This window comes from Sarcophilus harrisii, chromosome 2, assembly GCF_902635505.1.
Source record: "Sarcophilus harrisii chromosome 2, mSarHar1.11, whole genome shotgun sequence".
Classification (NCBI taxonomy): Eukaryota; Metazoa; Chordata; class Mammalia; order Dasyuromorphia; family Dasyuridae; genus Sarcophilus; species Sarcophilus harrisii.
The window spans coordinates 219,212,909-219,284,997 of NC_045427.1; the positions used below are offsets into that span (position 1 = coordinate 219,212,909).

Consider the following 72,089-nt stretch of genomic DNA (forward strand, 5'->3'; position numbering starts at 1 on the left):
AAAATAGGATTTGACTTTTATTTTGTTTTGTTCATCATCTGGTTGATTAATTAGCTCGTTGCTTGTTGTCCTTTGTTCTCAAAGAAGATCAAAATGACATCAAGACATTAGAGTCTAGTTAATGTATCCCAACTGTGGCTGATCAGACCAATTCAAGTTTGGAATCCTCTGCCACAAGGAGGACACAAATTGTTTTTGTGCACATTTGGGGTGAATTCTCTAACTTTGTGGATTTGTTCATCATCTAGAGCAAAGTCTAAAAACTATGATCTCTCCCCAGGCCAAATCTGGGCTGGCCTAAACTTAAGAAAGTCAGGGAAGAAATGTTATTAATATGGCTTGAATTTAAAAACTTAACAATGTGTTGAACATTTTTTTAGAGTCAGTTTTTAAACATATGCCAGAAAACCCTGAAGAGAAGTCTGTCACCCCAGTTTGGTTTCTTTAGTAATGGGGTAAAAGTCAAAACCAGATGTAGTCATTGAATTCAAAGGAGAAACTGTGCTCTAGTTAAAAAGCCAGTCCCTTAGATAAGATAAGATAAATCAGAAAGTCAGTGACTACATTAAACAAATATTTATAGGTAGCATAACTTAGTGAGGAAGTCACTGGAATTTGAAGCAAGGACTGTCTCACTTTTCACAATTTCTCACAGTTGAATTCCCAGTACTAAGAACATTTTTTTTTTTTTTTTTGCCACGTAGTAAAGAGTGGATGAAGGGTTTTTAAATTCCATTTCAGAACACATATGAGACAAAAAAATTAGTAAAACATTCCTGGATCAGAAATATTTCCAGCCAAACTTGATTGTGCTTGATTGAACTTTAAAATTTGAAGGACTAATTCATTTCTTTGCCCTCATCAAATAATTAGCAGTAGTTTAATGTTTATGAGGAGAAGCCAAAGGGGGGAAGTATTCAAATATTTAAACTTTCAATCTAAGAATTTTGTACTGTTGTCAGAGACTCTATTAAAAGCTGAAAAACGGTTGATAGGACCCAATACTTGAAAAGTAAATTATACAAATATGCTGACTTCTTGGAAAATAGTGGAGAAAATGAATTAGGAATACCTTACTTCTTAGGACCTTCCTCAATAACTGAGTTTTGGAAAAGATTCTGTATTGTTAAGCTTATGCTAGATATATACCAGATCTGCTGTGAACTATGAATCAATATGGAACTGCATGTCCCCAAAGTCACTGAACTGTATATGCCTATGATGCAGAGATATCATTAAGAGTTCTATACCCCCAAAGATAACAAAGAAGGAAGAAAAGGATGCATATTACAAAAACATTTATATCGGCTTTTTTTTTTTTTTTTTTTTTTTAAATAATGGTAAAGAAACTGAAATCTAAGGGCAGGTGCATTCATTTGGAGAAAAACTAAACTTCTGGTATATGAATATAATGGAATATTATTTTGCAGTAAGAAATAACGAAAAGGATGGATTAAAAAGACATGTGAAGACTTATCTGAATTGATATAGAGTGAAATGAGCAGAACTAGAAGACAAATTTATACAGCAATGACAACCTTATAAAGACAAATAATTTTGAAAGATCCTCACAATCAGTGTAATGACTAAACATGACGCTGGACTTAGGCTGAAGCATTCTACTTAACTCCTAACAGAAAAGGCAGGAGATGCAGAATGAAACAGACATTTTTGTACATGGCTGATTGGTAGATTTGTTTTACTTTATAGACCTTATTCAACACTAATATATATATATATATATATATATATATATATAATTTATTTATTGTAAACTATGCAAGATTTTTTTGGCAGAAAATATCTGTAATGTGAAAATGCTCTTTTGATATCAAAATGTTGACTATATATATATAAAAGGTAAGTTGTTGGTTTTCAGTTTCATATGCAATCCCTTCCCCCTCCCCCATTCTTTGTATGTGGAAATTCTCATATTAATAAGTATTTTTTAAGTACAGACTAACAAAAAAAAATTTTAATTTTAAAAAGTCAACTAAGTGGGAGAATGGCAGTTTTCTAAGAGCAAGAAAAGCCTAAAATATCTAAAAACACCCCAGGAAAATTTTCTTCTTTTTTCTTGAGGCAATCAGAATTAAGTGACTTGTCTATGTCACATTGTTTCTGGATTTGAATTCAGGTTCTCCTGGTCCTACTCTGCCACCCAGCTGCATCACCCCAGAAATCTTTAAAATATATCATTAACATAATGATGTTAATGAGAAAAAAGGAAAAGCAATTGTATAGACTCCTCCACCAAGCCCTGCTGTACGCAGCATGACCTTAGGAATCCTGTGGGAACCCTGAAGTGGAAGCCGGGTTAGGTGGAAAGGAGAGGTGCACAGCAGCCTCAGCCCTACTTGAAAGCCAGGCACCTCCAGCCTGGTGGAACCAGCCTAAGAACAGATGCACGGCCCCTGGGTTCCAGGTAAGACCTAGCCCTGGGGTGGTCAAAGAGCACTGTGAGAAGATTGAGGCCCAGGACCAGAGCTCGTTCCTTAAAGGAGGGATCCAGTGTCAATTAATTTACTGAGGCCTTTTCAGGAGAACAGGTGTTATGACCCTAGCACAGGTCCCTCAAGCTAAACACCGAGGCTGCTGAGATGAACAAATCAAGTAAAATACCAAAAAACATGAGGATTGAGAGAACCCCAGGAGGTAAACCCCAGGGAAGAGAACAACCTCACAACTAGCCTAGTTAATGCCTCCCAGGGGAAAAATGTCCCGGCCATATAAGGGCTATAAAAGTACAGAAAAGAAAAGAAACAAGAAAGGCAAAATATGGTAGCTAGAGATAAAAGGCTGGCAAGGAAATATGACACCTTAGAGCAGATGGTAGAAAATCTTCAAAACTGAATATCCTGAGAATTATGTCAGGCACACTCACTCTGTAAGGTTGAATCAACATAAGGAAGACTATAAATATAATAATTATGTTAATAATAAAAAACACATGATAATCTCAACATGCTGCAAAAGTTTTTTGACAAAATCCAACACCTGCTACTGTTAGAATCACTAGAAAGCATAAGAATTAATGGACCTTTTATTAATATAGCAAATAATATCTCTCTAAAGCCACAAGCAAACATATATAACAGAGAAAAAAAGCTAGAGGCCTTTCCAATAAGAACATGATAGAACAAACCATTATCACCAATAGTATTTAACATAATTTTAGAAATATTAGAAACAGTAGTAAGACAAGAGAAATGAAGCATTTCATAAGCAAAGAAGAAACAAAATGATTTACTTAGAAAAACTCTGAAGAACTGATCAAAATTAACTTTTATAATAACTTTTTATTTTCAAAATACATGCAAAAATAGTTTTCAACATTCACCCTTGTGAATGTTGTGTTTCAAAATTTTTTCTCTCCTTTCTCCCCATCCCTTTCCCCTAGATAGCAAGTAATTCAACATGGGTTAAACATGTGCAATTCTTTTATATATATATTTCCACATTTATCATGACCAAAATTAATTGAAAAATAAATTCATTAAAGTTGTAGGACATGAAATAGATTCATATAAATTATCAGCATTTCTGTATGTTCCAAAAAACAAGGAAGAACTAGAAATAAAAATTCCATTCAAAATAACTAGAAGTGTAAAATATTTGGAAATGTATATATCAAGATGCATCTAAGAACTCCATAAATCAAACTATAAAATGACATTTACAGATATTTTTTGCTGTTCAGTCATTTCAATTGTGTCTGACTTTGTGATTCCATTTGGGGTTTTCTTGGCAGAACTGGAATGAATTGCCTTTTCCTTCTCCAACTCATTTTACAGATGAGGAACTAAGGCAAATAGGATTAAGTGATTTGTGCTCGAAGCCAGATTTGAATTCAGGAAGATGAGTCTCCGTGCTTCCCAGCCTAGTATTCTATACGCAATGCCACCTGGCTGCCTTTTTGAAGAAATAAAGGCTTTAATAACTTGAGAAATGTTAATTGCTCATGGGTGGTATACAGCTTTATCCTGAACCTGTCTTCTCTTTTGGTAATCTCATTAGCTCTCATGGATTTATAATCTCCTAGATCTGTTTATCTAGCCCTAGTCTCTGTCCAGAGCTTTTGTCCAAAACGGCTCATTAGCTTCCCCTTCCCACCCTCACTCTTCTTCCTAACTTAGACATAAAAGGTGACACACTAAGCACTTTAGAAGAGCAAGGAAGATTATCTTTAGATCTAATGATAGAGGAAGAATTTGTGACCAAGAGATATAGAGGATTACAGAAGATAAAATGAGCAACTATATAAAAGTGAAAAGTTTTGCACAAAAGTCTCATGCAGCTAAAATTATAAAGAAACAGGAAACTGAGGAAACGAATCTTTGCAATAGGTTTCTTGATAAAGGTATCATATCCAGGTTATCAACTTTATAAGTTCAAATGACATTCCTCCCAATAAGAAAGATATTAAAGGATATGAACAGGTAATTTTCAGAGGAAGAAATCCAAACTATCAATAACCACATGAAAAAAAAAATGGTTTTTACTAATTCTTAGAGAAATACAAATTAAAACAGCTCTGAGGTTACTCATCACACCTATCAAACTGATAAAAAACAGGGCTTCTTAAGCTTTTTTCACTTGTGACTCCTTTTCACCTGAGAAATTTTTAAACAACCCCAGGTATATAAATACATAAAACAGGCATACAAATCAAACATTTAGTGATAATGAAATCATAATTTCACATTCAGTTACATGACGCCATTTGGAGTCACAACTCACAGTTTAAGAAATGATATATATGATAAAAGAAGGAAAATGACAAATTTTCAAGAAAATGCAGGAAAACAGGGCATACTGAATATTGTTGGAATTGGTCTACCCTTTCTGAAAGCAATTTAGAACTATGTCCTAAAAGCTATTAAACTGGGTATATTCTGACCTAATACCACTGTTATATATTATACATATTATATTATACCATATAAATTACACAGTATATTGGTCTGTAGTCTAAAAAGATCAAAGAAGGAGGGAAAAGACCTAGATGTAGGACAGGATTAAGCATTTATTGGGTAACTACTCTATGCCAGGCTGGGCAGCGAGGTGATGCAGTGGCTCAAACACTGGACTTGAATCAGGAAAACTCATCTTCCTAAATTCAAATCCATTTTCAGATACTTACAAGCTGTGTGACCTTAGGTCACTCACTTAACCCTGTTTAACTCCGTTTCTTGATCTGTAAAATGAATTGGAGAAGGAAATGGCAAACCACTTTGCCAAAAAAATCCCAAATAGGATCACAGAGTCAGATATAGCTGAAACCCTTAAACAATATGCCAGGCACTGAGCATTTTTACAAGTATCACTTCATTTATTCTTCACAAAAACGTTGTGAAATAGTTTCTATTAGTATACTCATTTTATATTCGAGGAAACTGAAGTACAGGATAAGTGACATACCCAGCATCACGCAATTAGTAATTGTCTAAGACCCATTGCTCTATCCACTTCCCCACTTAGCTGCTTAGGCACAAAATTTACACAAAAATCTTTTTGTTGTAGCAAGGCTTTTTTTGTAATAACAAAAAAATGGAAACTAAGAAGGTAACTACTTTGTAGGGGATGGGTAAACAAACTATTATATGAACATAATGGAATATTATTGTACTCAAAGAAACAACAAAATGAAAAATTTCAAAGGAAATTGGGAGGACCTCTGAACAGATTCAGAGCAAAGAGAACTTAAATAAAAGTACAGTTTATATAATGACAATGACATTATAGAGAAAAGCAACTTTAAAGGAGTTAAGAACTCAGAATTAATGCAGTAATAAACCACAAGTTTGGAGAACCAAAGGTTAATTACACCTACTTCCTGCCAGAGATGTGATAGATTCAAAAATCTTGAATGAGATAGTTTTGGGTTGGTTTTTTTTGTTTTTTTTTTTTGATATGGCCAATGTGGGAATTTACTTTGTTGGACTATTTGAGTTTCTTTTGAGGGTTGGGTTTTTTTTTTGGAGGGGGGGTTATTCAATTAAAGGGAAGGGCAATAGAAGGAAAAATGCTTTCATGAATAAATGAATAGCTAGATAAATAGAGATATTTTAAAAAATACTCTTTGAGTCCAGCCAGTCATCCAGGACTGATTCCATATGATTGTATTATTGTCTAAATCATATTTCTGTCTTCTCCACAAGGACAATATAGGATATTTCAAAAATTTTTTTCCTAAATTCCAACTAAACCATATTATCCATAGTATTCCCCTTAACAGTTTGGTAGCCTTGTTAAAAATGACAATGAGATACATCTGGCATGATCTGTTCTTGATGAAGGTAGCTCTTTGTAATCCCTACTTCCCTTTCTAGACGTGTACCCACCTTCTCTTTAATTAATAATCTATTCTTGAATTTTCCCAGGAATTGAAGTCAAATTTAATGGCTTCTGATTTGCAGATTCCATGACTTCCCATTTTTGAAAATTCAAACATTTGCCCTTCTCCAATTCTGTGGTAGCTCTCTTTTTGTCCATTAATTTTAAATTATCACTCACAGTAGATAAAGTTTCATATCTGCCAGTTCTCTCCAATTTAGATGCTTTCTTATTATCTCCTTAATTATCTTGGTTCTCAATTTCATTAATCATTTTTGTTCTGTCATTTCTAGTGAAAAGATAATTTTCCTGTGAAGATAAAACAAATATAAAATCAAGCAACTCTTTTGTCTTTTGTCACTGTCCCATCCACCCCCAAGCAAAAGCCCCATACCTTTCTTGAGCCTTCTTTTTCTCTCAATATCAATTTGCTATTTTTAGCTTCACTAGTTAGTCTCTGCTCATTTTCAATTTTAATATTTAGGTAGCAGAATCCTCACATGGGCATCATTCAGACATTCTAAATAGTGACTATTCTAGATTAAGATGGTAGCAATATGGTTTCCTCTTTTCCCCATTAGATTTGAAAATGGAGAGAATAGAAAAGAGAGTCCTTACTAGATGTGACTGTGAATTATTTTATTTTCATTTTAGTGTTTTTTAACCTATAGCATATAATATTTATATGTGAACAGACATTTCAGGGTCAAATAAAGTTGGTAGAGATAAAAAAAACTGATGAAAATGGATCAAAAACCAAAATTAATTGTGAATAATATTAATAAGCATATTTTTGCCTCTAGTCTTTTGAGATTATATATATATATATAATTTTAAACAATCATGGTTAAGGGACTTGCCCAGGGTCACACAGCTACTAACTGTCAAGTGTGTGAGATCCCTCCTGAGTTTAAGGCTAGTGCTCAGCCACTACACTACCTACTTGCCCCTAGTCTTTAGAAATTAATCTGATGCAAGACAACTAGGTATTAGGATGGTCTGAGCATATTCAGTTGCTGATGAACAAGTAGCTCAAGATTGGAACCCAGAAGCTGCTAATACCAAGTAAATGAAATTGTTATCCTTGACCTAGCCTGCCACCTGGTGGCATTTAGTAACTATTTCTTAGTATTTATATAAAGAAAAAACTTTAAAAATAAAAAATATATATCATGCATATATATATATATATATATATATATATATATAATATATACACATTTGGGTGTGGATGTGAGTGTATATTATATATATATATGTGTATATATATATATATATATATATATATATATATATATATATATAGTGTAAATAAATGGGAAACTAGATGGCATAGTGGATAAATTGTCTGAGTGCCAAACTTCGAATCTGGAAGACCTGAGTTCAGATCTAACCTCAGATACTTACTAGCTGTGTGAACTTGGGGATGTCATCTAATTCTGACTGCTTCAGTTTCCTCACCTGTAAAATGAGCTGGAAAAGGAAATGGCAAACCACTCTAATATCTTTGCCAAGAAAACTACAAATGGGGTCACGAAGAGTAGGACAAGACTGAAAAACAACTCAACAACAAATATGTACATTCCAATTCTCAATTGATGGGCCATTTATTTCAAGTAATATTTGTTGCTCAGAATTTCACATGCATGTTCATTTCTCTTGTAATAAATTCAGTTGAAATGCATGTCTCATGGACCTATGATTTTTTTGTTAATATACTTAATAAAATAAAATTTTAGTATAATAGAAATATGGGGACATATCCTTGAGGATGGCAGGTGGCGCGATATAGTGGACAGCAGTCAGGGCTCTGAGCCAGAAAAAATTAGGTTCTGCTTCTGATACCTCTCTGTCTCCAAGGCAACTCTTTTAAGGCAGTTCCAGATCTGCAATGTCAAAGGTTTCCTCACTCTGAGTTCCTTATATTTATAAAAGAATAAATATGGATCATCCTTGAAGTTAATTATAATAGAATTTGGAGATATATATATATATATATATATATATTATACCTTCACTTTTTTGAATATGTGTTTAATTGGAATAAACAAGGGAGTCTCCTGATTTGTTAGGTTGAGATATATAACATTATATATACACACATATATATATATATATATATATATATATATATATACACACAATACACATATGTGTTTTATCATTTAGCACTTATTTATAGAGGGCCAATTTATGTGTAGGATACTGTGTTAAGTAAAATCTAGCTTTATATTAAAAAAAAATTAGTAAATAATTGCTTCACCTAATCTGATCTGTATGAACTGATACAAAGTTTAGTGTACAGAAATGGGGAAAATGCCCATAATGACTGTATATCATTTAGGAAAGTAACTAAAAGCTGCAGAATTAAGATGAAAGACAATGACAAATATTAGTCCCAATGGAGAGATCACACACACAATGGCTACCAAATGTTTCACGAACTGTCCAGCTCAGCTGTTGTGTGGATTTTGATAAACTATATTTCTCTTTGACAAGGAAGGGTTTGTTTGTGGATGAAGAAAGAGAGATTGGGACAAGTTTTGTAAAATACTTCAGGTCCTCAAAATGCATTAAGAAATAAAAATAAATAAATAATAAACGAATTCATTTTAAGGTGCTTCATCATTGGGGTAAATCCCCCAATACAATTTAAATTACTTAATTTATTAATAATTTCTTCAGAATATCACTGTTGAATAAAATAAGGAACCTTATTATACACACCATCAGATCAGTGCTATATGATAACAACTCTTAGTGGGTAATACAAACCACTGCATGACTTATTCACAAAATAGGGAGACATTAGGTGGACTCTTCAGAGGAAGGGGTGTTCAGAGTAACATAAACCATAAGATAACAAAACTATTGGCTTCTATTCCCATATATTTCACTGATTTATCCTGAAAACCCCTCCCATTCTTTATGCCAATTTTCCTGTAGGAAAAGCAAAAACTTTACTGAATCAGTGGAGCATAAGCCCTACCTAGAGGTGGAATCAGCTATTTGAGAGAAAGGTTGGTTGTATATTGTCCAAGGAGCAGCTAAACTAATTTGGTGGAATTCCCTATGAAGATTGCCTACAGGATGACAATTTTTCAGCCCAAAATCGTCCACTGAATTATAGGAGGATTGCAACTGTATCAATGACCACACTTTGAAAATCACAGATTCTTTAAGTATTTCCTTAAATTTAAATCAGGTGAAAGGAAGTGTTGTGTAGAATGACTGGAGGGCTGGCCTTGGGGTCAGAAAGATGTTAGCTATGTGAGCATGGGAAAGTCATTTAATCTCTCAGTGCCCCCCAGCAGGATTGCTCTTGGGAGTTAAAAGACTCAAGATTCAAATCATTAACCTGGGTTACATAACTCTCCAAAAACCCCAAAGAACCATGGTTTAACTGCAGGGATCCTGTGAACTTTGAACTTTTATTATTTTTATAACTGTATTTCAATATAATTGCTTTCTTTTATAACCCTCTGTGTTTTATTTTATGCATATTTAAAATTATTCTGAGAAGGCTAAAGTTCATTTTATATGGCTTTTTAAAAATATTCTAACCCATTGAAGTTATCATGAACAATGATTCTGTCGTTCATTCCTAGCTTTATGCCATTCATCAGTATTATAAGTATTACTAAATGAATGAATGTCTGAAACCTGAACTAAAACAACAGAGCAGCACCTCAGAAAGACAAGCAGGGAACCTAAGACATTTCATTTCAGATCCTCATAGGCTGGCAAGCAGGCAAGCATTCCCATCAATCAGTTAAGAACACATGCCGAATACTTACAATGAGTATTGAGTTTTGTCCTATAGACTGGCGAGGAGTGAGGGCAAGCTCTGGGGGTAAGAAAAGAAACAGGAATTGAAATTTCACACACCCTGAAGATAGGAAAATAGAGAACAGAACAGAATTTGAGAGCTGGAAGGAAGCTTAGAGATGATCTAGAGAGAGACTATTCCCTCCCTCTACCCCCTTTAACCGAACTGAAACCTAGGAACCCGAATGAGGACAATGAAATAGATTTGTGCAGGGGTCACTTTCTTTTCCTAACTCCCGATCCAGAACTATATTTAGTGAACTAAATTAGTGGGTGGTGCCATGGAGACACTGCTCAACTGGGACTCACAGAGCCTGGGTTCAAATCTCAGCTCTGCCACTGAGCATCAGCTTGATCAGTCTCTTTATCTTCCTCAGTTTCCTCCTAAAGAAAGAGGTTGGATTAGAGAATCTCTAAGTTTATCTTTCATATCTAACTCTAGGATGTGGATGACTCCAAGATGACAGTGAGACTCTGGGGACAGATGGTATGGCAGTGACTCCAGCCAAGATGGGGCAGGGAGAAGAGTTTTGGAGGGAATCCAAGGAATTTGGTTTTAGTCATGCTGCGTTTGAGGTAGAAGCAGCATGTCCAGCTGGAAATGTCCTATAGTCAGCAGGAGTTATACACTTGAACTCTGGAGGGAACAAGCAAAAACAAACCAGCCTTTGAGCAAGTGCCTTTTGCACAGGCCCCACTGAAAACTAAAGAAAAAATATGGAAAAAAGTAAAACTCTGTGTCTGTGTCTATAACGTCCCCTCTAGATCATGGATTTTCAGTCGGGGGAGTTTCTGTTCCAAAGGGAAAATCTAAATTAATTTTGTAGCCCCAAAGAAGTGAATAGTGTTGCTCAATTAAAAATTCCATTTAAGGCTGATGGAGACAGGAATGTATCTACCTATTCATCAGGGTCCTTCTATTGAAGGAAGATGTATGGGAGAATCTGAACATGCAATTATAATGCTACAAAAATCAGTAATTCCAATAAGAAAGGAAAAAGGTAAAAAAAAAAAAATCTGGCTACATAAAGAGCTCTCTGAAGAGTTCAGACTTTATTTTTTTTAATGTATAAAATACAGGGGTAGCCCACAACCAAGGAAAAATTTTTAAAAAGAGTGACTTAATAAACTTAAATTAGCATGTAATAGCTGAAAAAACCTGAAAGAGCAATAAAAGATTATATAGTAAGTTTATACTCACATATACACTCATATACTAGGTCACTTTATAAGTAATTTATATGATCTCATTTGATGCATACAACAGGCTTATGAAGTAAGGACTATTTGCATTTTAGCTAGCAAATGAAGGACAGAAGAAATTTATATATATATATATATATATATATATATATATATATATATATATATATATATGACTTGCCCAAGATCACAAAGCTAGAAAGTATTAGAATAGGAGTTCACTCATTCAGAAAATGTTTATAAAGCATCTTCTATGTGCCAGGTACCACACTAGACACTGTGCTTATAAAGACAAAAACTAAGGCAGCTAGCAAAGGGGCACAATGGATAATGCACTGGGCTTGAATTCAGGAAAATGAATCTTTTTGTGAGTTCAAATGCAGACTCAGACATTTATTAGCTACTTAGACAAGTAGCTTAACAAGTCACTTAACCTTGTTTGCTTAAAAAAAAAAAAAAAACCCCAAAGAGAGACTGCCAGAAAAGAGCTTACCTCTATGGGGGGAAACATCATTTACACAGATTTTATATATAGAGAGAGAGAGAATAGAGAGACAGTAAATAAAAGCAAGTTCTGAGAGTAAGAAAGGGCACAGGCATTGCCTTAAGTGGGAGGTGGTCAAACAGAGGATTTTACATTTGGTTTGAAAGATTAGAAACAACCACTAAGGTGTGGAGATAGGAGGGGGAAGGTATGGCAAATTTAGGAATATCAATCTGGCAGCTGTGTTGACAATTGATTAGAAAAAATAGAGGCTAGAGGCAGTTAATGGAAGTTGGGTGATAGAGCAATAGTCCATCTGAGAGATGATAAGGACCTAAAAGAGAAGTAAAGAGAAAAGGACAGATACAGGAGATTGTGGAAACATGTTAAGAACCCTCCTTTTTAGTTCAATTGAAAATATTAAGAAATAATTTTTTTCCAAGTTAAAGTTCTTTTCAAAACTTTCCCAGTTTCTTTTAGATTTAATCTCTTCCTTATAGGAAAACAGATACAAATTAAGGACTTATATTGAATTAAAAATGGTCATCAAATTTAGAATGAGAAATACCTCATCTTTTTAAAATCTTTGACTTCCCACATCAACATGCATGCATTTATGAAGCCTATTCAATGTGCCAGGCACTATGCTAAATGATGGAAATACAAGAACAAACAGAAAGGACAGTCCCTGACTTCAAAGAACTCTCACATTATACACATAAAAGGAAACTGAAAATGGGGGTAGGGAAATATGAAGGTATCAAGTGAGGGGGCATAATAGAGGGAAAGTCTTGGAAGTCAGGGATGCAGCCTAGGGAAGACTAGGAATCTTCCTTAAAACAAAGATCCTGGAAGGAACCAGCCAATCAGAGGGAGATATTCACAGAGTTGGAAGAAATTCGGGGTTGGGGGAGTAAATTTTCGGGGTGAAGAATTTTCTATGGAGAATCAGGAGTCTAATTCCCTGGCAAGATTAAGAAAAATGACCTACCTAAATAATATCTCCTATCCTTATTCTAAAGAGATTAGGGTCTTGGTCTGAGGGAAAAAGAGCTACTGACTTACTTTGAGGGAGATCTTATTTTTTAAAAAGGGATGAAAAGCACTATGTGATTAATTCTGGAAAGATTAAGTGACTCTTGCATTACTAAGACAGTAGAATATTAACCCCAATCTGTGTTTTGTATTGTGACATTTCTCTTGTTCAACATTCCCATAAATGTTACTTCAAAATGTCTTATGTTTAGACAAGACAGGACAGGAGGGAAGTCTGTCAGTTTGGATATTTCTCTCCAAACAGAACAATGCTTGAATTTAGAATAATGTTACATTAATAAAAATTACTTCTAGTAAACGTTTGCCTAAAATGCAAGGCTTAGAATTTACATTTTTTTCTTCAATAAAGTGTCATGGAGGGAAATTGGCAGGATTTGGTCATTGGCTAGATATGGGAAATGAGAAAGAAGAAAAAATTGAAGATAAATTTGTGGTTTGGATCTTCTATGAATGGTGGTGCCCCCAGTAGATAGGGAAACTAGGAAGAAGAGTGAAGGTGGGAAAGGGAAGCTAATCTGGACAGAATTAGGGGTAGATAAACAGATGTGGGAGACTATGAGTCCATGGGAGCTAATGAGATCATCAAAAGAGAAGACAGATTCAGGATAAAGCTGTCTAATATGCTCAAAATGGGGATGACTTGGACAATGATCCAGCAAAGGAATTGAGAAGGAGACTGAGTATGTGTGGGAGAAGTAGGTGAGACAAATATCAAGAAAACCCATAGAGGGGTAAATATCTAAAAAGGAAAGATAGCTCATAGCATCAGATGTTGCAGAAAAGCCAAGATGAGGCTTGGCTTGAAACCTTGACCACTGGGTTTTGGCAATTAGGAGTTCATCACCAAATTTGGGGAAAAAACAATTTTAGCTGAGTAGTGATCAGTATAGAAAGTTTTTCTACATAATGTAAGGAATAAAAGTCTTATTCTTGGAGTCAGAAGACCTAAGTTCAAATTCTGCTCCAGACAATAACCCTGTGTGACATGGAGTGTGTACTTCTCTCTCAGTTTCCTCATCTCTAAAATGAAGATAACACCCCACCCACAAAATTTTTGTGACGCTCAAATGAAATAACATGAGTTTTGATATTTTAAAGTACTCTATAAATTTATAAATATAAACATCACCATTATTTTCTACTAGTTTTGCTAGGAAAGAGAGGAGAAATACATAAGATAGTTTGAAGGTATGGAGGTGCCAATTTTTTTTTCTGTTTTGATTTTTGTTGTTTTTAATAAGGGAGATTTGGGCATGTTTGTAGACAGCCAAAATGAAGCTACTAGAAAGAGATTGAAAATTAGAAATGAGGTATGATTATGGGAGCAAGCCATCAGGGGAGACAGCAGGAGATGAGATCAAGGGCATATACAGAAGGATTAGCCTAAGTGAAGAGAATGGCCACTTATTCATTAGAAATCATAGCAAAGGAGGAGAGGATGGGGAATAATATTAAAAGCTTTTGAGAAGTAGAAGAATAGATATGAGGAGATTCCCAAGAAATTACTAGAAAGATTTTCTTGGCAATATAGAAGCTCTGTTGTATCTACACTGCTGCAGTCCTAAAAATGTTTTCAGTATCTTCAAAATATTATGCCCTGTGGCAAAGCCTTTATCTTCCTATCCTGATTATGATGTTTATATATCAATAAATGTTATGTTGATCATCCCCAAACCAGTCCAGCACTGTGTATTAAACAGATGGTATTTTAATATCTAGAAAAATGATCTATGATAAAAAAGCAACATGACTTCTATGAAAAAAAAATCCTGCCAATTAGTTTTATTTCCTTTTCCTACCAGGATTAATAGACTGGTAAATAAAAATATAATTATTTTTGTTGTTATTACTAGTGAGTACAGACTTGTGATTTAGACCATGTACAGAACTCCCAAGGTGGAAATTCTCTCCATCAATGCAAATAGACAGTTTGTCTCTAACATACTTCCATAGACTATTGTTTGGGATTTTGGGGCAGTGATTTTCTCTTGGCTAGGCAGCTAGCATATATTAAAACAGGACTTGCACCTAGATCTTCCTCACTCCAAGCCTAGCCTTCTATCTCTTATACTATGTTGCCTTGAATAATAATAATAATAATAATAATAATAATAATAGCTAACATGTAGCAGTTGAAGGTTTGTAAAGTAATTTGCATGTATTTCATTTGAAATCATGGGTCATAGTGTTGGCCTTTGGACAATTAGCAAAGCCCCTCATGAAATGAGAAAAGTACTCATTTATGGGTGAATCCTACCATCTTTATCACCAACTTGGTAAAAGGTTTTATATATATATATATATATATATATATATATATATATATATCCATAAGCAAATGTGTATATATGCAGGCAAATATGTATATACAAATACAAACATAAGTGCTATAAGTGCTTATCAAGTTTGTAAATAACACAAATTTTAATTAGGTTCAGAAAAAACTTGAAATGTGCAAAGTTAGAGAATCTACTCCAAATGTTCTTTTGTGTCCAGTCTGTAGTATAATATCCAAGCTCATATTAGTTTGATCAGCCATAACTGAACACACTAACTGGACTCTAACATTGTGATGTCATATTGGTTCTTTCTAAGGACACCAACCAACCAAATAATGTAAAGCTGTGAATAAGAGCTGTTATACTGAATGACAAAATTAGTGTAAAAATATCACGACCTGCTAGAATGATGAGTTGAAAAGAACAAGAACAAATTTAATGAGATAGATAATTATAATAAATTTGCTTAGGTTCAATATAATCAATAGTAGAAATGTGCTATTGTTTGTTTATCTTAACAGTGTATGTGAAAACTATTATGTCACTTGACTGCAAACTGAACATGCAGAGAACAGCTATCTCCCCCTTCCATATTCACTAGTACATGCAATCTGCCATTCATTTTTGCTTAACTGTTTTTTGTTATTGTTGTTGTTACTGTTATAAGAGGTTCAGTAATGGAGTTGAGAATAGAAAGCAGTATCTCTGGAAATGTCATTAAAAATGTAATTAAAACAAAGCTGTCAATAAAACTTTTTTTTTAAAGAATGGATTGAATTTTGGAGGGTTCTCAGAGAGGGATTTAACACATACAAGAGAAAATTGTCCAGGGATTGGTATTTAGTTTGGAGAGCGAACATAACCCTGGGATGGGCTAACATAACCTATCTCAGTACTAAGGGAAAGATTGGTTTGATAATGTTTCTGGAGCTAAATCTGGCTTTTGGGCTTGGCATCTGCAGAGAGATATAAAGAAAAGTTTGGCTGTGCCCACAGAGATGCATGTTGGGCCCTCAACAATCAGCACAACATGGCTCCAGAGCAGGAGTTCAACAACTAAAAGAGTTCAGTCCCAGGAGGCATGGTCTTTAGTAAAAGGTGGGGATGATAAAAGGAGCACCAAGGTGAAAAATCAATCAAAACTCCTTACCTTCCCAATCCTCAGCCTGGTCAGCTCTGCCTTCATGCTTACTCCTTTATTGAATGGATTTTATCTTGTCTGGTCCCTGCTTTCCAACACAAAACATCATTTAAATACCAATATTTTCTTATTCTATTATGTCAAATTCTTCATGATCCCATTTGAAGTTTTCTTAGCAAAAATACTGGAGTGGTTTGCCATTTCCCTCTCCAGATCATTTTTACAAATGAGGAAGTGATCAAACAGGGAAAAGTTGACTCGCCCAGGATCATATAGCTAGTGAGCATCTTAAAACCAAATTTGGACTCAGGAAGATGTGTTTATGTTTCCAAGTCCAGTGTCTCTACAATGTACCACCAAGCTGCCTTAAAATACCTTTATGCACTATATTATTCAAACACCAATGTACAGTTATCCCTTCCACAAAGTGGAGGTTAGCATTCTGGAGAGCAATTTGAACTATGCTCAAAAAGTTATCAAACTGTGCATACCCTTTGACTCAGCAGTGTTTCTATTGGATTTGTATCCCAAAGAAATCTTAAAGGAAGGAAAGGGACCTGTATGTGCCAAAATGTTTGTGGCAGCCCTGTTTGTAGTAGCCAGAAACTGAAAACTGAATGGATCCCCATCAGTTGAAGAATGACTGAATAAGTTATGGTATATGGATGTTATGAAATATTATTGTTCTGTAAGAAATGACCAAAGGATGAATACAGACAGGCTTGGAGAGACTTGCATGAACTGATGCTGAGTGAAATGAGTAGAACCAGGAGATCATTATACACAGCAACAGCAAGATTATATTATGACAATTCTGATGGATGTGACTCTTTTCAACAATGAGATGATTCAGTCCAGTTCCAATGATCTTGTGATAAAGAGAGCTGACCCAGAGAGAGGACTGTGGGAAATGAGTGTGGATCACAACACAGCATTTTCACTCTTTTTGTTGTGGTTTGCTTGGATTTTATTTTCTTTCTCATTCTTTTTCCTTTTGATCTGATTTTTCTTGTACAGCAAAATAATGGTATAAATATATATGCCTATATTCAATTTAACATATTTTTATCATGTTTAACATATATTAGATTAATAATCATCTAGTAGAGGGGTAGAGGAAGAGGGGGAAGAAAAATTGGAACACAAGTTTGTCCAGGGTCAATGTTGAAAAATCATCTTTGCATATGTTTTGAAAATAAAAAACTTTAATTAAAAAACAAACAAACAAACAAAGTGGAGGTTAAGAACATAGCATTCCCGTGATCTGAAAAATCCACATAAAATGTTTTGGCCCTCCCTTTGTACCAGGGAAGAAATTTGAATTTTTTCTTCCTTTTTAAAAAATTGAGCATTTACAATACCTTGTTGTGAAATTTTAGTTAAGTATTTAGTCACAGGATCTGTGTGTTCTGTGGCTTCCACCAAATTCCCCCAAATTTCCCATCTAATTTCTTATACAGATCCTCAATATGTCAAAATTGCAATGGGGAAAGTTGAGATGTGGAAGGGATCTACTGATCCTAGGTGGCTGCATACCATAGAACACCAACTACAGAACAACTGATTTCAGGTGATCCAAAGGGCAAAGGAAAAATGCATAGTGGAGATATATATATATATATATATTTTACAGATTGTGTGTGTATATATATATATATTTACAGATTGTGTATATATATATATTTATATATATATATATACACACACAATCTGTAAAATTTTTCCAATAATATGTAGACAGGAAGCAACTTGAAAGATATCATCAGGCTCACAAATGTTTGGAAAAGGAGGTGGAAAAGGAAAACCTGACTCCATCCAGTATCTAGCTTCAGATACTAGGTATATGACGCTGGATCACTTAACTTCTCTTTGTCTCAATTGTCTCATCTGTAAAATGGGGATAGTGACAGCATCTGGATTGAAAGGATCAAATGAATCATAACTGTAAAGTGCTTAGGATAATACCTGGCACATAGTAAACATTCTATAAATCATAGTTGTTATCATGAGTATGATGAAAATGATTTGAAAGAGAAGGGAAGGGAAGGTAGTTGACAAGTCTCTGGTTCTCTTTGATACTCCAGAAGTGGAAGAATAGGGATTAGCTTCTTATAATTAATCCCTTAGCTTGTACCAGGCTCCACATTTATACAGCATTTTAAGATTTACAGAGCATATGTTCTTTATCTCATCTGATCAGCAATGAGAGATGAGGTAGATATTCAAACATTCAAATGACTATGATCTCATAGATGCAGGAATCCCCTCCAATGACACACATTATCATAACTCATTCACCCGCACTTACCCACCCTGTGTGTCTCCTCCTAAGTTCAAAACCCATGCAGTATAGTACAAATATTTTTCCTTTTTTTACATATTGGAAAAGTGAGGCTCCTAAGTTAACTGACTTGCCTGGAATCACACTGCTACTAAATTTGAGAGCTAGAATTTGAAGGTCTTTGTGACTCCATGTAGAATAACTATCATCTCAATCTTGGCTCTTCTTGATCCCTGATTAGATTTATTTGCAAGTTCCTCATATCTAACCATGAAGCAATTATCCCAAAATGAAAGACAGACTTCTTAAAGACCCATATAATTCTTATCCTTGGAGGCCAGTTCTAGATTGACCCTACTCTTTAGAGATTTGTTGAACATGCAAGGAAGTTTTTTTGTTTCCCAAACTATAGAGCGAGTCTTGGGAGTGAAGGCAGAATAGGGTTTAGTGATTGATCTAGGCATACCTGACAGTGATGTGTTGGTAAATGTTTAATAATTATTCTCCAGGAAAAAAAATGTGGACACAACACACTTTAAATTTAATTTACATTACTAACATTTTCCCATTATTTTCTTAAGTCTAGAGAATCAACAAAGTAATAAATCAAGATGTGAAGTGTTTTCTGATTTCCAAGGTGAAAATGTTCATGTTGAGAATTTAATAATCGGCTTTTATAGTTTCAAAGCTGGCTCCAGCACACACACATCCCCAACCCAACTCGGTATGTTTTCAATCACTTAAGATGGACTTATAATCAATCTAAATTCTATGGGATCTTCAAACTAGACACATACCTCCATGGCTAATCCAGATTACCCATCCACATCTTTCCTCTAGATAGTAATAGGTTCTTATTCATTTTTCTATTGTTCAGACAATAATAAGGCACAGAACAGGGAAAAATCAAAAAGCCAGGGTTGGCTATTTAAAGTGGAGTTTGGGAAAGGGAAAAGGAATTGTGTTAAGTGGCAAGGTATTTTTCAGCATTTTTACTGATAGAATTGTTTTATCTGGTTTAAAAGCTGATAAAAATGTTACTACTTTAATCTCTGCTTGTGCTCATAATGACAGGAAGGGACCCAAACCTATGTTTATAATAAAACATCCATTTCAACTTATTTCTAAATAAAAATCCAGTGACCTCATCAGTGCATCTGGCTGACTTACATAAAAATGATATCACATCAAGTACTCTGTTTTTATGTTTCAGTCACTTAACTCAGAAGGATACAACAAATTGAAAATCACATACTGCATTATAAAAATATTTTTCTTGTCCAGAAGAATTAGTAAAAATGTTGCTGTCACTCTTAACAGAATCTAAACCTTTTAAAAACTTAAAAAGTGTTCTACTTTAAAGGTCCTCTGCCCTGAGAATGAAGGGATCAAGAACCTTCAGTTTCCTAGTCTCCTTCCAATGCTGTCCCCTGCACTTGCTTTTGCCCACAGAGAAAAAAATTGGATGACCAGTGAGCAATGTGAGAATCCTTCACTTAAGGACAAAGAGAAAGAAAGCTTTATGAAGAGGGAGTGTGATTGTGGAAACAGAAGGTAATCTAAAAGGAGACACAGTGGACATAAGCTCCAGGAGGTGCTGGGGAAAAGTGAGAAAATAGCAACAGTTGGATTTCAGACTGGGGGTGGGGGGAGGCTGAGGCCAAAAATGGCTCAGGGCGTTGAGAAAGGGCAAACCTGCTCCCCACAGCAACTGGAAGAGTCAGTCCAGTTTGATGAGAGGCTTTTGTCAATACAACAGCTGGGCAGGGCTTTAGCTGGCAACTGTGAGCCTGAATATGAGGCCACTGGCATTCAGCTGTCAGCTAAGGAAAAAGGGCCCCTCATGGGTGTTAACAGAAACTACCAAGATAGCAACCCAACCTTCACTTTCCTTTCCAATGGCTAACTCTTTGAAGCACCCATAACAGCTTTTTCTGACAGGGTTAACAAAAGTATGAGCTTCTGGAACCAGTCAATCCATTCACCTGCTAACTAAGCCAGACTCGGGACCATTTGAGACAATCTCTAGGAGTATCAATCTGCAAGGGTCATTCTGTCAACTCTGGTATACCTAAGCCAACGGTTACAGATTTAAATCCAAGTTTCCCTTACAGCCATCATCATGGGGAGCGATCCTTATGAAGAGGGAGTCTGCTGACTACTAACTGTCACTAATTACTAGCTACTAACAGTAATGTTACTGGTTACCACTAACAGTTACTAACTACCAACAGTCAGGTGAGTCCAAGGACCCTGAGAACAACAGTCCTCACTCCCTCCCAACCTCTCAGTCCTATTACCAGTCACATCCTAATAGTCAAAGTCCAGTTAAATGACCTTTTTAGAAATGTGACATGGCAACTTCCTCTGAATTGCTACAATCCTGGCATTCTTCACAGTCACAGCTATTGAAAACCCAAAAAAGAAAGTACTAATCAACAAAGTTCATCTCCCCATCAAGCGGTTCGACATCAGAAACTCATACCATGAGATTAACACTTAGCATTACCATTTCTTTTGTCACTAAAAAGGATCACAGGGCCTTTCAATCTGACTTGCAGTTGAGACTTCCTGTAAGTCTTGTCTCCACTAATTAGCTTCAGGGACTGTCTTGCTTTTCTATTTGTACCCCCAACATTTAGCACAGTATTTTGTACATAGTAAACATTTCATAAATGCTCGTTCATTCATTTTCCATCTAGCACCATAACTATTAGTGTTTTTTTTAACTCAAGACAAAAATATAAAGTTGCAAATCCACCCTTATTCTAACAACATGGCATATGTGGAACAGTAAGTGTACACTGTATTTTTTTCTGCTTGTTTTATCTCTGTGGTGACACACTGCTTTCCAGAATATGACATAAAATTATAAACATAGTTTTTTCTTTTGTTAAATTAATTTTTCTTCGTTCAATCAGAAAAAATATATTTTCTCTAACTCCCACTTCTTCCCTCTCACCCCTACCCCAAAATGAGAAAGAAAAGCAAGATTCCTATTATAAATATATATAGTTAAGCAAATTAAATTTCCACATTGGCCATGTATTTAAAATAATACATATCTCAATTTGCATTCTGAGTCTCTCATTTGAATGAGGAAATGGGCAACATGTTTTGTAATAACTCCTCTGGCATTGTGGTTGAACACTGGTCAGAGTTCCTAAATCTTTCAAAGTTTATCTTTATAATATTGTTGTCATTGTATAAATTGTTCTCCTAGTCCTGTTCATTTCACTCTGCATCAGTTCATACAATCTGCCCAGGTTTCTCTGAAGCCATCCTCTTCTTACATGCTTTTCTTACCAATAATATTTTATCACAGTTGCATACCATTACTGGTTTAATCATTCCCTAACTGAAGAACACTCAGTTTCCATTTCTTTGCAACTGCAAAAAGCTTCTATAAGTATTTTTATATATCCTTAGAGTTTATTTTGCTTAGGACCAATCCCTTTTTAACTTGTTCAGTTAGTTATTCAGTCACATCCAACTCTATATAGACCATAGCATGTCAATAATGTCCATGGGATTTTCTTGACAAAGATACTAGAATGTTTTACCATTTCCTTTTCCAGTGATTTAAGACAAATAGAGGTTAAATAACTTGCATAAGATCACATGGCTAGTAAGTATCTGAGGCTGGATTTTAACTGAAGTCTTCCTGAATCTAGGCTCAACTCTGTATCCACTGAGCTATCTAGTTGCCTCATTTCCTTTTTTTTTTTTTTTTAAATAGCTTTTTATTTCCAAAATATATACAAAGATAGTTTTCAACATTCATTTTTTCAAAACTTAGTATTCCAAATTTGTCTCCCTCTCTTCCCTTACCCTTCCCCCTAGATAGCAAGTTATCTAATATAGGTCAAACATGCACAATTCTTCTACAAATATTTCCACATCTACCATGCTGTACAAGAAAAATCAGATCAAAAAGGAAAAAAAATGAGAAAGAAAACAAAAAGCAAGCAAATAACAAAAAGGTGAAATACTATGTTGTGATTCACATTCCATTCCCTACAATCCTTTTTCTGGATGCAGATGCCTCTCTCCATCCCAAGTCTATTGGAAATGACCTGAATCACTTCACTGTTCAAAAGGGCCAAGTCCATCAGAATTGATTAACTCCATAAGCTCACTGCCGCTATGTACAATGTTCTCTTGGTTCTGTTCACTTCACTTAGCATCAGTTCATATCTCTTTAGCTATCTCATTTCCTTAATCTACCCTCTTTCTTCTCTATTTACCCTTACTCAACTCTCTTCTCCCGTTTTCCTCCTGTTTCCTTTCTGAGTGAAAATGCATTTTTGTACCGAAGTGTGTGAGTATTCCATCCTTTGACCAGATGAGAATGAGATTCAAGTGTCACTTGCTCCTTCTACCCTTTTCTCCTTTATACAGAAAGCTACTTTCACATTCTGATTATGTGAGCTATTTTCCCCATCCTTCCTCTTCCTTTCTCCTGCCCTTTCTTTCCAGTCTTCTTTTAAGATCATCAAGACATAGCAGAACTACTCCCAGGTCTTCTAATTGGATTACTTTCATGATCTGTAAAGATGAGAGTGTTCTAAGGACACACATGTATCATCTCCCCATATTAGAATATAAACCATTTATCCCGGTTCAGTAGCTTGTGATTGTTCACTCATGTTTCCTTTTTATGTCTGTCTTGGTTTCTGTGCTTTAACTTAAAAGTTTCTATGCAACTCTAGTCTTTTCATTAGGAATGCTTGGAAGTCTTCTTTTTCATTAAAGATCTTATTTTTTTCTCCTGTAGGATTATAACTCAGTTTTTCTGGGTAAGTTATTCTGGGTGGTAAGCCTATATCCTTTGCCTTCTGTAATATCATATTCCAAGTTCTCTGCTCCTTTAAGTCGTGGTTGCTAAACTGTATGAGATCCTAACTGTGACCCGTTGATACTTGAATTCTTTTTATTTGCTTTCAGTATTTTCTTTGACCTAGAAACTCTGCATTTTGGCAATAATATTCCTAGAAGTTTTCACTGTGGGTTTTCTTGTAGGAGGTGATGGGTGGGTTCTATTTTTATTTTGCCCTTTGGTTTTAAGAGATCTGGAGCATTTTCTTTTATGATTTCTTGAAATATGCTATCTAGGTTCTTTTCTTTTTAATCATGGTTTTCAGATAATCCAATGACTCTTAAATTCCTTCTCTTCAATCAATTTTTTCAGGTCATTTGTTTTCATTAAGGAATAACTTATATTTTCTTCTGGTCTTTTATCAATTTTAAAATTCTATTTTAATATTTATTCTTATCTCATAAAGTCATTTATTTCCATTCTAATTTTCAGGAGTTTGTTGTATGGGCAAGGTTGTGGACCATTTTGTGCGAGATTGGAATTCTCTTCCCATTCCTCCACTGCTATCATTTCTTTTCTAATTTTTTCTTGACCATTCTCATTATAAAACATTTTAAACTCTTTTTAGAAACTCTTCATCTATTCCAGGAATTCTAGTTTTACACTGTGATATTTTAGAGTCAAAAATAGTTTTTTATGGTGGAATTCTTTTATGTTGTTGTTTGTTCATTCTTCCAGTTTTCTCCCTGACTTTCGATTTTGTTAGGGCCTTGCTCTGTGAATTTTGTAGGGAATGTCTGGATTGTTCCTGTTGCTTTCTTGGGGTATGGAATGTTGTGTTATCTCAGGATCTCAGACACATCTCAGGCTGGAGACAGTACAAACTTTCAGTTGGTCTCAAAGTAGTCTCTGATCCAGAGTAAAGTGACTTTTGTCTTCTTGGTCTGAACTCTGCAAGTTCCTGACCTGGGTTTGGCTCTAGGGAACATTACTTTGGGCTTGCTATCTGGAGTTTCATCAGTCACTATCAATTAGCTCTGTTGTTTAGGAATGAGAAAAGTTCCTTTAGGACTGGGATCAGCAAGCTTTCCTGTGGTCTGGGATTCCTGCCTTAATTATGCAAACTTGAGCCTAGGCTGAAGTCTGGGACTGAGATCCTGCCTGCTCAGTTCTTGAGGTCTGAACCACACAGATGCTGCCCACTTCTGAACTTGCTCCTTCGTCAGTACATGGACTAAGCCCCCAAACCAGTTCTCATTTGCTGGACTGCCACCCTTGGGCATAAGTCTCTTCCGCCTTCTGTGCTGGCTCTGTGAAAGAGTGAACAACAGTTTGTACCTATTCTCAGTTTGGGGGAGAGGTTGGGCGACTTCTTACCTTTACTTTGTCATCTTCTGTACCTATTCCCACACTCTGCACAGGTATAGGACTCTCTGGGCTGTATCGGGGATCTCTTCTTACCCTAGTAAACTGCTTCTCTCTGCTCTGTGGCCACTTCTGGTTAGTCCTGATCCCCTGTGTCCACAGACCTGTTTCTCTAAGTAGATTTTGGCTGGAAAAACTACTCAATATGACTTTTCTTCTTGAAAGAGATTTGGTCAGATGTGGAGGCAGTTAGATGGTGCAGTGGGAGTCAGGAGGACCCGAGTTCAAATTTGGCTTCAGACACTTAACATTTCCTGTCTGTATGACCCTGGACAAATCACTTAACCCTAACTGCCTCATCCAAAAAAGAAAAAAGAATTTGGTCTAATATATTTTCTAGATTGTTTGGAGTTGACAGCAAGGGCAGAGAGGAACAAGAAACAGGGAGCTTGCTGAATTTTCCCCTACTATTTACTCTACTATATTGGCTCTTCCCCTAACCCTGTTGTTTCTTAACAGACTGAGACCCACAAAGATTGAATAAACTTTTTTCTTTAAGTTTGTTAAGTTAGTTTGAAAAAGTCATGGTAATTGTTATGGGGAGATAAGAAATACCTTTGAGGGAGAAATGACCTTACCCAGAATATATCTTGGTAGTAAGGTCTCAAAGGATTCAGAAGCACAAATTCTCTTGTTATATATCTTTAAGGGCTCCAAATGAAGATGCAAAGAGAATGAAGAAAAAGAAAAGTGTATAAGAATAAAGGACCAAAAGGATATGGGATTTGCCAGATCAAAAGGAAACAAGAGATGCTGATTGTTAAATAGTTGAGATGCAATGATCTACTGGACAAAGCCCTATCCACAAGGGATCTTCTATTTCAGAAGAGATTAGAAAATTCAGGACTCAAAATTATAGCCATCAGATAGGATTGAACAAGATGGCCTCTGAGATTTCATCTAGAAACAAATATTTTGGCCAATCTATATATAAAGACTACAAAATTAGAATGAATCTAGTTTTAAAATTGTGTTTTATTGATGCTTTTTTCTTGATATCACAGTCATTTGTGGAAAAACAAATCATACTGAGCCAAATGAACCCTTCTTTGTAACAATGAAAAAATCTAATATAGGGACTGCATTACAGTACAATGATTCAAACTATCACAGGCATTTTGGGATATGGAGGGGAGGGGACACAAAAATTATAATTTAATTGTTATAAAATGAGGCAATTCCCTTAACCAATTAAGATTGGTACCTGCAATATTTCAGAGTCTGGTTCTTTTTGTACAGCAAAATAACGTTTTGGTCATGTATACTTATTGTGTATCTAATTTATATTTTAATATATTTAACATCTACTAGTCATCCTGCCATCTAGGGGAGGGGGTGGGGGGGTAAGAGGTGAAAAATTGGAACAAGAAGTTTGGCAATTGTTAATGCTGTAGAGTTACCCATGCATATATCCATATATCCTGTAAATAAAAGGCTATTAAAAAAAAAAAAAAAAAAAAGATTGGTACCTGCTCTACAACTTAAAATGTTCAAGTTACATAAGTTACTACTGAGAGGTTAAGTGATTTGGCAGGGGTCACATAGCTAGTAGGTGTCAGAGGAAGAACTGAGTACAGGTCACAGGTCACAGGATCACAGAGCTAAGGCTAGACCAACACCTCAGAGAACTCCTAATCCCGGAATATATAGAAATAACTAAGGCCAGGGAGTCTAGGTAATTTGCCCAAGGTCACAAAGACAGTGTGTATCAGAGTTGGCCTCTGACTCTAAAGATCACTTTTCTATCTTTTATATCTTACTGCCTCTTCTACTTAATTCTGCTTAATTTCTTCTGCTTCTGCTTAATTTCACATCATGGACTCCTTGGACCTAGACAATTTGATATGATCCTCAATAATGTGTCTGAAAGCATAAATTTTGCCCATCAAATGTGGCATACTTCACACCAAAAGTTCCAGAACCCACATCCAGCTTGAGATTTTGGATCTGGGCCACTTTCAATTGTCCTCTTCAATTCAACAAGCATTTATTAATTAACTGCCTACAATATGCCAGGCCCTCTGCCTAGAGGTACAAAGACAAAAATAAAACCATTCCTATCCTCAAGAAGCTTATGTATTTAGGACGGTGAGAGGTGAGGGAGAGAACAACATGTACATAAATCTATATACATTTTGAGGGGTCCACACCTGATTTCACTAATTTAGGAAATTTCCTAGTGAGAAAACACTATCACCAAAGCAGTTTGACAACTACATTGCAAATTATCTTAGAGAGCCGCCTAAAGAACTGAGAAGTGACTTACTCAGGGTCACACAATCAGAATCTATCAAAGGCCACACATGATCCTAGGACTTCTTGACTGTGAGGTCAACTCTCAACTATGCTGCTGCATAAACACAAATTCTAAGCAGAACAAACTCCAAGTAATTTAAGGGGTTAGGAATGGACCAATAACTGAGTAATCAGGAAAGGCCTTTTGTAAGTGGTTGAAACTGAAATGAACCTTGAATGAGGTTTAAAGTTCCCAAAGGCTGAGGTGAGGAATGAGGCCCCTCCAGGGAGGAAGTGACAGCCCCTGCTCACTGCATAGAATACCGCCTGGTTTGGGGATTTGGCAGAAGTGAAGAATGTAAGAAGAACTGTATATAATTGGTATCGAAAGAGACGTCAAAGCCAAACAGAAGAGACTGCAGTTTATCTTGGGTAGTGGTATTGCAAAGTTCTCATATCAGACTAACTCACACTAGCAATTTTTACAGAGGTGAAAGAAGTAGAAAAAACACAGGGAAGGATGATACAATCTTCTGAAGTGGCTCTGGGAGGGCTGCTGCTCTTGTCTCATTCAAATATTCTTTCAACAAATATTTACTGAATGGCTCCTCTGTGCCAGGCACCATGCCAGCCCTGCAGGGAAAGAAGGGTACTGTTGTCCTACACATGCACACACCTCTCCTGGCCTGCCTCCCTCTGCCCAGTCTGGAGCCAAGATCAGCCACTTCAATGAGGCTGTCATTAACAGGCTATAATCTCTCCCCACCTTGACCTTTTCCAGTATCCACCATAACCTTTACTGTCTATTTTCTCTTTTCCTACTGCCCAGTGGGCTGACCTTGTTAGGAAAACTCACTGAACTGTGTTAATTGGGTCTACAACAAATTCATGACATCTACCAACAGCTGGGGTCAGCTGGTCCCTCCCAGGCTGTTCAGCAATTCTGTTATTTGTCACTTGTTCACTCCCTATCATATTTCCCACAGCAGCTGTTCCAAACCTTTTTTCGTTCTTCTCAGGCCCTATCTGGGGCCCCCTCTCCTCTTTCCCTCCCTTTCCTCTTTCAAAATATGACCTCTGTTACTACTACTGAAAAAAATCTAAGCCAGAGCAATTGAGCTTCATCAACCTTCCCTTTCCTTACCTCAAAATTTTTATCTTCACCTAACCTTTCTTCATTCACTCAATGAGCAATTATTAAATGCCTCATATTAGCCTTAGTTTCCTCATCTGCAAAATGAAAGGGTAGACAGGCTGGACTTTCTAGAACTAGGTCTATGATCCCTATGGGGATTTCTATGTGCTGGACACTGTGGACGCAAGACAAAAACAAAAGTTTCTGCCCTCAAACAGTTTACTTATTTGGGAGGAACCACAGGCACACAAATAAAGACTATATATATATATATATATATATATATATATATATATATATATCAAGTAAATACCCTCTGAAGATGATAACCTTCCCTGGACTTTTATTTCCTCATCTGTGAAAGCCAGAGGATCTCTGAGGTCTTTTCCAGTTTTAGAGGTTGATCTTATCCCCAAATGCCTGTGATATAAAATGAAGGACTTCAATGAGAATTAAAATTAAATAAGTTAAAATAATAAAAAATAGATGTTTTCCAAACTTCTGTCCTGAGCTTTCTTTTCTTCTCTCTCTTACCTCACTTTTTTTTCCTTGGTAACCTAATCAACTCCCATGGCTTCAGTGATCAAGTATTCTATGTAGATAACTCCAAAATGGCATTTCTGCACTGGAACTTCCTCCTGAGGGACAGTCTTACAGCTCCAATTGTGTGTGCCTGCATCTCCACCTGTATGTCTTTCTACTGACTCAAATTCAACATGTCCAAAAATAAAGAATCTTCTATCTCTAAGAATTCTTCCACCTGGCTTCCATATTTTTGTTACACCAGTACAATTTTGAAATCTCAACACCATCACTCATTCCTCCCTCTTCCCTTCTCTAAAGCAAGTCAATCTGAGACCTGATAAAAACCTTGCTTTAAAAGGCCAAGGTCTCCCACTGCATCCAGGGCCATCTCCAGTCATCCTCATCTACATCTTGTCACTGGACCCAGGTGGTTATGGAGTAGAAAGTGAGGCAGTTGACCTTAGCCAGCCCTCCCTCCCTCAAATCCAATTCACTTGAATGTCAGGGCAGCATTTCCCAGAGATCTTAGTTGACTTTGCTTCAAGAACAAAAGACAGACAACAAAACAAAGCAAGGGCATGGGGAAAGTTTGAGAGACCAGAGAGAAGTCACAGTTACAATGAAGAGCAGCCTGCAGTAGAAATGTGGGGAGGCAGGAGAAGTCGGAGAGCTTCTTAGCATCAGGGAGCAGACTTTCAGTCAGAGATAGTAGAGAGAGCATAGTATCAGGTAAAAGTAAGGTCGGAAGTGTGACCATAAAGGTAGAATGACCGAGTTGGATTGGAGATGGAAGTTGTTTGACAGAGAATTTGAGCACTAAAAACACTAGAAAATTTAGCCAATCAAGCAGCTATTTATTCATCAGCTATTATGTATAAAACATAGTACTAGGCACTGGAAATATAAAGACAAAATGAAAAACAGTGTCTGCCTTCAAAGAGGTTAGATTCAATGTAGGGGATGCCATATCTAAAAACAAAATAATAATTTGAGGAAGATGGTTCACAAGGACTAATTAATAATTAAGGGATTCAGGCAAAGGATCCCATAAGAGGTGATACAAACTGAGCCTTGAAGGAAGAGAGGGATTCTAATAGGTCCAGGAGCACTTGGGTGGCGCCATAGGGCATAAAGCACTAGGTCAGGAATTGGGAAGACTCATCTAAATTCAAATCTGACCTTTTAAATCTGAGCTCAAGACACTAGCTAGCTGTGTGATCCTAGGCAAGTCACTTACCTTGTTTGCCGCAGCTTCCTCATCTATAAAATGAACTCAAAAAGTCTATTTATCTTTCTCAAGAAACCCCCAAATGGGGACCCAAAGAGTAAAGACAGGACTGAGCTAGGAGGGGAGAAAGGAGTATACATCAGGCTGGGGGACTGCCAATGCAAACAGGAGGAGATGGGGAGATGAAGTAAAGAATTTTGAGAACAACAAATAACACAGTTTAGAGGGAAAATATAGTGTGTTGTGAGGGATGAAATACAGTAAGCATAGAACATAGAGACAGACTGCAAGTAGATTTAAAAAACAAGGCTGAAGCATTTCTATTTTATTGCAGAGAAAATAAGGAACAATTAAAGTTTCTAGACCAAGAGAATGACATAATCATATTTGTGCTTTGGGAAGATTACATTGAAACCTATTTGAAGAACTGATTAGAGAGGAGAGAGACTGAAAATTGGGAGTCCAATTAGGAGGCTATGGCAATAGTCCAAGGAAGAGGTAATAAGGGTCATAACTAGTTTGATGGCTCCATCAGAGTGGAGAAAAGTAGACAGATTCAAGAGATGGGGTGGTAGAATCAGCAAGATTTGACAACTGACTGATTATGAGGGGAAGAGAATGAAAAGAGAAGCATAACTGCAGTGGACTAGAAAGTTGACTAGAAAAATAAAGATACATACAAGGGGCATTTGGAGAAGAGATGGGGGGGGGGAGGATTTCCCTTTTAGTTTAATTCTTTTTCCTGAACTTAAACATTAAATGAAACAATTTTTCCATATATAAAAATATAACAGAATGAGAGTTGTAAATGAACTACAAATCTGTATTACATACAAGTGACTTTTCCTTTTAAGCATTTAATAAATTCAATATGCTTTCAAAGCTCTCCTGCTCATGTTTCTTACTGAATTACCTGTTTGCTTTTGTTCATTTTAAATAATTAGTTCAATGATCTTTTTTCTCCTTTTTTTTTTTAACATTACTATTGCTTTCTTTTCCTTCTACTTCAAATTCAAAAAAAAAACGGAAACATCTGTTTTATTTAAAACAAACATATTTTGTGCAAAACAAAAATGTGCAATCCAGTAAAATAAATCCACAAATTGGCCCCCTCTAAAAATGTCTCATTTTGTATCTTAAGACCATCAACTCTCCGTCAGGAGGTGGTGATATATTTTCATCATTGTTCCACTAGAATAAAAACTGTGGATCGTGACCCTACATGGGATTACTGAATGTCAGGGGTCGAGAAAAATTTGGCAATAGCAAAAGATATCAAATATTCTGCCAAGATTTAATTCTTTATGTAAAAATAAATAAGCATATGCATCTCATTAATATGCAAATTTGCTTTCATCTTTAATGAGAAAATTATGTTTACTAAAGAATTGTTTTTAAATCTCTTTATGATTTATTATCAGTAAATATTTTACTTGTATACCTATTTTATACCTATATGCCCAGGACTGCATAAAAATTTCTTAGGTACTACCCCCACATTCAGTTATGTGACCCTATATAGGGATCTTTACCTACAGTTTAAGAAGCTCTGCTCTGGAATGATAGCATCATAGATTTAGACCCATAAGAGATTCTGGAGGCCATCATATTGGCTTGTCCAGATATACCAGATAGTAAGTGGCAGATCTAGAATTTGAATCAAGGTCCTCTCACTCCAAATCTGGACCTCTTTCTCCCTTACAATCCTTTCCTTCCAGACGTTCAGAGAAACACTATAATAGACAAAAAAAAAAAAAAAAAAAAAAAAAAAAAAAAAAAAAAAAAAAAAAAAAAAAAAAGCACCAACAGTCCAAATTTCTCAAATTGAAAAATAGCAGAGCAAATTATGGTATTAATAAAATGGGATACTCTGTAGGTATCAAAATTGACTAACATTAGATCCAGAGACTCTACTGCTAGGAATATGCCCAAAGAAGTCACCAATAAAGCAAAAGGTCCCATAAAAAACAAAATATGTATGGCAGCACTTTTATGGTAGCAAAGAACTGGAAACAAAATACCTACTTTCTATCAGTTGGGGAATGGCTAGACAAATTGTAATACATGAATGTAGGGAATATTACTGTGCTGTAAGAAACAACAAATATTATGTGTGAAAAGAAATTTGTAAAGACTTACATGAATTTAGATGATACAAAGTGAAATAATTTAAGAAAATCCATGAAAAAATACAAGGACTATGTAATGGAGATCTGGTACCCTGCCTCTTTATATTATGGTCTTTATGTTATGTTACAGTTATGTATGGTTATGCTATGGTTAAGTTATGATGACCTGTTAGGGAAGTACTTTGGAGAGACTTGAGCAAACACACAACTATAACTGGAATTAGCCTCTAACTATGTGGTTATAAAAGGTTTTCTTTGGCTTTGTGGACAAAGTGGGAGTGCCTTCAAAAGAAAAACTGTGGCCATTCATTATTTGGTTGCTCCATTTTGTTGTATCACTTTGTCTCCTTTGCTGATGGCATCTAATGAAAACAAAACTGGAAGAGTAGATCTAGCCTTTATCCTTCTCCCCACTGAGGCCATGTGTTCTTTTCTATTCTGAATGAAGGGAGACTCAACATACACTGATACTCTAAATAAGGATGACACTCAGTTGTCACCTTTGGGACCCAGACAATCATTATCTAAGATAAGGATTCATCCAAAGAGATGCTGAAGCTCAATGTGAAGTTGGTAGGACTCATATCATATAGAAACTGAGCTAAATTTGAATCCATTTCTCTTAGAAACTGAGGAAGGATAAGGGTGTACAAGGTATTTAAGGAAATATCTGTATTTCTATTCTCATATCTTTGAAGTAAACATCTCTTTCCAAACCTATCAGATGATAAATGGTCAAATGGACCTGACACACTAATCGCTGGCATCTAACAGTGTGAAGAATACAGCTAGTAGATAGTGAAAGCTAATGACTGTTGTTCATTCTTCATTTTGGAAAACCAATGAATGATATGATGTTGCAGTCAGGGTACAGTATAAATAGTAAAGTAGTGAATGATAGTTTATATCTTGAAAAGATGTCCCAAGATATTTAAAGTCAGTGTTTCTAATAAAGGCCTCATATCTAAAACATATGTAGAATTGAGTCAAATTTATAAGAATACAAGTCATTCCCCAATTGACAAATGGTCAAATGATATGAACAATTTTCAGATGAAAAAATTAAAGCCATTTTTATTCATATGAAAAAAATGCTCTAAATCACTATTTATTAGAGAAATATAAAATAAAACAATTCTGAAGCATCACTTCATATCTACAAGATTGGCTAACATGACAGAAGATAATAATAAATGTTGGAGGGGATGTAGGAAAACTGGGACACTAATGCATTGTTGGTAGAGCTATTAACTGATCCAGCTATTCTGGAGAAAAATTTGGAACTATGCCCAAAGGACTTATCCCAAAGAGATAATAAAAGAGGGAAAAGGACCTACTTGAGCAAAAATGTTTGTAGCAGCTCCTTTTGTGCTGGCAAAGAAAATAAGAGGATGTCCAATAATTGAAGAATGACTGAATATGTTATAGTATATGAATGTAATGGAATACAATTATTTTGTAAGAAATGATGAATAGACTGATTTCAGAAAAGCCTGGAAATTATTACATGAACTGATACCAAGTTGAAGTGAGTAGAACCAGAAAAACATTGTTCACAGCAATAGCAAGATTGTGATGATCAACGGGACAGACCTACTCTTTTCATCAATTCAGTGACCCAAGGCAATTCTAACAAACTTTGTATGGAAAATGCCATACACATCCAGAGGGAAAACTAGGAAGCCTGAATACAGATGAAAGCATACTATTTTCACTTTTTTTCTTTTGTTTTTCTATTTCTTGTGGTTTTTCCCTTTTGTCTGATTTTTCTTTCCCAACATGACTCATATGGAAATATGTCAAAAATGAACGTACACATATAACCTATATCAGACTGCCTGCTAGCAGGGGGAGGAGGAGGTAAGGGAAGGAGGGAAAAAAATTTAGAATTCAAAATCTTACAAAAATGAAGATAGAAGACCATCTTAACATATAATTGGAAAATAATACATTAAATTGAAATTTTAAAAGGGGGGGAAGCATATTCAAAGAAGAAACATTTCAGAAAATAAGACAAATGTAAAAATATTATCCATTAAAAAAAAGAGAAAGAAAAGAGAAAGCCTAAGTCCTAAAGATACCCTTACAAAACAGAGGGACATGTAGCATGCCTAGCTCTGGAAAAGAGGGTCAAAAGCATTCACTTTTATAACAATGTAAATGGAAAAAAAAAATCAAAAATGAATGTTGCAAAAGTATAAGAAACAAACATGGCAGCAAAAAAAAAGCTACTTCTTGACTTCTTTGCTAAAGTAAGGGAGCATGGGTATGGAAAATTTTGTAAAATATAAGATTTCTTTTTTAAAATGTTTAAAGCAATGCTTGTTTTGCTTATTTTTCCTTTTCCCCTTTTCTTTAAAAAAAAAATTCTCTGTTATATGGGATGGCTCTCTAGAAGGGGAGAGAAAGGAATATAAGGAGGGGAATAGAAAAAATATAAAAATAAGAGATGTCAAAAACTATTTTTTAAAAAAGTAAAAAGCTTTGTTGAGATATGAAAAGATCCATATGAAATTATATGTTTAATTTTTTTAAAAGCAGAATACAAGCATAAAAAAAGAAAAAAACAGTTCTGTGATGAGGAATGAAAACTACTATTCCATGGTTCCAGATATGTTTCAGAAAAAAGAAATACTGCCTCACTTTAGGACCACATATATTCATTATATATATCACATCAATAACTATGAAAATCAAAATAATTTTCTTCACAACCTTCATAATAAAGTCCAACAGCCATTTTTTCTTCTTCTCCAAAGTCCCTTTTTGATGAACTGCAGAATAATGAGAAGGCAGAAATTAGAGGGGAAAAAAGCACAGGGAAATAAATCTAATTTTGCAGATACCATACTCCTCAGAATAGAAATCCCTAAGAAACTTGAGGATTTTATTCAAATTGCTTGGGAACTATTCAGTAGAAAATTCTTACTTACCCCACTCCCCCTCCCAAAAATCAGGGAAAGGGACAATGGGAATTTTGCGGAGTTAGGATACATTTAGATAACATGAATTCACAGCTTGGACTGAACCCAACATACTGTATGAATAGGCATATGCAACTCAACTTTTTGGAGTAACTCTTCATTTGATAAGGAAATAACACCTTTCACTGTCTTCAAGGAATGGATAAATCCATTCATCATTTCTTTGAGAACACAGTTTTATAGTTATCCTTAAGCCCAGGAAAAATTCTATCTTCTCCATGAAACTTTCTCTGAGAACAATCCACATGTATCTCTCCCTTATATGGCACTTATCTGAACCACACATGTTAGAAATTCATAAATATTCCAAAACATCCAAACCCATATGAGCCCTGTCCCAGTCAAAGGAATTACCCTGGGAGGTGAGATACTCCAAGCAGCATTTATGACTAATGAATTTAAATCTTAAAATCCATAGACTTCAGGAATAATTTTTCTGATTTCTAAATAGAGGCCCGATTCAGCAACTAATAGAAGGGGTAATACTGAACAAAGCTCCCAGATTTTAAAATCTGATCCTTATCAATGTGATATGGCCTTTGTTCTTCCCTCCCAGATTCTACGTGGTAATTAGGAAACTGTGAAAACAGCATTATTTCTTCTTTGAAACAGCTGATATAACAAGCCTTGAAAATATTTCAGGAGTTATTAGGTGGATGGTAGTATTGGAGGTCAGTTCTTAGTTCCTATATTAAAGCTCATTCACCCTTTTCTACCAGACCAAAAATAAATTTGTACAATTTTCTCTACGATGCCATTTATGTTTTTTAATCCAATTTTCTTCTCTTACTCTTGTGAGCTGATTTTAAAAATTTCCTTCTCATGGAATCATTCTTTTCATTTCCAGATCTTATCACATCTCCCCATGATGACTCCATCTCCCTTTCCTTAGTTTTCTTCCCCAGTTTCATACTAGAATTGAGGCTGTGGATGTAGGGATGGATAATCCATAGGAAGGGGTTTGTAAAAATCCTGTGAATATTTTTCTTTTCTTCTTCTTGTAGTAAAAACCTTCTTATTATGATGGGTGAAGGATGAAATGATTGAAGGAACAAAGATTCAATCTTGCAAGCACATCAATTTATTAAACGACATATGCCAATTGCCTAACAAGTTGGAATCAGGCTCCTTCTTCAGCTTAGGACTACAGAGATAGACAGATTTTTATACTACAAAAATAATTACTCAAATGAGATCAATTAATTAAAAGAAAACAATATATTAGGTAATCTAATTTCTAACTGGATGAAATATTATGAACTTTTGAAGTTGGGAGGGGGGAAAACAACAGGTGAAATTCCCCCAAATCAGAAAAGGAAGTACTTCTCCCTTCCCCGCCAAGTCTGTGAACAATCAAAGCAACATGGTAACATGGCAACAATAACTGATCAGTACAGAGCCATTTTAGGGATAAGACACAAAGGTTTCTTGAGATATATAATTTTGAGAAAAGTCCTTGAATCAATCTTTGGGTCTAACTGGGTTTCTGTTCAGCATCTTTGAAGATGGCTGGATTTCTGCCTAGGTCCTTGGTTAAGCATCTCTAAGCAGCAGGTAGAGGTAATCCAGCTTCTCAGCCACACAGTGCTAGCTTCAAACAATGCAATAAAGTTTTTTTTTTTTTCCATTTCTCAAAACCGAATAAAGTTTTCTCATGACAAAAACTGGACTAGACCCATAATTGATAGAAAAAAATGAGCTAGGTCCAGAAGTGAATTACAAGATAGAGTCAGTACCGTTCATTCAATTATCACAATTAATCACTTGCTATCCTAATTCCCTCAATTTACTCACTAGTGCTAGAAGAAATATCTGTTTTCCATACTGATCATTCCTCCTTCTTGGAGAGCATTCCTGCTGCCCCATCTGCAGATGGAGGAATGAGAAGTTCTAGCAGATCCTACTACTTCTACTTACTACTTACTAGCCATAGGACTTTAAGAATTATAGGATTTAGAGTAGGAAAGACCTTTAACGTTATCAAATCTAACCCCCTTATTTTACAGTTGAGGGAACTAAAAAGGGTTAAGAAACTTGCTAAAATTTTAACCCAGATCTTTTTTTTCCTAATTTTTTTTTTTAAAAAAGCTTTTTATTTTCAAAATACATGCATGGATATTCACCTTTGCAAAACCTTACGTTCCAAATTTTCTCTCTCTTCCCCCCACTTCCTCCCCTAGACACCAAGTAATCCAATATATGTTAAACATATGCAATTCTTTTATACATATTTCCACATTTATGCTGCAGAAGAAAAATCAGATCAAAAATGGAAAAAAAATGTAAGCAAACAACAACAAAGAATGAAAATACTATGTTGTGATCCACACTCAGTTCCTACAGTCCTCTCTCTGGTTGGAGATGGCTGCCACTAAGGTGGTGTGAGATGGGATGAATGAATCTGAGTCCAAGGGCTTGTGGTTCAGCCTCCAATCCACTTGTCTTCTCTAGCTCTCTTTGAATGAATCTAGCTGAGGCTCCTAGCTTATATGCTCTACACTGAGTATAAACCAATCATTATATGACTAGGAAACCATTATTTGTTGTAAGATTGATTTAATCTAATTAAACAATTAAATCAGTCATACTGAACTTTTAACTCTTAAGCATCATGCTAAACTAGATAACCATTGTCTGATCAATTCCGCTGAATTAGCACCTTGTAAGAATCCTTGTTTCAAGTTCAGAGTTCTGGCCCATAACATAAAAGTATCTGCCTTACCTACCTCATATGACCGTTATATAAATTAATATGTGAAAGCACTAAATAAATATGAAAAATATGAGATATAGTATTAGGTTCACCTATATAGTTCTAGATTCTATATAAAAGTGGGTGGAAAAGGGAAACCTCTAATTGCCTCAGTAATAGTTAATAAAGAGATTCTTAACCTTTTTTTTGTCACAAACATTCTGGCAGTTAGGGGAAGCCTATGGAACCCTTTTCAGGATTATGCTTTTAAAAGCATAAAATACAAAGATTACAAAATAAACCAATTATATTGAAATTGTTTAATTTTTTTAAAAATCCACAAACCCCAGCTTAAGAACATGATATATGTGGAAATATGTATAGAAAAACTGCACATGGTTAACATAAATTGTATTGCTTGCTTATCTAAGGAAGAGGTGTGAAGAAGGAAGGGAGAAAAACTTGGAACACAGGGCTTTTGCAAGGATGAATGCTAAAAATTATTTTGGAAATAAAAAAGCTATTACTTTTAAATAAAGAACTGCTTAAGTATGAAACTTATGGTTAGTTATTTCATTGATCAAATTTATTTCTTTTCTTTACAAAGTATCTTGGTTTTGCTCCCTTCACTCTGCATTAGTAGCATAACTCTTCCCAAATTTTAGGGGTACAGTTTGGAAATAAATTTGAAATGATGAGGTGGGCCTGGAGTTCAATAGAGAGGATATAAATTCACAGGCTTATCTAATCCAACCCTTCATTTTGCAAGTATAAAACCCGAGGTCCAGAGAGGAAAATGCTGGCACAACGGCAGAGCTAACAGGTAGTAGCTGGCACAAAACCAGATTTGACAGACCCCTTGCCGGAGTCGTGCCTTGGATAAAAGGGAAGGAGCCGGACTCAGGAAGACCTGAGTTCAAATTTAACTCAGACATATGCTGGCTGTGTGACCGGGACAAGCTATTTACTCTGTCTGCCAGTTTCTTTTAGCCTGTAATAGCACTTTCCAGGGTGGCCGTGAGGATACAATCTAAGTGTGAAGTGCTCGCAAACCTTGAAGCACCGTACGAGTGGATATGGGACACATCTGCACGGAGATGATAGCTGAACCCAGCGGAGCTCGAGACCAGACAGACACTCCTGGGGCTGAGCACCCAACGGAGCTTGAATGAAGCCACAGAGCCCGAAGACTAGCTTCTGCCAAAGACGGCACGGAGATGGGAGAGCCCATCTGGAACCCGAGGCTTAAGAGCGGGAAGGGCCCCGAGATACCTATTCCAGCGCATAGGGTCCAAACGCAGGGGAAGCTCAGATTCAGAGCGAGCTGCCCTACCTCACACGGGTGTCACACTCCCTTCCCCCGCCCCGATCTCCTAACTCCGCACAAGCCTGGCCACCCGGCTCTCGGGCCCTCCCTCCGCCGGCTCAGCGCTGGGAATGACCGCCTTCGGCGCATGTCCGAGGGGCTCTTCGGCGGCCGCTGCTCGGCTCCCGCGGGGGCTGGAGTGGCAGCCCGCGGCGCTCCTGCGCCACCCCGCCCTTCCGCCCCTCCTCCCAGCTCCCTCGCCCCACACTGCAGTGATCGCTTTTTTTTTTTTTTTCTTCGCTCTTGTCCTCAGCTGAACCCGAGGACCACCCCCCCCACACACACTCAGCTCCAGATAGCGCGCCCTCGAGGAGTGACGTCATCCCGCGGCGTCAGACGAGCTCGACGTGGAACGCAACAAGTCTCTGCGTTTCTCTGTCGCGAGGGCGGTGGCATGTGTGCGTAGACCAGTCTAAGAACGAGGAAGCCGAGAGGGGCGGGGTAAAAAGGAGGGTAGAAGGAAGGGGAACTTCAGACGCGCGCACACAGGAGCGCGCTCCGGCTCGTCCGCGTGCCGGAAACAGCCGCTTGGCTGCGGAAGTTGGGGCGGGTTGGGGGGGGTAGGGAGGGGGGAGGGGGGCAAACATGGGGGGGGGCGGCGGCGGTTCGCGATGAAGAGCGGGAGCGCGTGAGCGAGCGGGGGAGGGGGGGTGGGAGGGAGGCTGGGGGGGGGGACCGGAGCGCGAGCCGCAGGGGCGGAGGGAGGGGGGCGCGAGCGAGCGCGGCGGGCGGCGGTGGCGGCGCGAGAGCAGTGGGGCCCGGCGGCGGCGGCGGCTGAGACGGCGGCGGCGGCGGAGGGAGAGAAGATGGCGGATGGCGACAGCGGCAGCGAGCGAGGGGGCAGCGGGAGCGGCAGTGGCGGGGGCGGCGGGGGTGGTGGCGGCTTCCAGCCTCTGTCCCGCGGGGGCGGCGAGCAGGAGACCCAGGAGCTGGCCTCGAAGCGGCTGGACATTCAGAACAAGCGCTTCTACTTGGACGTGAAGCAGAATGCCAAGGGCCGCTTCCTAAAGATAGCTGAGGTGGGAGCGGGCGGCTCCAAGAGCCGCCTCACGCTTTCCATGGCCGTGGCCGCCGAGTTTCGAGACTACCTGGGCGACTTCATCGAGCACTACGCGCAACTGGGGCCCAGCAGCCCCGAGCAGATCGCGGCGGCTGCGGCGGCTGCAGGCGCCGAGGACGGCGGCGGGCCCCGGCGGGCGCTCAAGAGCGAATTCCTCGTGCGAGAGAACCGCAAATACTACCTGGATCTCAAGGAGAACCAGCGCGGCCGCTTCTTGCGCATCCGCCAGACCATCAACCGCGGGCCCGGCGCGGGCGGCGGCTTCGGCGGCGGAGGCGGGCCGGGACCCGGGGGAGGCCTCCCCAGCGGCCAGACTATCGCGCTGCCCGCGCAGGGCCTCATCGAGTTCCGAGATGCGCTCGCCAAGCTCATTGACGATTACGGCGGCGACGACGACGAGCTGGGCGGCGGCCCAGGCTACGGTGAGCTGCCCGAGGGCACGTCCATCACGGTGGACTCCAAGCGCTTCTTCTTCGATGTGGGCTGCAACAAGTACGGCGTTTTCCTGCGGGTGAGCGAAGTGAAGCCGTCCTACCGCAACGCCATCACCGTGCCCTTCAAGGCCTGGGGCAAGTTTGGGGGCGCCTTCTGCCGCTACGCCGACGAGATGAAGGAGATCCAGGAGAGGCAGCGCGACAAGCTGTACGAGCGCCGGGGCGGCGCCGGGGACGAGTCCGAGGGCGAGGATGTGGATGACGACTGAAGCTGGGGCAGCCTCCCCCACTCCAGCGCCCCCATCCCGCTCCGAACCGTAAGCCCCCTCCCCGAAATCCCCCCTCCCCGCCGGAATGCTCCCCTTCCCACTTACCCCTCGTAGCGGGGCCTGGGAAGGGGGAGGCCCCTAGAGAAACAAACCAACAAGAAAATAACAAGCAATGCTAATTAAATAACCACCAGGAAAATCGCGGACAACTAGAAGAGAGCGGAAAGTTCAAAGGAGATGACACTGGCCTGAGAGGTGAGGAGAAAGCGCCTCTTCTACTGAGAGTATAGCCTCAAAACACCCTCTCCCCCCTCCCCACCTTTGCCCACCAGAACAATCTGATCCTCATCCAAAACTACATCCTCACTCGCCTTTGACCTGGAGATAGAAACAAATTTGAATTGCCCAGAGCACCTACCCAAAGCTATTTGATTTGTGCTGTTCCTGGACTGCTTTAATCGGTTCTACAAATCTTCCCATTGGCCCCTCTGATTCAGTGTTGAATTCCTTCACCTTCTTTGAAACCAGCATCTTGGTGTCTAAATCTTTGCTAAAGTCCATGAAGATAAGGGGGAGAGGCTGTTGTTGCAAGTTACCCATTTCTGAAGGTGCAGGTCCATAAAGGGAAATACAAATTTAAAAGTACATATTAATCATGGACTCACTGGGCAGAAATGAAAATTCAAAAGTTTTTGGGGAATATGGAAACAAATTTGGATTTTAAAATAAGATTTTGGAGGGAACCTGGACCAATGTCTATTGTCTTTTTCTTTGCAGAATTTCCTCCCTACCCCCATGCAAACTGATGGAGATATCAGTGTTTGAACTGGAATCCATTACTAAAATAGTTTTAAAGTTGGCAAGGTTTCTGAAGATTTTAATGGACATTTTTGTATGGGGGGGAGGGTTGCATAAGAAGAAATCAGGCATAAAGCACAAGGAAAACTGTTTGAGTGGATTGGTTGCTACTCACTAAAGTTCTTCCCCTTCTCTCCTAATATGGAGGTTATTATAAAGAAATGGCTTAGGTATGAAGAAATGAGAGCCAGCTTTCTTATGGCTCCAAAAAGCATAAGCCTGTGAATAGTAGATAATTCAGCAATTCCATCCAATGGCTGACTGGATTTTAAACCATAACTTGCATATCATCAGCAAAAGGAAACATGTGGCTACAAGCCTGAGCTTTGAAAGAATGACTGACATCCATACAAAAGTTGGAAATTAACAAAACTGAAGTCTCTGTTTACCTTCAGTTTAGTTAGTATATGGACTTGTTCAAATATTAACATCCTCAGGTCCAGAATTTCCAGCATCAGTTATTCTTTTACAAGAATTTTTAAAGAAGAACTTGATCCATTTTTATCAGTACCTCACAATCAAAGTTGGCACATGATGGATGATTCAGAGCAGCGGGTCTTATGGAAGCTGAAATCCATCACTAAAAGGAGCTAAAGTGAAAATGAATAAGCTGACTATACCCTGGAAGCTTTTTTTATACCATCTTGAAATTTCAACATAAACTGGCTTCTGCCAGTTCATCTTAGCTGTCTTTCAAGAATAAAAGTTGGGGTTTTCAAGGATCACCTCTTCTATATTTTAAATGGATTCTCTCTATAAATGGTTTTTAACTAATCAAGTCAATCCTATCCCCCTTCAAAAAAAAGGTATTTCTAGAAATGTTAATGTATCCTAGGTAACTTTGAACTGAATGGGATTTAAACTGTTCATTCCAAAGTTTTCAGGTATTACTTGTGCAAACACCTTCTCGTGCAGGAGGCAGGTAACTCCACCTCCACAATCTTCTTAGTATTTTTTAACTGCATGCCTGCCCTTTATTTGAGCTGCCTTTTTAATTTATTGCATACCCTTTTTATTACCTTATTTTGGTATTACTCAATCTATACTATCTTTTTGTTTTGTATTTATTGGAAAATAAGGAATATACAAAGGTCATTCTTATGCATTTGTGGCTGAAGGAGAAGATATTTTACACAAAATTTTGGCTGTTTATAGAAATTAAGATTATCCAGAATATTGATAATCACAGGTTAAAAGTACAAGAGCCACAAACATGTACTTAAGCCCCTTTAAAACATTCTCTTCTCTCATCCACAAAACTTTTTAAACAGATTTTTTAAAAAACAGCTTTTGTTTTTTAATTTTTCTCCGTTGCAAAGAATGTTTCCTAAATTGTATGGGAGCAATAGTATTTTTTGATGTTTTAATTACATCTGTATTCTTGTACTGTATTTTGTACTACAAGGCAGCTGTTTTCAATAATGTCCTGCTGTATTTACCTTTGTATTTTGTTTGAGTGTGTTCAGTTCTTTGCTGCGGAGAACAAGTCCCAAAATAATGTTTGAATAGAAAAGCTTTAGGGTTGCAGAAAACTGCTTTAAGTAATTTCAAAATTTTGAGGCAGCAATGAAAATTAAGGTTGCAGCCATTAGTCTATATTGCTGTAACTTTTTCATTTTCAAACCATATACAATTCCTGTATAGACCAACTTGTTTTGTTGCTTCAGTGGTGATCGTGTTGCTCAGCTGCTGTGAGCCAATTCGATTTTGCAAAGGTGCAGTACCTCTCCTTTTCAAGGGGTTGGGTTGTTTTGTTTTTTTTTTTTTTGTTTTTGTTTTGTTTTTGGTTTTGGTTTTTTTTTTTTTTTGGCTGAATTGCAGTAACTAGCCTTGCCTTTCTACTCTGTAGAATTGACAGGGTCTTCACAATCCTTTACCCGTGGCTATTAAGCTATAATTAGCTGCATAGGAAGTATGTGGAAGTGGACAGAGGCATATATAGAGTGTATGCCAAGAACACTACCATATACGGCATCAGCTTTGGTAACCAGAGAAATTTTCTCTTAGTCATTAGACCATATAACAGTGATGTATCGTGCAAAAAATCTTTAGTAATCAATTTGAGAATCCTCCAAAAATAGGAGCAAAGAATGCATAAGCTATGTGTTGAAAGAAGTAATTTATATTAAAATTCTGACCTGCCTGGATAAGACTAATTAAATGTCACCATGGTGGGTTTTTAAGTCTTAACCAATCTTGAGGATTTGATTTTCCCCAAAGGGGTGGTTCATGGCCTTTCTTCCTACTGCAGGAAGATTTGGATCCATTCTGGCAACAGAAGGGTATGGGTTAATTGTCCACTGATCGTCATTCCTGTCCCTAGGGACAATAGAAATCTACAGAATACAGGGACTACATTTCTTGAAATTTTTTGCTGTTAGATATGACTATTAACAACAAGGTGCTCAAAAGATCATAAATATTATCTTATTGAAGTCTTGTGATCTTTGTTAAATTTGGAAAGAAAGAAGCATTGTACAAACTAAAGTGTGAGAAACAAACCTTTTTTTTTTTAAACTTCATTGAGCATCTCAGTATTCATACCCAGAAATGTCTAGTCATATTCGGCAAGTTCTAAAGCTACTTTTCAAATGCAATCATAAAAGGTTTGTTCCTCATGCTACTGTTTTGTCAGCTTGTTTTCTTTGTGGAGTTCCACAACTTAAAGTTAGAAACAAAATATTAGCAAAACATCACAAATCTGTAAATATGTACTGATTTCTATTGTCCTTATTTCATCATTCAGCCAATGGAATGACAGTTCCAGTCTGCAAACATGTCAATGCATCTGCTATACAAAAAAAAAAGTCTGTATGGCACCAAAAAAAAAAAAAAAAAAAAAAAACCAAACCAAAAAACCAGACACCCTGTGTAAATATTTGAGGCATGTAGGTGGCATAAATGACTGTAGCTATACTATACACATAGCTACTTGTCAGTTCAATTTTTATAATTAATACAGAATGATTCTGAGGGTCTGTGGATTCAAGCAGTCTTTAAAACCTCCTGCTTTGTTTGTTACCTTTGGATCACTTTGCAGCAAATTACAGGTCAAGCGATTCGGGCTTCAGTTTCCTCCCCCAAAAAACCAAACTACAAACATTTATCCTGTTTCTTATTTGAAAATGTGCAGGGTAATGGGCAAAAAAGGCTGGTTACAATAATGCCCTCATATTGAGTGGTCTGTAAATGACTGCACACTTCAGGCATTGTAATAGCTGAAGATGACTTGTTAAATGTGACTTTTCCCCAATGTTACAAAGATGTAGAATGATCTACACAAGGTATTAAAAAGTGACTATTAATTTCCACCTATCTTGCTCTTCAGAGAGTGTCAGTTAATGAATGTGGGGGGAAGCTTGAGTGTATGTGTATGGCTCATGCACATAAGTATTCTTAACTAAGTTTTGTTTTTATTTTTAACCAGATTATGGTACTTTATCAAATGCACAACTAGTCTCTCAGTAGATATTCATTTGAAAATAGTGTGGCCTTGATCAGTGAGAAGGGGGAAAGACTTGTTTTTTGCCTATGTAAAAATGACTCGTTTGCTGAGAGTCATAATTCTCTTAATATTTTTGTGGTAGGTCTCCTTTTGATCAGGAAAAAAAATAAAATGTGTTCATTTAGGTATTACATTCAATTGTCTGTTGTGTTTAGGAACTGAACTATCAGAATTGTTCTAATGAATATCAAAGTGACTGCTTTGATGTCCAATCTCAGGTTTTAAAACATAGTGGTGTAAAAACCCACTGGTTACTGGCAAAACAATTTTATTTTGGAATACCTTAAAGCTCACATATATCTGGCTTATTCAGACAGCAGAGCCTTCAGCTTGTTGCTCTTTTCCCACTTTCTACTGGAGTCTGATACTTCTGTGGCTTGAAAGTATCAAGAAATTTTTACATTGTATATTTCCATTTTAACCCTTGTATATTTTCTCAAAGGCAAAGCACTTTTGGTCACGTAAACAGATTATTTATTTTATGTGGACCGTGGCTTCTCAGGCTTCCCTAATTCTGCTTATTTAAGATGATTGTTCTGATTGTTTAAGTGAAAATCTTTGCTAATGTTTAGAAAGTTTGTATTGGTCCTGAAAGCATCTGCTAGCTTCCAGTGAATGCAGCAATAGGAATGCTGTGTTCACAACTTAATAAGTTACTTTCCCTTGAGCCTTAAGGTAACTCTTTCTTTGCTGTCAATAGCAGCATTAAAGTTGTTGCTCTGTACAAAATGAGACTATCAGTTCAGGGTTGATTTTTAGAATACTGTAAGTCAAGTAGCTGTCTTCCTGATAAGTTAATGCTTCCATCAAATAGTTGTGGAGTTTGGTTTTTAAAGAGGGGGAGGAGGGGAAGCACACAACTTTAAAGCCTGACTAAAGGGGAAAAATTAATTATAAATCACATGTTTTGAGTTTGGGTTTTTTATAGAAATTTATAACTGCTTTATATTTTGACTAGGAAGAAACAAAAGATGTAAAATCCTAGCACCTAAAAGTTGGACTCCTGAATGTTTTTGGTATCATCTAAAAACTTGTGTTTTAGAGTGTGGTATTCTTTTGGTAGTTAATTAACACCCACCTTCCTTAATCTTTGGTACCAGACTCAATTTTGTTAAGAGATTTAAACGACTCGGCTTCCACAAAATGAAGTCTTATTCCCAAAATTAAAAATTAAGGTTATAATATGAAGAATTTTACACTTTAAACATAATTCCCAGATACTGTCAGTGCCCCTTGTCTAAAGCCTATGCTAACTTTTATTATAACTTTCACAAAGAAATGGTAGGGAACAATGAGACTTATATTTATATCATCTTTGCTCACAAGCTATATAATTTCAAGCCAAAGTAGTTTCTTAGTATTTGTCTAAAATTATGTTGCTTTTTTAAAATCCCTTAATTCAACCAACTCAATTATTTAGGGCTTGATATTCCTATAGACAAAACTCTGCTAACCCTCTTCTAGCCTTTTGGTTATTTGACTATTTCATTAGTGCCTCCACCAGAGGGTGGATGGAGGAAGGGAAACATTTTATCCTATTAGTGATTCTAATAGGACTAGTGAAAAGTATGGGGAAGCTTTTAGGTAAAACAAGGTTTTTATATAATTAAAGTCTTATTTTTCCTGTTTTTCCTGACATATTTTGACATTTTGCCTTTTTAAGTAGAATCTTACCCAAATAGTAACATTTAGTAGTATAAGGTGGAAGAAGTAGAAAGATGTTCAATATCCTTTTTAAAAAGAGTTCTAAAATTTTTTTCCAGGCTCTGCCACTGTCATCTTTTGCTAAACAGGGTAATTCTTCCAAAAATAAAAAATTTAAGTTTCTCACAGCATTACCATAAGAATTTCTAAGGGGGAAAAAAAAGTAGGGAATAATGTTTCTTCCCTTAAATTAGCACAGCTTAAGCAGAATCTATCACCCGAAAGAGGTATTTTGGGGGAAATTTGTATGAACACATTTGTGTCTAGGATATGGAGGGGGGCTAATTTTTAGTTTATCACTCCTTTGTGATAAAAGTTCCCTTTGAAAAAGAATATTGTTCCCTGACCCTGGAATCTGTTCTATCCTTGAAAAACTAAATAGAATTCTTAAGTCAAAAGCAGGGTGTAAATCTTGTCACTTGCCCTGAATGTTATGTTAACAATAGAATGTGAGTTATTTTGCAATGGGATGGTCAGCATTAATAGTAACATTTAATGTTAAACTTCTTATTCTTACTGTCCTTTCTAGGCTGTATGTAGAAATGATCTTTTCATCGCTATTTAAAATCTATTTCTTCTAATTCCCAGATAGCATACTTTCCCAATCTAGTGAAACTGCCAGCCACATCTGCTAGTGGCTAATATATTAAATGCCTCCTCCCCTAGAATACCTTCTTAACTCCAAACCTAGGGTTGTTGCTCGCCAACACAGAATCTGTACAAGTAATTTGAATGAACTAAATCCAAATTTAAAGTTCATTGGAGCAGGAGACAGCTTCTTGATCAGGATGTATTTGTGTGTTTAAAATGGGCAGCAACTAAAATATGATTTTGAAATTTAAATGTCTTCAATCCATATGTAAATATCCACATGCTTGTGCATTGTAAACAGGTGTGTATTCATATGTATGAAATTACAGAACTGGTTTCTGCTTCATGAGAAACACAATACCTTTAATTTTATAAGATTTTTCCCACAACCTTATAAATGTATGTATATAGAACACTAAACTTGTAGTGATAGGATCAATTCGGGAATATCTGCTGAGAGACCAAAAAGTTCATTTTTTAAGTACCTTGGTTAAAGAATAAAGATTATTCCTCGTTTATATATATATATATATATATAAATATATATATATATTAAAAAGAAATGCACTTTAACAAGCAAACACAGCTGCATGGCGCAATTCAAACAAATACATTTAAGTGCAGCACCCATTCAAAATCTCCCTGAAAACAATTCAGAAGCAGAGTCAAGAGCTGGCTGTAGGCCTTGTAGCCTAAGAGAGTGAAGCTTAGACTCTTATCCTTTGTGAGGCAAGCAGGGCTGCTTTTAAAGAGCAATGTGAATACAGCCAGGAGCTACAGACAGGTCTGTAAAAGGGCAGGTCCTGGATTTACCACTAGCTAACTAGCAAAACCAACCAGAAAAAAAAAGTTTAAAAATTCATGCTAGTGAGCACTCCTTTACAATAGCAGATTTTTGCAAATGGAGTTTTACAAGTCTATATTTAAAAAATTGTATGTTTGTAACAAATAAAGTATGCGGAAAAGTGAATGAAAATTTTGTGCTGATGTCTTTGTGATTTAAGGAAAGTACACTGGGATAGGCTAGGTACCTATCTTGTTTGTTCTCCAAGAGGACCATGACATCATGACTTTCAAGTAAATTGGATTTAAGTGAGGCAGAGCTATGCAAAAAGTCGCTAGCCTTAACTCTCCCAGTGCTATTTGGGTGCAGTGGCAAGATAGAGATCAAGATGACTGGAGATGGCCCCAGATGCTATTATCTTTTAGACAGGTATTGTTGGAAGTGGGTGGGTGTAAGACTTGATAGAAGATATAATCTAGATTGGAACCAGCCATCTGCCCACATTTTAGTATGCTCCTTTTATGATAGGTTTTTTTGTTTGCTGTAAAACTCACAAAAGTTTAGGGAGCAGAGATAAAAGGCAAATTCAAATTTAGCTTTACATCCCAGTTGTTTGAGAATAACAGACTAATGTTTCCAAGTGTTAGCTCTTGCCAAGATTATCTCATCTTTTGGGTCTTAATCCTGTCACTTTAAAAAATTGATGTCTTCTATATTTTCAGCACATTTCTGAATCTCAGCCTACTCCACTACTCTTTAAGTTATCCTCTTATAACTTTTTTTTTTAAAGGAATGAAAACAGTTAAGTAAAGCCAGCTGGCATAATAGCATATGCAATACTCCCTTCCCCATAGCTCATTTCTGTAATTTGGAAAGTGAATTTCCTCAACTCTTTAGGGCTAAGCTTGTTCATGATTATACAGCATTTTTGCATTCTCCCCCCTCTCCCCCTTCCAAACATGTTTTCATTGGGAAAAGTTTTTCCTGCTCTTTATTCTGCATCGATTCTTATCTTCCTAAGCTTTTCAGTATTTACCTTTTTTCAACCATAATATGCTCATTATACTAGCTACTGCTTTTGGTTGCTTAGGTCAGATTCCCTCAAGAAATGTTTCAACTTTGGGAATGGAGAGCACTTACTGTAACATTTTGACTCCTGTGCATATTGGGTCGGCCTGAACCCAAGAGTTTAAATAACAGGATATGGCTAAGAAGGGTGTTGACTGATTTGGGAATGTACTCAGAATACAAAGTAATGGGGGAGGAAGCAGAGAACTGGACGGAATCAAAAAATATTTCATATAGGAGTTAGTACTTCAGTCTTGATGGAAGCTAGAAATTCTAAAAGGAGATAAGGGCATTATAGATATTGGCAACACGATATTGGGATATGGTATGTTGCCTTACAGAGAAGATCAAGGGGTCCAATTTGGCACGAATTATATAGGGAGAAGGAATGTGAAACTCCACAAAGAAGTTACAGCCAGATTGTAAAAGCTTTAAATGCTACCTGTATTATCTTGGTGGTCATAGAGAGCCACTGAAGCTTCTTGGGCATGGACAGATGTTCTTCAGGATGAAGACCAAGAGAACTGGGTGACATATTGGGGGGAGGAGGAGGAGTATCCACAGAGTGTTTTTACCAGCATCATCACAGAGGCCCAAGAGAGGCAAATTCATCTATAGCATTTTAAAATGTCAACATTCGCCCTTAGTAACTGAGAATTTATTTCTGTTGGGTGCAATACCCTTACTGAATCTCAACATGCTTCAACCATTTACCTTACTATGAATAATAAGTTCTAGTACACTTCTGTAAGAAGCTGATGCAGCCAAGCTGCCATCTGTAGAACTAAATTTAGCCTGTGGTTCTTTGAGTAGGGTACATCAGTTTATAAATGATCTTAGTGTTTCTATTTGCTGGTTCTGTAAGAAAAGTGGTTACCCCCGAATTAAAATTTATGAGGGCAATCAGTCAAGTAATCAGAAAAGTAAAAAGAGTATTGAACTCTTTAGGTAAGAACTTCTCCAGCCAGGAAGGAATTGCCAAGTTTTATAATGATCCCATGGCCATTGATTCTGAGATGGGCATCCCTTCAACAATTGGTTTTCTTTGTAATCCTTAGCTAACATTTCTATGGCAATTTAGGGTTTGCAAAGCACTTTACAAATATATCATTTTGTCTTCATAACCTTGGGAGGTGAATTATTATTATCCAAATTCTACAGAACTGAGTGAAACATTAAATTGATTTGCTTATGGACTATGACCACTTATCTCCTTTATTCCCCAAATCTCCAAAGGGTGTGTCTAGAACAGAAAAGTGAGACAAGTATCCTTTTAATTTTTAACTAGAAGGTTGCCACCTAGTGGTCAAGACAAGAATTTCCCCACACTTTAGAGGTGTTGGCTGTTAGCAAGTCATCAAGTATTAAGTGCCTACTATGTGTCTGGCAAATGTTTGGAGATCACTGAGCACTGGAGATACAAAGAAAAGATAAAGGCCATCCCTTCTCTCAAAGAGCTCAAAGTCTGATGGTCGAAAGAACAATATGGGAAAAGTTTAGAGAAGGAAGTAGACTTATTATGGGATCCCATTAAGTTCAAAAGCCTAAGATGGGTAGGAGACTAATTTTACAAAAGATTAAAAACTGAGTTTCCACTGAGGTAAGATACATTCTTGCTCTCTACCTTCTGCACTTGAAATTCCACAGAACCAGTGTGTTCAAATTACAGGGAAAAATTTGGACTTCTAAAAGGGAAGGAATTCAATGGTTCTAGCACTATATACTATGCTGCCTTAGGAAAAAAGAAGAAAAAAGAGCAAGAGCTCTTTCATTCTCTAAACATGTGCTCTGAGAGGACTCTAAGTAAAGTCCTCAAATTGTTAAATGGACTCTAGCAATTCTGCAGAATTTTCACATGGAGATTAAAGAGATCAGACTCAGAAAAGCTAGGATCATTCCTTTAAGTTTAAGAGGGGGGAAAAGGAGGGGAGGGATATTACAGAGTAAAGAAATTGTAATCTTAGCCTATTAGAGAGTTCTGTCATAAGAAGGGTAAAATATATTTTAAATCAAGGTGTAAGATTTGGATGACTGACAATGGTAACCCTTCTGAGAAGTGAGATTATAAATTTTTCCCATTAATTTTACTTACAGAGTTTTTTTTTTGAACCTAAGTAAAGCTTTTACATGAAATTCATCTCTTTTAAATTCTACATTGACACAAATTTTCTAGCCTGTAAAATCTTTTTGAATCTTCTCTATCTTAAGCTTTAGATTTTCTTCCCCTTTCCCACCCTCAAAACTAATTTACCTGCTTACCTTGTTTCCTATTTATATAAAATCATATAATGTGATGATTGTTACACTGGGTGTCCCTCCAAGGCTCTATCCTGGGTCCCTTTCACTTGAGAATTTTATCAACTCCCATATATTCAATTATCATCTATATGCAGATGACTACCAAATCTGTAGATTATCCAAGCCTATTATCTCTTTTGAACTCATTCCCATATCACCTCTTTGTGAGATATCCCACATCAAATTTAACATGTCTAAACAGCCTTAAATCTACTGCTCCAAACTTTATATTTATGTTAAGGCTAACACCATACTTCTAGTCAGCCACATTTATAAAACCTTGAATTTATACTTAAATCTTCCCTCCTTTGTCCCAAGTTTGGTCATTTTATTTTACCAATATTAACTTCTTTCTCTTTCTCACTTTCAGAGAACATCACAATAGGCCATTATATATCAAGCTATTATATGTAACCTAGACTATTGAAACAGCCTTTAAAATGGGCTCCCCAATTCCAGTAGCTTTTCTCTCCCATTCCATCCTCCACACAAATGCCAAGATATTGTTGTTCCTCTGAGCAGACACTTCAGTGTCTCATTATTACTAAAACAGAAAATCCTCAGTTTGCTATCCTAGCAAACTCTCCTAGGTCTACTTTAACAGAATTACTTCATAATGCTGCTCTGCACACATTCGTTGTTCCAGCCAAACTGACCTCCTTTTGCCTTTCTGCCTTTATCTAGGTACACCCATGCCTGTCTTACACTGCTTCCTCACTCTTTTCAGGGTTTATTTTTGTTTTTGTTTTGTTTTGTTTGTTTTCCTGAGGCAATTGGAGTTAAGTGACTTGCCCAGGGTCACACAACTAGGAAGTTTTAAGTGTCTGAGGACAAATTTGAACTCGGGTCCTCCTGACTTCAGGGCTGGTGTTTCCTCCTTCTTTTCTTAGGATCCCCTGCTTCCTTCAAGGCTAAGATCATGGGCTACATCTGATAGAAAACTTTTCTTGGTACTCTCAATTGTTCTCTTCCTTCATCTCCAAATAATCATGAATATATTTATCTATTTACATGTATTCACCTAGTAGATGTCAAATCATTTTGTTTTTTTCTGTTTTTCAACACCTAACATAATGCTAGGAGTAAAGGAAGGAAAAAAATAAATGCAAGTTGGACTAAATTGTTGATGTTCCCTCTTGGCATCAAAGAATCTGAATTGGGACTTCTAAAGATCCCATGTGCCCAGGTACATCATTCCTGACAAGTGGGCATGCAGCCTTCAATTTAAAGATTCCAAGGGAAGGGGAACCCACTAACTCAGGGAGCCCCTTTTAATTCTGGATAAGTCTAAAATTTGCTTCTCTACATATCAGTCCTCTTTCTGCTCTTTCCTTCTTTTGTACACTTCAGATAATTGAAGATAGCTGTTCTATCCCCTGCAAATCTAATCTTATTCAAGCTAAACATCCCTTCCTTGTTTCTTCAACTGATTTTCATATGAAATGATCTCAGTGTCCTTCACTATCTTGGTTGATTTCTTTTGCTTATGAACATTTTGCAGCTGGCCAATATTATTTAAATGGGGTGTCCAGAACTGAACACACTACTCCAGAAGTGGTCTAAACAGGAAAGAGAAGTTGGGATTATCGTATTCCTGTTTCTGGGAATGCAGTCCAAGGTTTGACTAGCTTTTTTGATTGCCATATTACACTGCTGATTTGCAGTCCTATAGTACCCTCATTTTTTTTTTTTTTCTGACAAACTGCTTTCTAGCCATGGCTCTATATCATACTTGTGAAGTTGATTTTTTTTGAACCCAAGTCTCTTTTCTTATTACTTTTAAACTCAAATTTTCTAGGCTGTCAAGATTATTTTGCATCTTTAAGTATCATTCAGTGTGTTAGCTATATCACCATGATTTGTGTCATCTAAAAATGTAATAAGGATATTATCTATGCCTTTATTCAAAATAGTCTTAAAATCAATGATACATGGCCAATGTAACATTGATACAAGATCCCTAGGAACTCAGCTGCAGACTTCTTTCAATAATGAACTAATGACTGTTCTTTGGACCAGACTATTCAACTAGTTCCAACCCACCTAGATTATATCTTTTCAACATGTCCATAAGGATAGCCTGAGAAACTTTGGAAAATGCTTTGCTAAAATCTAGATAAAGTATGTCTGTAGCCTTCACTTGGTATACCAGTTTAAGGATTACTTTAAAGAGAGAAAAAAAAATTTAGCCTAGCATCACCTATTTTTATTGATGAAGTGAACCTTTTAATAAAATGTTTTAGAATTTTGTTAGAAATTGAAGTCAAATGAAGTCACAGGCCTCTAGTTTACAGTCTCCTTCCTTAATTTTGCTTTCCTTGTTCCTTCAGAAATTACTAAAAATAGTTCCATAATTATGGTGCTAATTTTTTTTAGCCTTCTGGGATATATTTTGACTGGGCCAGGTGACAAACTCCTTCCCTGAGAAATCAAGTCAACTAGCAGTTATTAAGTTGTTACTATGTTCCAGGCATAAGTACTGGAGAAATCCAAAAAAGGCAGAAACAAAACCACTCCTTTCTCAAGGAGTTCACAATTTAATGGAGGACACAACATAAAGAAATCATACACAAACAAGATATATACAGGCTAAATTGGGGATAATTTCAGAATGAAGTCACTAAGATTAAAATGGACAGGAAACTGCTTCTTGCAGGTGAGTCGTTAGCTGAAACTTGAAGGTATCCAGGGAAGTCGGGAAGTGGAAATGAAAAGGGAAAGCGATCAGATATGGAGGCCACTGCTCAGAGAAGGAATGGAATTTTTAAGAAATATCGAGTTGCCCTCAGGAGTGAATACAAATTCATCTAGACCACTCTAGCTAAATAACCCAGACTAACTTTCACATCCTATCTAGATGTCCAGCTGGACCATCTTGTCATCTGTTCTATATTTTTCCCATCCCAAACTTTCTATCTCTTGTTCTGGGCATAGTAATCAAATCAAAATCACTCAGTTCTGTAAAAAGCATCTATAAAAGTAGTTCTGACTCTCTTGACTTATATAGAAAAGCTTTTCTTCCCTTTTCTTTCCCACTCTCCTCTATGTTGTCTCCCCTTCTTAAAATGTAAGTTCCTTGAGGACAGGAATCAGCTCATTTTTGTATTAATATTTCCAGTATCTTGTAGGTACTAATACATCGTGTTTAAAGGTTTTTTCATATATTCAGAGATAGTTACTTAATATTTCTTCATTCATCTTAGATTTCATTTCCTGTTAATCATTTTGTTCTGTCCCTTACAACGTAAAGATCATTCTCTTAGGGGATGGTTTTTAAGAATTGTTCTAGCTATAAAAATTACCTGTTGGACAAAAAAGTGACTAGCCTCTCCAGTTATGGTGAGTAGTAGTTGCAGATCAACCATTTTGTATCTTATCTGTATTTGGTCTTTCCAACTTTAAAAGTGAGAATAAAAGTGAGAACTCAGAATTACTTCAGTGCCAAGTGGATTCAGAAGTAGAGGTTTGAGGAAAAAAAATCCATCAAAGTAAGAACTTAGTAGTTCTGTCATTCCTTAGCCTCACCTCATGTTCCTTGAGCAGTGATGCTATTTTTGGTTTAACCAACCAAGAAGTACTTAATAAGAATATTCAGCTAAGGCAAGTAGGTGGCAAAAATAAATGAAGCACTGTGCTGGAAATCAGCAAGCCTCATCTTCATGAGTTCAAATCCAGCCTCAGACACTTAATATCTGTGATCCTGGGCAAATTATTTAATTCTATTTGCTTCTTCACACACACACACACACACACACACACACACACACAACTATATACCTATATATGTGTATATATATATATATATATATATATATATATATAAATACCAAGTACTAAGTTTACAAATATAAACAAATTCCTACACTGAAGTAGTTTACATTCTATCAGAGAAGATAACACATACATATAGAATAAAAATTTTTTATTATATAATATGTAATATTTTATTAATAGGTACTTTATTATTAGATTTTAAAAAAATAATTAGATAATTAAGGGAGGACACTAGCAGTTGTGGGATACAAATCAGAAAAGGTTTGAAGCTTGTGCTTTAGCAGTGCCTAGGAAGGAGAAGATGGATCCTAAGAGGTTAAGGTGACCAGGGAGCACAAAGGAGATGAGAGAACAGCAGCAAGATATAGGCACTACAAAGGTACAAAGAAAAGGAGTGTCAGCCAGAAAGTCAATAAACATTTATTAAGCTCCTCCTAAATGTCAGGCACAATGTTAAGGCACATACCAAGAAAAGCAAAAGACATTCTCTGCCCTCAAGGAAGTTCACAGTCTAATCATGTGAGATAACATGCAAGCAATGCCTTAAATAAGGCCAATATGGCTGGACCAAAAAGGCAGCAAGAAGAGCCTAGAAAAGACAGGTTGGAGTCAAGTTTTGAAGGGATTAAAATGCCAAACATATATTTTATCCTAGAAACAAGTGAAAGGCATTAAAGCTTCTTGAGCAAGGGAGTGTGAGCATCAGACCTGTACTTCAGTAGTATCCCTCACATTGGCAGCTGTGTATAGAGGATGAATTAAAGGCAGAGAAATAAATTAGGAGGATATTGTAGTAATCCATGTGAGAATAAGGATCTGTGGTAGTAGTAAAAGTAGAAAGAAGGAGAATGACATGTTGAGATAAAATGGATCTGGCAGTTGATTAGTTTATATGAAGTGAGGGAGAGTAATGATTTGAGGATGACTGGGATTTTGAACCCAGTTACTTAGGAGTATGGTGGTATCCTCCACAGAGATAATTGAACAAGAGGTGAATTTAGGGGAAAGAATAATGAGTTAGGAAGATATGTGTATGCACGTATACAGATAGATAATTTTGGATATGCTGAGTTTGAGATGTTCACAGGAAATCCAGTTGGAAATATCCAATAGATAGTTGGTGATATATTGTACTCAAAAGAAAAACTAGGGTTGGATATATACAGGGTATTCCAAAAGTATTAGCTATTAAAACCTAAAACTAAGACTTTCTGAAAACCCTATATACATCAGGAAACTGTTTATAGATATGATTACTGATCCTATTACAGTTAATAAGATTACTATGAAAGAGAAAAAGGAGAGCCTAGGACAGTCTTGAAGTATATTCACAGATAGATATTCATAGTTCAACATATTGGATGATGGTCCAATAAAGGATACTAATAGGAGGAATATTTAGAGAACTGTGTAATGAAAATATCTTTGTGATTAGGCTAGGTACCTTGTTTGTTCTCCAAGAGGACCATGACATCTTTAATATCTTTAGGGGAAATTCAAATCATTACCACCCTAGTTCAATTAGGAACTTATCACATCTCACCTGGGCTACTGAAATATTCTAATTGGTCTCCCAGCATTAAATCTCTCTCCAATCAATCCTTCACATACCTGCCAAAATGATATTCCTAAAGCACAAGTCTGATCATGGAACCGTTCCTGCTCAGAAAGTTCTAGTGACTTCCTATGGTCTCTAGGACCAAATACATATTCTGTTGCATTTAAACCCTTCAAGACCTGTTCCCAATCAACTTTTCTCTGTCACATACTGTTTGGTACAAACTGGCATTCTTGCTATTCCTCATCCAGGGTACTGCATCTCTTGTCTCTGCACCTTTCCTTGGGTTGTTCTTCATGATGGAATGTACTGTCCTCACTTTTGCTTTTAGAATTACTAGTTTCCTTTAAAACTCAGATCTGGTATTAATTCCTACATAAGGCTGTTCCTAATATTGCCAGTTAATATTTTCTCCTCATCTGTCCTCACTCCCCACACACACATACACACACAGAATCTTGGTTTATTCTCATCTATGCCTATTTCATTTCAGATTTGGAGCTAAAAGCATCCTTAAGAGATTAAATCCAATTAGTCAATATCCTTGTTATAGATGAAAGTAACTTGCCCAGGCTCACACTATGAATCCCAAGTTTTTGTCTTCACCACCATACTGCTTCTGCCCTGTTTCCTTAGTCCAATGTAAGTTCCTCAAGGGCAAAAATTGCTAAATGTTTTGTCTTCATATCTTGCAGTGTCTTCATTATGGTAGTTTATTCTGTTTTATAGATAAGAACCTGAGGTGTATCACTAGCACCAGAAGTGGGATTCAAGCCCAGTCTGAGTCTCCCCCTCATTCGGCTATTCCCACTTCTGCAGAATATTCCAGGTAAACGCCACAAACTGGATAAGGCTACTCTCAGTCACATTATTCAAATGTACTCTGAGTGTAGTCAGATCAACATCAAGAGGACAATATGAATGCTATGATGGAGCAGTTTTTGAAGTTCCAGTTTCAATGTTCTATCACAGTAGGTCAGAAAACAATCAAACATTTAAATTAAAGTTACATCAAATTTATATACCTATGAAAACCCCTTACTAATTATCCAACATATTCATGCTCAAATCCTTGTCATGAAAATCTCACTAGTCTCCCCCAAACACTAAGACAGAAATTCTCCAAGGCCCTTCACATTTAGGGAGGCTCTAGCAGAATCTATGTTAAGACCTGTAGAGTTTGGGTCCTCTCATGTAAAGTCTAAAGTCAAACAGGTGTTTACCTGGAATATTCATTTCTGAAAACAATGTCTGTGATTATGATGAACTAATTCTGATTCTCACAAGGATCAATGAGAATTTGGTGAAAGGGAGCAAGCTCCTGATATTTGATCTTTTCTACTTCATCTATTTCCAGTTAGTTTGGCCATTTTGTGTGAAAACTTGGTCAAAAAAATTATATGTATATACTTAAAGTAATAATATATAATGCAACTAAAAATGCTTTAAATGCTTCAAATTCAAGTCCAAGTTCATAGTGGATGGATTATAGAAGTGGAAAAGTGGTATCACAAAGAAACTAAGTATGAATCATTGTAAGGAAAGCTTCTCAAAATGGAAACTCTAGTTCTAAAGACATGTGCTCTTTTAAAGATCTTTCTGTACACAGTTTGTGAAAAATATAACAACTTTTGGATTTCAAAATTTCAATCCTGATGGAGTTCAATCTTACTATATTAGTTATTAAAATAATTTAAAACAGGTTTTAGGAGCAAATTATGAGCTTAAACTTCTTTGATAGGACCTTGGATATATCACAAAACTCCTAGAAGGCTAGCATCTTATATTCTCTGCCTAGGTAAATATTCATGAGAGTTTTGTTGTAACAAATAAGCAACAACCAGAAACTATTAGGACTTCCTTTCCCCTAATACTCTTTCCTAGTGTCTGAAATTCTGTCCACATCAAAACAAAACAAGTTAGTGACAAATTCTCAAATTGTCTTATTATTTGGTTAATAAAATTGCAGTTAGCTGGCATAGTGGATAAAGTTCTAGATCTGGAATCCGAAAGACCTGAGTTCAAATGACTTGCCACTTATTAGCTATGTGACCTGGGACAAATTACTTAGCTGTTTGTCTCAGTTTCCTTATGTGTAAAATAAGCTGGAAAAACAGGCAAATCAAATCAGTACAGTATCTTTAATAGGAAAATCCCAAATGGGGTCATAAGGAGTTGGATACAACCTAACCACAATACTGAATGAGCATAGCACAGTGAACCAAAAGCTGGACTGAGTCAGGAAGATTTGGATAGAAGTCCCACCTCAAACACATCTTGCCTGTGTCCTGGCCACTGTCCAAGACTGGAAGATGCAGAGAAGGGCCTTATTTTGGCAGGCAAAGCTCTTCACAAGAAGCTCCTTGAGAACACAGGTCTCAAAATATATACATATACATATTTTCTGTATCTCAAAATTTTCCCATTTATAAAATGGGGTGTTTCTGAATGTATTTTCTTCATCCCACTTTAGATGGGCCTTGAAGACAGACCATCAATATCATAGATCCACTAGAATATTCACCAGGATTTTGAAAAAAAGTTTTTATAATGGCATTTTATCAGGGCATATCATAATGGTATTACAAAGGGCAGAACAAATTACTATATATCAATAACGGCGACCTGGATTTAAACTCTAACCTAACTAATTAGGAACCTAGGGTCCAAGTCCATAGTTGTTTCTTTACTTTGTATGAATGGGGTAAACTCTTTCAGGAAAAATTATAAGGAAATGGTTTCTCTTTACAGACACAACTAATGGAGACTTTTCTCTTTAGTGGTTGGTTATAGAATATATTGGTGTCTTGTAGTCACATCAAAAGAATCATGCTGAACATAGTGATAAAAATTTTCATTAAAAAACAAACCAACCAACCTAGAATTAGTTTCTCCCAACCTAATCTGAGAGAAGCATTATGAAACAGTGGATAGAGAATCAGAAAGAACTGAATTCAACTTCTGATTTAGCTACATATTAGATGTGATCCAATCAACTTTCTTAAGAGAAGTTTCCCATCTGTATCAAGTGGAAAGAGTTTTCATACTTAGAAATTCCCTGAATGAAATTATGTATCTAAGTTTTTAAAACAAAAACTATTTTTAGGATTAATTTTTGTGTTATTCTGAAGTTTACAAAGGTGAATATTTTCTAAATACTAAGAAGAGGGAAAAGGTTGTGTATGAAACCAAAAAATTAAATTTTAGTCATATTTTGTTGAATATCTTCCAACTTGTTCAGGATTCTCAAGTGTTATTCCTTTTCCTGGACAATAGTCTTTATAAAGCCTTGTCTTCCTTGTTACAAAGCAAGGCAATCTAGGGAGGACAAGAAAAACTTAGGGTGGAAAAATTCACATTAACAATTAATTTTTTTTTCTTATTGATCCTGAAAGTGTCTCAAGGAAATTGGGACCTATGTAGAAATCAATTCAACATTTACCAAATGCCTAGAAGACACCGTACCAGATAGATACACAAGAATGAAAAATAGCCCTAACCCTAAAGTAAGTATAATATAATGGGAGAATAAGCAACATAAAAGGTAGACTAGTAAAAAGGACCTAAAAAAAAAAAAAAACAGATAAAATACTACAAAAAATTTCAGTTTCAATTCTAAATCAATCAAGCAAACCTATTAAATGCTTATAAAGGACCAGGCATTGTGCTAGCTATTGTGAATAAAAAGACAAAAACAAAACAATTCTTGACACCTCAAAGAGTTTACATTGTATTGAAGAAGATTAACATCTAGTAATAGCTATTAAAAAGAAAAAAAAGCTTTGAAAGACTAAGAAGTTTAGTTTATGAAAAAACCAACAAGCTCAGCCCAAAGAAACAGAAAACACTTTACTGTAGTCCTCTTCAAAAGTAGATGGTAAGGAAAGTGCAGATGATGGGTGTGAAATATTACATGTAAAATTGTGTTGGATGTATTGATACATTTTGTTCAACTTTGATATCCCTTTGATATATGGACATAGGGAATGAATTTCTGCAAAAGGGAGGGACAGAATATGGACACAGGGAGAGCTAAATGCCCAGATTCTTGACAGAGAAGTGATGGTCTCAAGATGCAGGATATAGTTTTGAATATGGGAAGATGAAATTTTGTTTGGCATATTTGTTTCAAGCAATTTTTCTATTTTTGATCTTTTTCAATTAGAAGGTGAAACTGGAGCTAGAGAGATGCTTTCCCTTTCTACTCCTCCCCACGAAGTGAAAAAAGACAGAAGGAATCAGAAACAAGCAGGGTGAGGTTGAAAGTTACATGTTAAATTTATTTTAAGTGTACTTTTTTAAAAAATTCAAATTACATTGATTCATAGTTTCATGTATAATCCTCATCCTCTATTCTATCATATATATGTAGAATTATTCATTTTATTTGGTGTTTAAATACAAGATAAAAAAAGAATTTAAGTATTGTATCCCTCTGGGGTTACTTTCCACTCATTTTGATTAAGTTCTCCAGGGAAGTAACTAACTTTTCCCTTTAAGGTTTTAAGGGTAACTCAAGGGCTGGAGAGCTTCCACTATGTTGCTCATAAGTCCCCAACAATGTGCTTTCCATAGATTGATTATCCAGTTGATATAATTTACCAGCCTGAGTTAATTAGCTCATAGTTAAATATATTGACTGAGGTAGCAAAGTAAAAACAAGTGGTACAAACATTTTCCTCTTCAAAGCATAGAACAATTATCTATCCCACAATTAATTACATATATAGTCCAGGAGGAAAATGGGTACACATTTAGAAAGCATATGTAGCAAAAGAATAACTCACAGCTCCTAGTTGGATGGAAATCCTTTTCTTCTTTTCTGTCTTTCTCTTCAAAACTAAGAAAACTCCCAAAGCTAAGATGACACTTAAAGCAGTTGCTAGCATATCCTTCCTGGAATCATCATCTCTGATGTATATAAGCCCAGATGTATGTCTAATTCTTTCAATCAATCCCAATACATTTCATCAACTAACTTAATCCAACAGATGAAATTAATTCCTCCTGGTTTACTTGTGATTGACTAATTCATGTCTAAAAACTGGTTACACTTCATTTATATATAAAATCAAAAAGGCTTCTTTGCAAGTAAAGTATCAGGGGTTGGGAACACTAAAATAAATATCCCTTACCTAAACATATACAAAATAAGTATTTCTTTCAAGAAAGGAAACAGATAAAGAGGTGACTTTTGGAGCCAGGAAGACCTGGGTTCTGGTCTTATTTCAGATATCAGGGCTTTGTGACTCTGAAGTCCAAGGTACCAACTTGCATTGATATCAAGTTTTATATGCCAATGAAATAATAAATTCAGTATCTTTCTTTTAACAAATGCTGTATAGAAGAGAACTATGCTTTGAAAATAATTTCTGTAGGCAGAAATGAAATATGTATTTGACATATAGATTAATAATAATAGGTTTGAAAGGTGCTTTGTAACATCCTATTTAAACCTTATAACCACCTTGGGAGATATACAGGTTCTATTATCCCTATTTTACAAATGAGAATACTAAGGTTAAGTAACTTGTCCAAATTTGATGGGTGAATTTGAACTCAGGTCATTCTGTTCCAGATGCAGCTCTTTTTCCATTCTGCAAATGGGACATGGGAAAGAAGAATGAAATAATGCAACAATTAGTAGATAGACACTGTATGAAGGATAATATAAAATAAACCTGAAATGAAAATTGAGCTAGTCTACTGAAAAGTGTTAAATGCCAAGCCAAGTTTATATTTTATCCTATAAACATATTCAGTATGGAAGTAACTTGGTTAGAATTGCAAATCTTGAAAAATTTAGCAAGTATGTAAAAGTTAGATTGGAGAAAGGAGAAATTGAAGGCAGGGGGGCTAATTAGGAGCTCATCATGACTATCCAGGACAAAAAAAAAATGCAGGAAACAACACATACAAAACAAAATTACAAATTTAAATTAACTCTGGTCAAAAACAATAGACAAGCTGGAGATGAAAACATCTATTTTATGTTGTCTTGCTTAATCATTTTTGAGGAATTATACAGTATGTGTGGTTTTTGGAAGGGAGGGATTTTGAGTCAAAACAATTTATAGATATTTATAAAAATAAATAATGAGGGTCTCAAAGGTTGTGGAAGTGTGAGTGGACAAGTAGGGATGGAAGGAAGGTGCAATGGAACTTAGCCATGGATTAAATGAGGAGAAAAAAAAAGGGAAAAAATGTCATTCAATATCTGAAAAAATAGTAGTACCCTAAACAGGGAAATTTGGAGTAAAAGCACAGTTAGGGGAAAAGCTTTGAACATGTTGAATTTGGAAAGCCAGTGGCTGAAACAACTTAGCAGCCAAGTTGGTTCTGTGGTTACTGATGCCAGCCAGACTGGTGAAGCAATGTGATATAACAAAGAATTTTATCTAGATTCAGAAGTTATTAGGTTTCCAATAATAACTATTATTAAGTAGCCTATGAACTCTGAGCTACTCAACTTCATGTACTTAAGCTGTAAAAAAAAGTTTAATAATACTGAATTTGCAGAAGTGCCTGGGACACAGTAAGCACTTAATGCTGGCTGCCTAATGCAGTGAAGCTGTAAGCAACCTGCTCTGTCGAACTTTAAAAGTGCCATAAAAAAATGGATTATCGTATGATTTAGGAGTTGCCTCTAGGATCAAATACAAGCACCTTTACATGGCGTTTAAAAGCTTTCCCAATCTGGCTCTAACTACCTTTTCTCATGTATAGTACGGGTATAGTCCAGGATCACTGGCCTCCTTGACAACCCTTAACCCTAGCACTGCATTCTCCTGTTCTGTGCCTAGACTGGAATTCGAACCTCCCTCCTCTTAGGACTCCCTAATTCGCTTCGGAGCTCAGCTCAAACGTCATCTCCTTCCTTCTTCAGGCCCCTTCAATCCTCCCAGCAGCCAGGAGCTACGCAGCCCTACCCGTAACCCCAGAAGAACGTACAAACAAATACACGTGCTCCTGTCTCCCCTGTTCGAAAGGAAACTTCTTCCCCAGGGCCTGACACATAGTCGGCGACAAATAAATGTCCAATGAGAGATCTGCAACAGGTGAGAAGTGAAGAAAGTGAGGAGCAGCGGCGCCAAGAAAACTGTGAAAGAGTCCGAGGGGAAAACGGACAGGTCAGAGGACAGGGCGGGTGGGGAGTCCGGGGCCACAGCTCCTCCATGACCTCACACCCGGAAGTTTCGGTGGGGGAGGGGTCAAAAGACTGAATTAATAGTAAACACAGAAAGCACTTGGGACAGCTCGACAGCGCCCGGTGGGCGATTCCCTGGAGAGAGGAGCCAGGCCTGCGTTTATAGCAGGGCAGAGGCAACGACGACTCGGGGAATGGGGGTGGGGGTGGGGGGAAGAATGGTTAGAGAAAGGAGACCGAGAAGCGCGAGCGAGAGAGAAAGCGCTAGAGAACAGGGATTCCGGAAGGATGGGGAAACCCGGGAAGAGTAGCGAGCGAGGAGGGAGGAGAAAGAAGCAAGAGATACAGAGGGAGAAGGAGGCGAGGCTCGAACAGGCCAATCCCCGAATTAGTGCGGAGCCTCTCTGGTAGCCGGATTTTCCTAGTAGTCCTGAGAGAAGAAAAGGAAGGCCTGAAAGGAAAGTGGAGCTCGACCGCCATTTCCCTCCCAAACAAGTCAAGGGGAGGGAAAAGGGGAGACCTCGAGAATGAGCGGGAAACCCACAACCGCCTTAATTAGCCTTAGCCATTGGACAGAACCTCGGTCCGTCTGGACAGCCCGCCTCCTTGCTCGCGGGCGCTGTCTTCATTGGCGACCTTCCCACCAGCGCTAATGTCCATTGGCCCACCGTCTTATCAATTCCGCTCTGGCGCTCAGAGGCAGGTGGAAAGTGTCTCCCATTCGCACCGCCCCCGTCCCGCGCACAAATCTGTTGGGTGTTGGGCCGGTAGGCCCCGCCCTCACGCGCCGTGTGCAAAAACAAACAGCCGTTAGCGAGGAGGCGAAGCAAGGCGGAGCCGTGTTAGAAGGAGATGCGCGATTGGGTCGCTGTGAGGGTTCAAACCAGCAAGGCGCGCGGGTATTGGCAGAGCTGAGCGCGCGGGGGGAGGCGGCTTATTGTCTGGGGCTCCGGTGGTGGCGGCGGTAGTTCCAGCGGTTGGAGCTAGGGATAGTGGCGGCGGCGGCAGCGGATCGAGCCTGCTGTCCGAGTCGGTGCCAGGCTCTCGGGCTGGGGTGAGACAGATCGGGCGCCGCGTCCTAGCGGAGGCAGTGACAACTACGCAGTGTCCGAAGCAGCGCTGAGACCATGGTGAGGGCCGGGCTGGGCCGAGCCGGGCCGGAGGCGGGGAACGAAGCCGATCGGGGCGGGGCGAGAGCCAGTTGGCGCTTCCCCTCCCCCGGCGGAGGGCCCGGGCGCGCCGGGACGCAGGTGCCGGCAGCAGCCGAGACGAGTCTTGCGGGTTGCAAAGGGATCCCCTAGGGGGCGGACTGGGGCAGCGAACGATTTGTCCTCCGCGCCCAGCGGCCGTGGGACGCACACTTTACCTGTTGATCCTGGAGTTTGCTGAGAGTCCTGCCCACCTCCGGGGCTGCGCTCCCAGCCCCAGCGCCGGGGCCGATCCGGGCTCCCAAGTTGGGACAGACCACGCCCCCAGGGGAGGAGGCTCCGGGAGCAGCCGCGGCCCGAGGGGTAGAGTGCGGGAGGGATGTGATTCGGCTTTTAAATGATGAGTTGTTTTGAGTCAGCCCTAGAGCTGGGGATTTATGCACTGTTTCCCTTGGTCCCAAAGGTTCCCTGCCAAGCATTTGAAAAAGGCGCAAACTCCCCCTAACTCTCACGGGTACTTTGTCATGATAAACTCACATAAGCAACATGCAGGTTTTTCCCAACTAAATTCTGTCACTGTTTACATCCCTGATCTGAATTAGTTTTGTTTTTTAATGAAAAGTGAGGAAATGCGGAATGAGTGATTATATTCGAGATTTCGAATTTTTTTTTCATTAAAGAAGCTTGGAGTTTGGACAAGGAGAGGACATGGACATAAATGCATTTCTTTGCTATTTGCCCGAAATTGAGCGTTTGCTTCTGGGCTGGCAAATAAAAAATGCCAACAACATCACATTAGGTCTGTCATCTGAAAAGACAACTGATCCAGTATGTTTGGAACTTATTCGGTGCCTTTTTCTTTCCAAGGTGGAGGCTAAACTTCTAAACGAAGAACGTGAATGGAAATTAAATGTGTAGTTTTAAGAAAAGGGGAAGTGAAACAACCAACTAAAAAAGGGGGTATCTAAATTATTTTCGAATGATAATCAAATGAATTCTAAAAGGATACAGCTTCAGAAATGAGGTCTCACACTTTTGTATTTGATTGCTTACTATTTGAGTAGTTTGTGAATGAAAATGTTCTTTTACTTCTCCCTTTCCCCCCGACTAGAAATCATGACTGTCTTTTAATAACAAGCTATTTTATTCCATCCCCTATTTCTTGAATCCAAAAACCATATGTTGGTTTGCAGTATGTGGTTTTAAAGTTGTCTTTTCAGCTGTATTAAGAAGCTAAGACAGTCTATTTAACTTTTTAGGGCTATCTAGTCATTTTTGTTGGAAATATATTTTAAAAGTTGCAGCAATAATTAGCTTAAAATATACTAACGTTACTATCAGGATTTGAGATCCTGAGCAAGACCTTTTATTACATAATTACAAGTTGCAGAAAAATGTTAACCTACTGTGGTAGAGGAAGCTCCTTATCAGGAGCTCCCTATACAGATGAAATCCTATTCTCCCCACCCCCAAATTGGAGTAGTCTTCTCACTATATTTTGCAGTCTTATATTTTAGCTGCTGTTTTTTTTGTTTTGTTTTGTTTTGTTTTTTATCTTGGTTAGGAAAAGGAACCTAATTCAAAACTTTACTGGAAAGTCATTTATTCTTCATATTGTTAGGTGACAAGCTTATGTGAGAAGTTTGGAGTACAATAAAAACAATCCTCACTACAGAACTGGACAAAACTATGATGGGAAAGAAGAGGGAGTATTTATAGTTGTGATATACTTTTGGACCTAGAAAGGACTTTAGTCCAATTCTCTTCACATTAGATATTTGTTATATATTAGTAAATCACTTTAGTTTTCAAATAACTTTAATTGGTAGAAACCAAGGTCTAATTTATATTAATCAGACTTACTTGAGCTAGTAGTTTGAGTGTTTATCTGGTCATTACATAAGATCTTTTAAGCTAATCTAGAGAGGTGTGAGGTATATGGTAATGGTTTATCAATATTAAGTGCATTAGTATTGCCAAATAATGAGGACTGTATTGAATTGTCGTTTTTTTGATTTAGTGCATTTTATCACAGATTGTGCCATTTTAGGGATCTGAAACTTACGGGAAAGAGGAAAAGGAAAATTAATATTTACTTCAGTTTATTATTAGTGCTTTGGGGGGGCATGATTGTAGCAAATTAAAATATCTTGGATCCTGTTTTCATACTTAGAAGATCAGATTCTATTCAGTTTAACATCTGAACTGTTGTGAAACCTTGTGTACCTTAATATTAGAATAGAAAGAAGCACAGTTATTATTACAGAACTGACATTCTGAACTAATTGCTAAAGTCATAATTTTATAATTGATAATTAATATAAAACTTCTGGTAGCCCTTTGAAATCTTTTGGGTTGGAATTAATGTTTCACTTAACAGTTTTCTCAAAATTTGCATTTGAATGATTGACAAATCTTTTTCAACTAAAATGAGTTGTATATACAGAAAAATGTACCCCATTCAAAAATTAGCTCAAATAAATGATTGGTTTGTAACAAAAAGTTCCTTGTACCATTTTTGCAGCCATGTAATCAATCTATAAAAGAGTGAATAAAATGAGATTATACTATAGCTGGTGTGATTATATATGTTGTCTTTCTTTCTTTCTTTCTTTCTTTTTTTTTTTAACTGAGACAATTGGGCTTAAGTGACTTGCCCAGGGTCACACAGCTAGGTAGTGTTAAGTGTCTGAGGTCTGATTTGAACTCAGGTCCTTCATGTCTTCAGGGCTGTGAACTTGTGAACTAAATTGGTCCAAAAAACTATGAACGAAGTTGCCTCCATGTTTTCCTGGCATCGAGAAAATTAATGGACCTTTCAGAAACTTAGTAATACCTTATCAGTTTATTGCAAACATAGTAAAATAAGTGGCAACAATAGTTGCAGAATCTACAAAAACACAAGTAAGCTCAGTTATCAAACTTCGTTTCATCTAAAATTTATATTCTGTTAAGTGGTACCTTACGGTACAAATTGGGGAAAGAATTTAAAGATCAATGCCAAGAGTTAGTAAATACGAGTTTGTTTCATGATCTGTCTTTCATTCCTGTGCTTTGACAGTTTAAAGTTGATAACTTTAAGCTATTCATTTACTTTGTCCAAGCACTCTAATAATTTTATTAACATGGCCATAAGGTGATTCCTTTTGATTATAAGATTACATTTGTAAAGAAAGATAAAATAGATTTTTTTCAACCACAATAAAATAATGGTTTTGTGTCATAAGGAAGGGATGATAGTGTGTCATGTCCTTGATATTGTATAGTATATTGAGGTGACCTCAGGTATTATAAAAGTCTTAGTGGGGCTTTAAGTTTTTAAGATAAAAAAACCCAACTAAGACTTTGAGAATATTACAACTTATATGTGGCAACTTCTTTTTCATATATTGTATCACTTCATTATTAAGTGTGGGATTTCTCTACTAATGGTACCCTAATTGAAATCTTAATTAAATGATGATGTAGGGTGGACAGTGGAAACTGAGAAGGAACTATCATAGAATCTTAAATTTGCCTGAAAGACAAAAGTGATTCAATTTGATAAGAAAATATAAATTAATATTTGGAGTTTTAATTTCATCTGATCACAACCTCAACCTTCAACTTCCAAATGTATATTTCTTTCCTTTATATTGCTACTATAAACATTATCATTATTATTATATTAGTGGAGACAATCAAAATGAGCTAGACAGTGTTTTGACAGATTTCCCTTAAAGTTTGATATAGAGACATTGAATAATGTCTATGAAATGAAAAATTTGTATATAAGTGCCCCTCCCAAAAAAAGCAATAGAAACGTACAGAATAACTAGTTTTATATTTGTGAAAGTATAGATGTGTATATTTTTAAGTTTGTTGTTTAAAACTAACTTTTCAAAAAATTGTCTTTAAAATAAAGTATAAAGGATTCTGCAGTTCCAAGGTTTTTTTAATCTTAGGATTTAAAGTTCTTGAATATCGATTATAACTAGTTACTTTAATATATTGTACCTTCTCTGATTTTGATGCTATTTTGAGGTTAGCCCTAAGGCAGGGCTTTTTAAACCTTTTGCCTTAGAAATTTTTACATGATCCTGGGTATACAAATTAAATATTACAGAAAATGAATCATAAGACCCCTTATGGGATCACAATCTGCAGTTTAAGACACTGGAGTCTAAGGTAGTAATACCTTTAATAGAAATAGAGATACTTTTTGCCAAGGAGCAAGCTTTTAGAATGTTTTATAATGCTTATTTTGGTTTTTGATTTAATTCTACAAAGTGAATGGGAAATATTCGAACAATTTCTTTGTATTAATCCTTAAGCTTAGTAAGACATTCAAGGAAGGAGAGACTAATAATATTTTGTAACAGTTTTTAAATTTAGCCTCATTTTTGTCAAATATAAAATTTTACCTATAATTTTTGTTTTATCACTTTCATTTCCAAATATATTCTTCCTACCCACAAAGATAATCTTTGTAAAATAGAGAAAAAGATAATGGGAGGTAAGGGGAATAATATATCAATAAAAGCAATCAATATATCAAATGAAAATAGAGGAATCTTTTGTTATTTTAATTTTAATGCAAGGTAGTTGTGATTGGGGGGAGTCAGTTGTTTAAAGGTATAAAGTAAAGCTATAGGATTTATTCAGAAATCATTTTTTTCCTTGTAATTTTTAGGCTGGAGGCAAAGCTGGAAAAGACAGTGGGAAGGCCAAGGCTAAGGCAGTGTCTCGCTCACAAAGAGCTGGACTACAGGTAATGTGTGCAAAATTATTTTATTTAGGATCAATTTTTCTTTTCTCATGAGTGGTATAATTCTGAAACTTAATAAAGATGCATCTCTAATTAGTGTCCAGCAGACTTAAAAAATCATGGTTGAAGATAATAGATATGGAGATTTCTTAGAATATGGTGAATAAGGGATTTGGATTTAGGAAGGCTTGAATTCTATTCATACCTTAGGTACTAAGTATTGTAATTCTAAAAAATTACTGAACCTCAGTTTCTTCATCTCTAGTTGGAATACTAATAGTACCTATCTCAAACGTAGGGTTTTTGTATACATAAATATTAGGTTTTATTACTACCATTACGAATTTAAAAGTAAAAGTTGAAGTCATTGGAAAATGATAGAGAGTATATACATTAAAAAAAAAAAAAAAAAAAGCATGAGGATAAGAATGGTACCTTGGAGAAACTCACTTTTAGGAACCAAGGGAAAGAAGATTCAGAGGAGAACCAGAATAGTTAAAGAGAATTTCAAGAAACAGGGTGTGGTTAGTAGTGCCAAGAGCTAGTTGAAGTTCAAAATAGGGAAGTCATTGGAATATTTGAAAGTATTGCTTCTATCTAGATGGTGGTAAAAACAAACCACAGTAGAAGAAATTATTCCCGGTTATTCAAGAAGTCTGATCTAAAAGAAAGGAGATAATACTGAGGCTAAAATGGTGAAGGTTTTTTTTAAGCTAGGAGACATTTGTGTGTGTGCAAAGAATTCACTAGAAAGGAAGTTAAGTATGCTAGAAAAAAGGATATTTGTTGCTTTTGTAAAAATCTTGAACTTATACTACTAAGAATTTTGTTCAATCATCTCTTTTCATCATTTGCTATTTCTTAGGGTTCAGTAATATTTCATTATATTCCTATACTACCATTTGCACAGCCATTTCCTTATCTTTTGCTTCCCTCTGCCCTTCCAGAATAGGAGATACTTGACAAATCACATTTAAATAGCATTTTAAATTTTACAGTGATTTTTTTTTTTCTCATAGTAATCTTATATAGTAGATAGTTGTAAGTATTTAACCATTTTACAGATTATTTTGGTTTAACCAAATTAACACCTAGCTTATTATCATGCAACTAATAACAGACCCAGGACTGAAACCTAGTTCTTTTTTGATTCCAAGTTCAGCACTCTTTCCACTATATTATGCTAACTCTTTCCTAGAAGGAAAAAAGATCTAAAAGAAATTGGAAAGAAATGGTAACATATGGAGCATTGGTAGGGAAATTAGATGGAGAAAAGGGACCTTATAAACAAGTAATTACTGGCGGAATTGGGATTTATTCAGCCAATGAATCTTGAAACAGAACTTTTTTTTCTTATGTAAAGATAGTTTTCAGTATTCATTTTTATGTTCCATATTTTTCTGTCTCCCCAAGATAGCAAGTAATCTAATATAGATTAAATAGGTGTAATCCTTAAACATTTTTTTAAAATATAAAATTCTTCTAAACATATTTCCATATTTGTCATATTACATCAAAAAAAATCAGATCAAAAAGAAAATCTAATTAAATAACAAAAAAAAGTTCTATGTTTTGATCCAAATTCGATCTCAACAGTTTTCTTCTCTGTATGTAGATGACACTTTCCATCACAAGTCTATTGAAATTGCCTTGGATCATCTCATTCTTGAAAAGAGCCAAGTCTATCATAGTTGATCATCACATAATCTTCTTGTTACTGAGTATAGTGTTCTTTTGGTTCTGCTCACTTCATTCAGCATCAGGTCATTTGTCAGGCTTTTCTGAAATCAATCTGTTAATCCAATTCTTAAAAAACAATAATATTCCATTACATTTGTATACCATAACTTATTCAGTCATTCCCTAACTGATGGGCATCCATTCAATTTCCAGTTCCTTGCCCCTACAAAAAGGGCTGCTACAAACAGTTTTGCATATATAGGTCTGCTTTTATGATCTTTTTGGGATATAGATCCAATAGAGACACTGCTGGATTCA

General features: G+C 36.7%; 2 protein-coding genes and 1 long non-coding RNA gene across 6 annotated transcripts in view; 2 read left to right on the top strand and 1 right to left on the bottom strand.

Moving 5' to 3' along the window:
* Nucleotides 1-5,545: 5,545 nt before the first annotated feature.
* Nucleotides 5,546-39,716, bottom strand: LOC116421508. Of its 2 annotated transcripts, none has more exons than XR_004231888.1 (5): nt 39,432-39,716; nt 34,820-34,878; nt 16,337-16,412; nt 10,134-10,183; nt 5,546-6,645 (listed from the first exon to the last, which is right to left on the bottom strand). It is a non-coding gene; the product is annotated as an uncharacterized LOC116421508 (long non-coding RNA). The 2 variants fall into 2 exon arrangements; XR_004231887.1 differs by having other exon boundaries at nt 39,114-39,716.
* Nucleotides 39,717-39,937: 221 nt separating this feature from the next.
* On the top strand, nt 39,938-48,537 carry PURB (purine rich element binding protein B). Its single transcript, XM_031951496.1, has one exon. It carries the CDS (start codon nt 39,953-39,955, stop codon nt 40,907-40,909), a length of 957 nt encoding a protein of 318 aa, XP_031807356.1. The 5' UTR covers nt 39,938-39,952; the 3' UTR covers nt 40,910-48,537.
* A 15,365-nt stretch (nt 48,538-63,902) lies between these two features.
* LOC100933193 (histone H2A.V) overlaps nt 63,903-72,089 on the top strand; it is a 20,416-nt gene continuing 12,229 nt past the window's right edge. Inside the window, exons 1-2 of one of the 3 annotated variants that reach the window (XM_012539761.3) lie at nt 63,903-64,179; nt 70,017-70,094. In XM_012539761.3, the coding sequence (XP_012395215.1) occupies nt 64,090-64,179; nt 70,017-70,094 (168 nt within the window). In that variant the 5' untranslated portion in view covers nt 63,903-64,089. Of the gene's footprint in view, nt 64,180-65,116; nt 65,327-70,016; nt 70,095-72,089 lie in introns of those variants that run through there. The other 2 variants (XM_012539762.3, XM_031951497.1) reach the window with 2 other exon arrangements.

Excerpts from the sequence above, each read along its gene's own strand:
- PURB (XM_031951496.1), top strand. The coding sequence starts at position 39,953 with ATGGCGGATGGCGACAGCGGCAGCGAGCGAGGGGGCAGCGGGAGCGGC.